This window comes from Primulina eburnea, chromosome 2, assembly GCF_022965805.1.
Source record: "Primulina eburnea isolate SZY01 chromosome 2, ASM2296580v1, whole genome shotgun sequence".
Lineage (NCBI taxonomy): Eukaryota > Viridiplantae > Streptophyta > Magnoliopsida > Lamiales > Gesneriaceae > Primulina > Primulina eburnea.
The window spans coordinates 40,818,513-40,872,300 of NC_133102.1; the positions used below are offsets into that span (position 1 = coordinate 40,818,513).

Below are 53,788 nucleotides of genomic sequence, written 5' to 3' on the forward strand. Positions count from 1 at the left end.
GCAATGTCCGGTCTTGTACATATCATGGCGAACATCAAACTTCCCACTGCTGATGCATATGGTACTCGAGACATCTCCATCCTCTCTGCTTCACTGCTAGGACACATTTCGGAGGATAACTTGAAGTTAACAGAAAGAGGGGTCGAGATTGGCTTAATATCTTGCATGTTGAAGCGTTGCAAGACTTTCTTCAAATAATTTTTCTGGGAAAGCCAAATCTTTCTGTTACTTCTGTCTCGGTGAACTTGCATCCCTAGAATCTTGTTTGCTGGTCCCAAGTCCTTCATATCAAATTCCCTAGCCAACTGTGCCTTCAATCCTTGGACCTGATCTTTGTTGGGGCCTGCTACCAACATGTCGTCCACATACAACAGCAAAATAATATAATCATCACCAGACCTCTTGAAATACGTACAAGGGTCTGCACTCAGTCTGTTGTATCCAAGGCTCATGATATAGGAATCAAATCTCTTGTACCAATACCTCGGCGCCTGTTTGAGACCGTACAGAGATTTCTTCAACCTGCAAACCAAGTTCTCTTTGCCTTTTTCCGCAAAACCTTCTTGCTGGAGCATATAGATTTCTTCTTCAAGATCTCCATGAAGAAACGCCGTTTTTACATCTAGCTGTTCTAGATGTAGGTCAAACACCGCACACAATGCCAACACTACTCTGACTGTTGTAAGCCGAACCACAGGAGAAAATATCTCATTGAAGTCAATGCCTTCTTTCTGAGCATACCTTTTTACCACCAATCTAGCACGATACCGCTCAACTTGGTTATTGCCATCACGCTTGATCTTATAAACCCATCTGTTTCCAATGGCTTTTCTCCCTTGTGGTAGTGTAACAAGATCCCAAGTTTTATTCCTGTCTAATGCCTCCAACTCTTCTTGCATTGCTATCATCCACAAGGATACATCCGAGCTTTGAGTAGCCTCGTGGAAACTCGATGGCTCACCATCCTCTGATAATAGACAATATGCAATGTTGCTTTCAGTGACATAATCTGAAAGCCAACCTGGTGGTCTTCTGTCTCGAGTTGACTGCCTCACATTGGAAACATCACTCAACATGTTCTTGTTCTTCGTGCTCTGGTACTGCTTCACAAGAAACTTGACCTTCGTCTGTCTTATTCTCCACCTGAAATGTAGTAGTTTCTGAATTATGTGTGCCTTTGTCTCCCTTTAATTTATCTTCCTCGAAGATAACATCCCTGCTGATGACAAGTTTGTGAACAGTAGGATCCCACAAGCGAAACCCCTTTACTCCATCAGCATAACCCAAGAAGATACATTTTCTGGATTTCGAATCCAACTTCGTTCTTTCTTGCTCATTGTACAGAACATACACCGGACTTCCAAATGTATGCAAATGAGAATAATCTGTCGGCTTCCCGGTCCACATCTCCATCGGAGTCTTCAGATCAATCGCCACTGAAGGAGAACGATTGATAATATAACAAGCGGTTGACTGCTTCTGCCCAAAATGACTTTTCTAGACCTGCAGTCCGCAACATAGCTCTTGTTCTGTCCAACAAGGTCATGTTCATCCGCTCCGCCACTCCATTCTGTTGAGGTGTATAAGCCGTCGTGAACTGTCTCTTGATGCCCTCATGTTGACAATATGCATCAAACTCGTCACTGGTATATTCTCCTCCATTGTCAGTCCTCAGACACTTGATTTTCTTTTCTGAATCAAGTTCAACCCGCGCTTTGAAATCTTTGAAGACCTGGAAAACATCTGATTTCTTCTTGATTGGATACACCCAACATCTCCTAGAGAAATCATCAATGAACGAGACAAAGTATCTCGCTCCTCCTAGGGATACAACCGGTGCTTGCCAAACATCCGAATGAATCAGCTCCAATATGCTTTTGCTCTTGGCAGTAGAAGTGCCAAACTTTAATCTGTGTTGTTTACTGGTAACACAATGCTCAAAAAAGGGTAGTGACACTTTTGTAAGTCCCGGCAGCAGCTTCCGTTCTGAAAGAATTTTCAACCCTCGCTCTGACATATGCCCGAGCTTTCTATGCCATAACACTGTTAATTCTTCTCCTTAACCAATTGATGCAACAGCTAGTTCTGCCTCTTTGTGTGTTTCTCCCAAAAGTACATACAGATTTGCAGCAACCTTTTCCGCCTTCATAACCACAAGCGCTCCCTTCACAATTTTCATGATCCCGTTCTCGATCCGAGTTTTGCACCCGATGTCATCCAATTGCCCCAAGGACAAAAGATTCTTCGTCAGTCCCTTAACATGTCGTACCTCCTGTATGGTGCGAATGGTGCCATCAAACATTTTAATTTTGATGGTACCGACCCCAGCGATTTCCAATGCATGATCATTTCCCATGAATACAGATCCTCTTGAGATTGGTTCATAATGATCAAACCATTCTCTCCTAGACGTCATATGCCACGTCGCTCCTGAATCCATTATCCATGTGTCACAAAATTTGTGTCTGCCTTCTGCAACTGTTGCCGCTTCGCTGAATAATATTTCACCACTGCCTGAAGTACTGGCCACATTTCCTTGAGAGCTTTTATCGATACTCGTACATTCTTTCTTGAAGTGCCCTTTACCGCCACATTTAAAGCAGTAAATATTTTTCTTCTTACTTCTCGACTTTGATCTACCTCGCCTTTGGCTCCCACTGGAGTCACGGTCCATAAATCTTCCTCTTATCATCGGCAAAGCCTCTGCCTGCTTCGAGGTTACCAACCTATCTTCCTTATTCTTGCGCCGGCTTTCTTCTCCGAGAACCGCAGTTAAGACATCGTCGAATCTTAGAAAGCCCATCAGAATATTGTTGGTAATGTTGATGATAAGTTGATCATATGAATTTGGTAGACTTTGAAGTAGAAGCTCCGCACGTTCATTTTCCCCTATTTTATGCCCCATGGAAGTGAGTTGGGCAAATAGAGTATTTAGTGTGTTGATATGGTCGGTCATCGATGAGGATTCCGCCATCCGAAGAGTATAAAGTCTTCTCTTTAGGAAAATCATGTTGTGTAGCGACTTGACCTCGTACATCTTTGTCAGAGTATCCCAGATAACTTTGGCTGTTTTTATCTCAGAGATACTTGACAAAACTTCGTCTGCTATAGCCAAGTGTAAATTGGCAACAGCATTATCATTCATCTCATTCCACTTTCCATCATCCGCAATCTCCACCGGTCTATTTCCAATAGCCGCCAAGCAATTCTCCTTTCTTAAAACTGCTTGTATCTTTATTTTCCACAGCATGAAATTGCTTCCATTGAACTTTGCTATCTCGTACCTTCCCGTCATTATGTCTACAACAATTTTAGGAGACCGAACAAAATAATCCCGCCTTAAATAAAAATCTCAAAAAATCTTTTCTGATGTGGAAGATCAGTCTAGGCTGCAACCACAGAGCATACTCAGAATTTTAAGAAATTTTAAACCAAGGCTCTGATACCACTTGTTGGTCCCACGTGCGGAATTTGAGATAATAAAACCCGAAATAAAGAATAAACTGGACACCGAGATTTACGTGGAAAACCCCTAAAAATTATTAGGGTAAAAACCACGGGCAAGATGAAAAGAATTCCACTATAATATTTTGTGGTGTACAACTCACTCACTGTGTTTCCAAAGAGAACACACTCTCTTAATACAGGAGAACAAAACACCTCACAAATATTATAGAACTAATAGGAGAAAAGAGAGAAAACTCAAGATATTGCTTGAGAATGAGATGCTTATGAATTGCAAAATGATCACCTATTTATAGGTGCATGGCTATGTGTGAACATGGCTATGTGAACAAGAAATTGTTGAACAATTTCATCACGCAATTCCTTCTGAAATTCTCGCAAGTTTCCTCATTCATTGAATGTGTGCACCGGCCAACTTGTATTAAATGCTGTGTGCAATTATTCTACCGACAAAATAAAGTCAGTGTAACACTAAAATATTTTTCTATATATATATATATATATATTAAATGTTGTTATTATTTTATTATCATCACTTCTATAAAAACATTTTATAAACATTTGTGTAAACAGTGCCCATTTATTCGAGGACCAAAATTTTAAATTCAACTTTAACTCTAGAAATCTAACGGACAGAACACTGCATATCTATTTCAAATTTAGTCGTGAATTATCCTCAATTTTTTACAAGCTTCCGATTGACAATCTTCTTAATTGACGAATGAGTGTAATGTATTCAATCTAGAGTTTTGATGATTTTTACTGACTTTTTTTAAATGATATAATTTTATTGATTTGATTGATGTTTATTGACTTTTACAGAATCTCACGGATTTACAGTAGATTTTTTTTGCAAGATTTGTTGACTTTTCGTATATAATTCTATGATTTTATACCTAATTATAACATATTATTTTTGTTGATTTATTTGAACTAATAATTAAGTGACATAGATAACATATTCAGTTTGAAATAATTTTTTTAATTTTATATTAGTAAATATATTTAATTATTTAAAAGTTAAATCATTTAATACTTACTGTGTATGCTTATATATTTGGGTTTGTATGTACGTTTCAATTTTTTTAAATGCATCTGTATTAATAAAATCAAGGAAAAAATTTGTAAAATAGACCTGATCGTATAATTGAAATTAAAAGTAATTTTTTAATAAATTAATTTAAAATTTTAATTAATTTTTTTGACTAAAAATTGATTTTTTAAATATTTTAGCATTTCCATTTAATTTGTAAACTATCATATTTTTATATAAAAAAAAGGTGTGAAAAGAAGATTATTCACCATCGTGTAAATATATTTTGTTTAATAAAAATATGATAGTATACATATTAATTGAAAATGCTAAAAATAATTAAAAAAATCAATTTTTATTCAAAAAATTTATATATTTTAAAGATTTTTTATTTAAAAAATCACTATTAATTTCAGTTTTATGAGCCAATAAAATTTTATAATTTTATTATATTTAATATAATACTTTTATTAAAATTTTATATTTATAATTTTAAACATCGAAGAATTTAAAGAATAGAAGTCATAAAATAAAGAAATAACATGTAGTTTTTAAACAACAAATGAAACAAATTATTTATCAATTATGCGATACAATTAAACTTTTAAAAACTAAGAGGCGTTATTTTATTTTTTGGATCATTTTTTGTTATTATTGAATAAGTGAAAGAGAGAAAAAAAAAAAGAGTTTGTGTATGTATTATAAGTTCTAAAAATATCTCCAAATTTTTGGTTGAAGCAAAAACAATTTTTAACAATTTATAATTGTATTTTAGGCTTTAATGTTTATATCTTAATGAATTAAATTGAGTCACTAAAAATTAATTGAAAATTTGAATACACGTGACTTTTATAGAGTTATTAAAAGTCAATGTCACTTAAACTTTTTAAAATTCAATGGATTGATCCGTCTCACAGATAAAGATTTGTGAGTGTCTCACAAGAGTGTGAGACTTACTCAATCTTAATTAATAATTCTAGATTTTTAAAATTTAAAAAAAAAAATAGAAAATCGTTAAATCTCCTAAATCGAATACATAGGGTCATAATCCAATTTCAGTGCTAAATATCGAACACTTGCTTTCGTCCTCTCTCTTTTTCCCAAAGTCAAAATGGGAATAGTTGGAGAGGTAAATTGCGCCCCTCCTTTCCAACCAACAGTCGCCGAGCTTGCCTGCAAACAAAGACTCCACAGTTTTTCCCAGTAACTGTTGCCAGACTTTCGTTCGCATTTCGCGTTGATGCTGTTCGGTTTAACGCTGACTCTGATCTGTAAGTTGTTTCTCTGGGTTCCGCGAAAATTACATGAAATGGTGAAAGGAGTCGATTAACATTATGTTTTCTATTCAAATTTTCAATTTTGACCAACCCGTCTCATTTTTAAAGATTTTGAGCTTGAAAAATAAGGAAAAACCGGGTTATTGTTACCTTTAGTTTTCATCTTTGTTTGCGGAATTTGTGAGTTGTTTAAGTCGATAACAAGGAAAAGAGGCAAGAAATTATAAATGGGCAATTTGGTTCTCGGAGTGCGAAAACATATGAAATTAAATCCTAAGTTTTTGTTCTGTATTATTTTATGTTTCAGGTATGAAGTATATAAGGATCGAACCAGCATTTTTTATATGAAGGGCCGGCATCTTGGCAATTTATAATAACCAAGCAAGCAAATTAAGATTTTTTTAGGTGAGCGAAAGCTGTATTACTAGATATATAAATTACTAGCAAAGATTGTAGGTATTTGGTATAACTTGTGCTAGTTTAATGTTAATTTCCTCTACTTTTCCTCTTTTAGATTTTGTGAACGAGGTAGATAATATGTCAAGGCCAATGCTGCTTGTTTTTCTGTTGCTGGTATTGATCATTACCTCGCAATTTGAATGGAGGCAACAATTAATGAGCGATGTGGATGCGAGTTCAAGGGATTCTCATAAGCAGGAAAAAATTTCAAAAAGGGAAGAGATCATCAAAGAGAAGGTAAATGTAGTCTTCTTCTAATCTTTTAGTGTCACATTTAGCAGTTAGTAGCCAGTGTTGAAGGATTATATTGTTGGCCTTGGTGTCTTATTGATTGGTCAATCATGTGAGCATGTCATTTGTTTATTCCTCAAAGCAGCGGACCTTATTAAATGTTTTAGACTTTTAGTGTTTTATGTGTTTCTATGTGAACCGAGTTGTGTGTTTGTGGCACTTGGGATATTCAGTGGCTTGAAGCTGAATGTGATTCATCTACCATAGAAAGCTGTTTATAGTTTTCCGTTGATTTTTGCCCGCGATCTGTGTCTTGCATCTCTTTTTAGAATTTCAAGCTGGTTGTGTCTTAGTGGATACAGAAATTCAACTAAAAGTTCATTGTAAATCATATATTGCATATCCAATAAATGTGGCATATGATTTGGTTGTGTATGCATGGTAGTTTGTGGAGAGTTTTATTGTATGGTTGCTTCGAGTTTGGTACATCTACATAAATATAGTATGATTTGGTACATTCGAGTTTATTGTAATATGATACTTTTGGTAAATATGCGGTACAAAACTAACATTCATTGATCCCTATATTGTGAGGATGTGTTCTTCATATGTTGTGATTTTGTCGGTTGTTAGGGTGCAATAATTGTTCTTCAGAGCAATTGAAACGTGGTGTTTGAGCTACAATATAGTTTAAAATATTTGAGTTGCATTGTTATCACCAGCTATAGATTTTGGTAAAGCGGCAAGCGCTCGGTCCGACAATTGTAATAATTGTTTTTTAGAGCAATCGAAACATGGTGCTTGAGCTCTCATACAGTTTAAAATATTTAAGTTGCACTCTTACCACCAGCTATAATTTTTGGTAAAACGATAAATATTTTATCCTACAAACTCAATTTTGACATTGACCAAGTAATTTATGCAATTCAACCAACTTCGAAGGTCAAGAAGATGTCCTTGTTGGATATTATTTATATGTATTGAACATTATTTAATATTACTCGAGAAGGTATGTTTCCAATGAGGCCAGACTTTTATTTATTGCCACTTTCTGCAACAAGAACACTTGGTAGAAAAGATTTGAAGAATTTTTTCATGTAACTGGCGTATTTATTTCTCGTTGTTGTTCTCATAGTTGTAGCTGAAACGTAAAAAAAAAATCCATCTATGATAGAGAAAGTCTATCTGTTAAAAGGCATTACTGTTAGTGATATAGGTGCTGCTAGGGAAAACATTAATAACACAACCACTATTAAAGCTTGGCTAGATGTGATAATTGCACGCTATTGTTGAATTTAATCAATGCGTTTTCAGCCTTACGTTATATGGTTTATGTTCGAAGAGATGACCTAGCAAATTTGCAAAGATATAATGACTTGATTCTTCTTAGAGAAATATTTTCGAAGTTGTGTTTGGATACTTTTCAGTTATGTGCATAGCAGATACTTCCCCTACTATACCAAGCTTTTATCTCAAAATTTTCAACAGATTCGAAATTCTCTGAAAATGAAGCCATTTGAAATCTATATTTTAGATAATTTCCTCAACATACTTTTTTTCCGACCAAACACAACCTCGGGTAAATTCATTAAAGAACTTCAGGCCATTTCATTAGAGAAGATTTATGTTATAAGTGCGTTGGAGTACAATTATATATTTGGTTTTTCGAAGACATCGTAACCGTCTCATATTGCCTTCTGGAGTGTCTTTGGATAGTTTGCAAAGGGAGTTTGGTGCAGTCAAAATTACCAAATTTTGCTGAATCCAAGAATTGTAAGAGCTACAAGGAATGCATCAAGCAGTGGCACGATCACAATCACAAGTGCAGCATACTGAAGCTCAAATTGTTTGGGATTTAATAAAAATAAATCCGTAAAAAATCTGATTGAATCCATGTACACAACAGGCTAGGAATTCATGTCGAATTATCAGAAAATATAAATAATAGTAAATATATATCAGAATCCAATGGTTGATCTAGTGTCGTAGTTATGAATCTATCAAGGCAACAGAGAGTCAACCTACTTATTCTTGTCTTAGATGGGAGAAGAAGAGAGATCTAAAATATGTCTACCGTATATATCATGTGTTATTCTCTGTGTTACGAGAACCTTAATCTTGTATAATTTTAGCAGTCTTCGACCCAACATAGCAGACTTAATTTGGCTGAGTTTATACACATAAAGTGAATCATACCAATTTATTTAATATTTTGGAAACCCATTATTAATTAGATCATTTTATTAGTTCTTTTATTAGATAGTTTGTCCATGTCAATTAATTAAATTATTTGAGCCTACAAAATAGTTTCAACAATCTTCTACTTAGGTCACATAAGTTGTTCATATATTGTACATGCAAAAACTGGATTGAGCTCTTGTTATATAAACCAAAATATTTCTTAACAATCTGGTCTATCAATTATACCAATATTAAACCAAAGCGGTCATTGCTATATTTCAAATCACTAAACCCATCAATGATCACAATATCAGTATAATCAATAACATAGATCAAGTATGGATGTGTAGCATGGAAATACATGAACGTGATCCAAGAATAAAACCTACGATTCCAATTGGTCCTCCTAATGACTCAAAGAGTCCAATAATAAACTTTCACCGGATGTTAAACCACAATGAAAGTCATCATTTTATTTCAGATTATTCAAATAAACCTTAGTATGTACAGAAACTTAAATCATTTCAAATGAGTTGTGCTCAAGCCGAATACAAACTTCCACTGTACATGCATATCATCTGTATGGACAACACCGGTGTATGTCACATGCCCGTAAACATATCGGGTGGCCAACCCATGACAAGCGCATTTACAATTATAAAGTTTGCAATAACATGCTCAATTGACATACAACCACTCTGAATTATATCCTTCCAACTAGAAACTTCATGTCAATATATTTTGACAAGTTTCAGTTGTTCTTTAAATATAATATATCGCTTTATTGTCGTAATTGACCATCGATGGTTTCTTAGACCAATGATCATTGCCGATGATAAAACTCTGCAACTTTATTCGGATGAGTTCAAATATCCAACTATTTCCAAATGTCATATCTCTGATATGTGAGTATAAAATCTTTAGTTCACTTTACATACCGCATAACCCGATTAATGATCCAATATCGAGTTTCTTAAATATCTGCCCAACATTCTAATGATGTACACAATATCCAAATGGTGTTCTCTATAAATCCGAATGAAATCACCACCTGATAAAATTTATATTACCACATATCTAGACATAAACATCAATATATTTTCTCGATGTTGACTTTATAATTTACTCAATCCCACTAAAGTCAACATACAAAATTAATTTGCATTTAATTTCATAATTACATGCATCCATACTATCGATGTCAATTAAAATATTGATGTTCAATTTATAATGATTATGAATCAAGGAATCAATACCAATCATATTTGAATTTCGAAAAAACCGAAAAGTTTCATTGCCACATGGACGAAAGAAAAACTTGATTTGTCCAAACATGAAACTAAAATCAAGTTTCATCTAAAAAACGGTGCAACAAAAGTGTTTTCCAAATTCAAATAGTAGGAAATGAAAAACAGTTCCCACACAAATAGCCCAAAATGATTCGAAATCTTGGAAAATGTCAGAATGGTTTTCATGTTTTTGTAACATTCGCTACTAAAATATATAAAAGTAAGAATACAAAATATAATAAAAAGTAGTTACTATAAAAATAAAATTAACATTAACTCAAGATCAATCAAAACTGAGCATGATTTGAGCTTTAACCGAGCTGCTCATATTCTACCTATGAACGGCGCGACTCTTTTGTTTCCTATTGATCGGAATTTTAGTAGAAGTGAATGCAAACTACATAAAGAAGAGTTTTTAATGAAAATATCTGGTGGATTATATGAACATCTTTACGCTGCCGTATATTGTCAGATTGCAAGGAATAATTTGGTGGATCTAAAAATGGATTTGGTTTATCACATTTTTTATTTTAGGAAACGCTCTGGTTCTGAGAAACTCTATACCAGTAGAAAACATTGGTTTAGACTTTTAAAAAAAAAAATCAAGGCATAAATACACATTTTGTTGGTTTAGACATAAGAAGAAACACATATTGACGACATCAATCTGTGTCACATGCCCATGAACATCTTGGGTGGCCAACTCATGACTAATGCATCTGCAAATATAGAGTTTGCAATAACATGCTTAATTGACTCAAAGCCATTCTGAATTATTTCCTTCCAACTACAAACTTCATGTCAATATATTTTGACAAGTTTCGGTTGTTCTTTAAATATAGTTAGCGCTTTATTGTCATAATTGATCATTGATGGTTTCTTAGACCAATGATCATTGCGGTGATAAAACTCCGCAACCTTATTCAGACGAGTCCAAATATCCAACTATTTCCAAATGTCATATCTCTGATATGTGAGCATCCGATTAATGATCCAATATCGAGTTTCTTAAATATCTGCCCAATATTCTAATGATGTACACAATATCCAAATTGTGTTCTCTATAAATCCGAATGAAATCACCACCTGATAAAATTTATATTACCACATATTTAGACATAAACTTCAATATATTTTCTCAATGTTGATTTTATAATTTATTCACTCCCACTAAAGTCAACATACAAAATTAATTTGCATTTAATTTCATAATTACATGCATCCATACTATCGATGTCAATTAAAATATTGATGTTCAATGTATAATGCTTATCAATCAAGGAATCAATACCAATCATATTTGAATTTCGAAAAAATTGAAAAGTTTCATTACCACATGAACAAAAGAAAAAATTGATTTGTCCAAACATGCAACTAAAATCAAGTTTCGTCTAAAAAAATGGTGCAACAAAAGTGTTTTCCAAATCCAAATACTAGGAAATAAAAAACAGTTCCAATGCAAATAGCCCAAAATTGTTCGAAATCTTGGATATAATAAAAAATAATTACTATAAAAAATAAAATTAACGTTAACTCAAGATCAATCAAAACTGAGCATGAGTTGAGCTTTAACCAGCTGCTCATAATCTACCAATGAACGGCACGACTTTTTTTCCCCGTTGATAGGAATTTTAGTAGAAGTGAATGCAAACTACATAAAGAAGAGTTTTTAATGAAAATATATGGTGGATTATATGAACTTCTTTACGCTGTCAATTATTGTCAGATTGCAAGGATAATTTGGTGGATCTAAAAATGGATTTGGGTAATCACATTTTTTATTTCAGGGAACACTCTGGTTCTGACAAACTCTATACCAGTAGAAAACATTGGTTTATACTTAAAAAAAAGGAAAAAAAAAGGATACTGGGTGAGACTAAGAAGTACCAGGATTTTTAACTGATGGGTTTTCTTCTAGAAAAATTATATTTGGAACAACTCTCAAGGCTCAAGGATCATTTATGTTTGTGCTGTTAGATTTAGTGGATGCAACGATTCGGAGTTTCTTTCAAGGAAACAGCCTCCTTTTTGCTCTCCTGAATTTTGTTGATGTATCAGGGATTGGAGAGGAAGCTTCAAAAATCAATTTGAACTTCATTTGTTTTTGTGTTGATGGGTAGTTGACGGGATGTCTATTTTTTGTATCTGCTGTATACTTGTCTATTTGCTGTTAAAAGTGTAACACCAAACTCTTCTTGTAACCAAAACTTTACTCGCTCGGATTTCATTTCATAATTGATATACGACGAGATTTGTTAACACCTCTTTACAGAAAGTGATGTTCTCACTGAAACTTAACTAGATTGATCCTGCCGTGTGTTTGACATTGTAACGATGCCCCGGGGTTGGTTTTGTATTAGTTTCTCATTCTGTTGACATAATTCCATCCACCTTCTGCAGATAATCTTAACTCAGGAAAAGTACATACAAAGACTTAATGAGCTTGTTCGAAGTCTCAGGGAACAGCTTCATCAGTGCCGGAACATCAATGAAACGTCGAAGAGTACCCATAGCTCATTGACAGAACACATTATCGAGCTTGAGAGACAGCAGATACTGGAAGACTGATTGTACAGCTTTTGTTGATCTTGCGCTTCTTATCTTCGCACCGTTGTATCTTATTTTTTTGCTATTTGTGGTGCTAAAAAAGACAAATTTAAATGGTATAAACGTTTTACCGAATTCAGCGTTGGTTGTGTTAGTAGTCCTTATGATAGGAAATCAAAGTTTCCATAAGATCATAATTTAATAGAGAAGGTAAAGGGGAGAAGAGCACGGGTGAAATTAACCAGGTATGGATGGATCCATTGTTTTATGTAATCCCAGATGATATTTATCATCTAATTACCAAAATGTTTCATCATTGTAGCACATTCTCGTTAGATTAAGGGTCGGTTATATGGATATTAATTCTCCAAACTGGTGTGCTGTCGTTGACCCACCAAAATTAAATTCCTACTCTCTAGATAAAATTAGTATAATGATGAGCAGGGTCGAATCCACAGGGAACGGGAGATTTATTTCTTTCGAGCAAAATGCAAATAAAGGGGGGATTTTGAATATGAATTAAATAAAATACTAGAACTAATTTAACATGCAAGAAGAAATAACAAATCAAGATGAAAAACTAATTAAATGTAAATTAATATTACCAAGCTCGATTCAAGGGATTTCTACTATTTGTATCACTGTTCATCGGCTAACATATATTTATTCATGCAATTACAAGCAATTAACTTTAGAATTATAAGGATAGCCGCTAAAATTCTTGTGTTTTCCTAAAATAATTGACCGAACCCAGCATCCAGTCAAAACTTATTAATAATTAACTGGGCACGATAGCGTTCCATATTAATTAAAAATAGCATTTTCGTTTTGTGAAAACAGTTAATCCTAAATCTAACAACCGAGATAGCTGCAATTGATAGATCGCGTTTCGTTGATTTATTTAGATTAAATATGCTATGATAGCACAACACACCTAATCTATTACTACTCATGTTCCAATCATTCATGACAATTCGGATCACTGAATTCATGGATAGCAGTAGAAAATTATATATCAAATTAAATTGTCAGATTAATCAACATACAACTTTCATATAAATAAATCATAAATCAACAAATACTTGAACAAAACATGAATATTAAATTAAATCACAAAAGCCTCACAGTGATAAATTGAAATAGTAAAAATATCCCCTGAATAGAAATAAAACTTAGCCTAAAAGTGTGGAGAGAGTTGGAGAGAAAATCTTGAGCCTCCTTGTTCTTGTGTTACGTGAGATTGGTTGGAAGATTGTGGAAAGCTTTCAATTTTGATTTTTCTCCAATCTTGTGTGCGGCTGTGTCTCTCCTTTTCAATTGAGTAGTGGATTTGGGTTTTTTTAAGCTAACAAGCCCAATAATACTTAATTAACCTAATTCTTAAAATATAATATAATAGATAATATTTTATCTATATTTTCCTTCTTGCAATTTTTTGGCAGCTGAAGTATCATCATAAGGCGTGGCCACGCCTTATTCCAGGACTTCTTCTGGTTTGGTCATTCACTTTGAACTCTATCTTGGAAACTTCAAATGTGATAAACATCACCTTTTTAGCTCAAATTTGTTCCAAGACCGTAAAAGTTTCTCCTACAATAAAATTACCCAAAAATGTGTCAATTAAACATATCGGAGGTTAAAATAACGGGAAATATGAAAATAAAATATTAACTATTACAAGCCTATCAAAATCTCCCACACCTAAACGATGCTTGTCCTCAAGCATACAATAGATCAACTCTTTATCTCAATTTTCGTCCTCCTTTCGCTTCCTCTACTTATCCAAAACATTTTTCATGCAACAAGACATTTTAATATCAGAGCATCCCACAAAATAACATCATGAACAATCACTGCAATCAGAATGTGTAGAAATTAAAATGCATGGGATTTAACAACTCCTCACCAGATTCGCTCATTCCGCTCATTAGTGTTTAGGATACATATATCAACAAACTCTCGTGTCAAATGCACTGAAAATTTTTACCATAGGCTTGCAAATATATCACATCCTTCCACTAAATGAATGAATTAAAATACACAAACAAAAAAGGCTATAAATGGGTTGTAACGTGGCTAGGGGTAAGGTAGGGTAAAAGGGAACAATGAGCTATGAAATTAGAGAAATCATATGCACTTTTCACAAAAACAATTGCATCCAAATAATAACATCTTCAACCTCATTATTACATCAAGATCCCTCTTTCTTTTTTTTTTTCTATTTGTTTGCTCTTCTTTTCTTTTTCACTTCGTCTACTTCTCTTCTTTCTCTTTCTTTTTTTTTTTTTTGTTTTTGTTTTTGTTTTTTTTTTTAGACGGTTACTATAAGGATTCGAGATTGAATAAATCCCAACAATTCACACTATTTTGGATTGAATGATGCTATTTGTGAAAAGCTTATATGATTCTCCAATTTAAGGTTCAAAAAGGGGATAACCAACAAAAAGGATTTATCACGGCTTGTAATGTGGTTATTTTAATTCAAAGAAAAAGGCTGAGGCTCAAACTTGGTTCACTAGGGGTCTATGAATCAGGGTAGGCTCAAAGAACGGATCAGATGATGCGAAAGACAATGGTTTAAACCTAATGCCCTTATCATTTTGTCTATGCACCTAATCCACCACAAAGTGTTGACAAAGACATGTATAACAATGCAAGTTCTAGAAAAATTAACAATGCAATGACAACACACAATCAAAGAAAATGGAGCATGATATCATGATTGTTCATAGGCTCAAAGCTCACTAAAGAAAAAATATAGCAATTGTGTTAAATCCCACACACTTGTCATCTCTAACTATCATCAAGAGCAACTTATTCATAATGCAAACGTGAGAATGCAAAAACATTTGCACACAAAGAAATCATCATTTTTTTTTCGCATCGGAAGCAATCAGGATTCAGAAGAAAGAGATAACAAATGAACTAGATGCTAGGAACTAACAATGTCACTATTTTTTTATTTTTTTTACTTTTATGCAAAAAATGAGAAGAAAAAAGAAATTAAAACGAGAAATAAGGCAATATACCCTCCCACACCTAAATGTGGCAATGTCCTCAATGACACAAAAATTAAATGCACAACATAGACAGTAAAAACCCAAAAGAAGTTAGAAAACTCCCCTGAAAATTGTTGGACATCGTGGAGCAAAGCTTTCTATTGTTGTGGCGGTGTTGACAAATCCTGCGGGAGAAGATGTGAAAGGGGGTGAGAACAAATAGGGTTAGATAAAACAAAAACAAAAAAAAAAATCTGTTTTTTTTTTTTTCAAAAATCAGAAGATGTTTTCTCACAAGGCGTGATCACGCCTTGTTAGAAAACATCTACTGCATATACGGAATTTTTTTTTTTTTTTTTTTTTAAGAAGATGTTTTCTCACAAGGCGTGGTCACGCCTTGTTAGAAAACATCTACTGTGTTTAGAGCTAATTTTTTTTTTTTTTTTTTTTTTGGTGCAGAAGTGATATTCTTGTAAGGCGTGATCACGCTTTGTTAGAAGACATCTTCTGCACAAAGGTAACAAAAATTGTACTATTTGAAAAAAATAAAAATAAAAGAAATTAAAAATAATAAGAACAAAAAATTTGGGTTGCCTCCCAAAAGCGCTTGATTTTTAGTCGTCGGCTTGACCCTCAAAAACTCTCATTCAAAGAGCGGCTGACGCCCAAAGTACGTGTCATATGACACCATATATGGGTCTTGGTTCCATGTGCCCTCAAGTTTGGCTTGATGTATGTAATGTAAGCTCGTCTCCTCAACAAAACGTGACTTTAAATAATAGGCATGAGATGAGTGTATCATAGTTAGCTCTTGAAGAACAAAATCTGTTGAAAGCGGCAATGGAGAAAGACAAGGATCTCCTAGATGTATATATGATGATATTATCGACGAGCTCAAATCGATAGTCTCAGGAGCTTGTTCATCTCTCAACTTCATTGGTGCCTCATTTTCTTGTGATATTTCTTCCAAAACTTTTTCATGCTGAGGTTCAACAGTTTCCTCATTCAATGACACGCGCTTGTTTACCATATCATTCAGTCGACTTATGATTATTTCAAGACTATATCCCTCATCTTCTTGATGCTCGAAAGGTTGGTCTGTAAAATCAGATTGATTAATTTCTGGAGTGTATTGGTGTCTCCAACTCTGCAGCGAAGGATCCCAATACTGATGGTAGTCAAAGTCGGCCATATCATTTAGCAAATATATCACATTGTCTTCACGTCGACTAAGTAATGGACTACCGATTTTTAGTGCTCCTTTAAATACCCATCTTCGTGTAATTGCATCCAAACCTTTAAGAAAAAGTCTAATAAGAACATATTTAGAAAAATCATGATTCCTGAATGTTGTTATTAAATTATTGAATCTCTCCCATGCTGCGTAGAATGGTTCTCCGTTTTGTTGGGCAAAACTTGTGAATACTTGTCGATGAAACATCTCAAAGTATTTCACAACAAAAAAATTCTCAAATTCTTCTTTTCTTGATGAATCACATGTACAAGAAGAATGAGACGTAAAAAAAATAATAACAAAACTCGAAAAATCTAACCTTGCACCGTTCCCCGGCAACGGCGCCAAAATTTGGTGTGTTGTCGTTGACCCACCAAAATTAAATTCCTACTCTCTAGATAGAATTAGTATAATGATGAGCAGGGTCGAATCCACAGGGAACGGGAGATTTATTTCTTTCGAGCAAAATGCAAATAAAGGGGGGATTTTGAATATGAATTAAATAAAATACTAGAACTAATTTAACATGCAAGAAGAAATAACAAATCAAGATGAAAAACTAATTAAATGTAAATTAATATTACCAAACTCGATTCAAGGGATTTCTACTATTCAATTGTATCACTGTTCATCGGCTAACATATATTTATTCATGCAATTACAAGCAATTAACTTTAGAATTATAGGGATAGCAGCTAAAATTCTTGTGTTTTCCTAAAATAATTGACCGAACCCAGCATCCAGTCAAAACTTATTAATAATTAACTGGGCACGATAGCGTTCCATATTAATTAAAAATAGCATTTTCGTTTTGTGAAAACAGTTAATCCTAAATCTAACAACCGAGATAGCTGCAATTGATAGATCGCGTTTCGTTGATTTATTTAGATTAAATATGCTATGATAGCACAACACACCTAATCTATCGCTACTCATGTTCCAATCATTCATGACAATTCGGATCACTGAATTCATGGATAGCAGTAGAAAATTATATATCAAATTAAATTGTCAGATTAATCAACATACAACTTTCATATAAATAAATCATAAATCAACAAATACTTGAACAAAACATGAATATTAAATTAAATCACAAAAGCCTCACAGTGATAAATTGAAATAGTAAAAATATCCCCTGAATAGAAATAAAACTTAGCCTAAAAGTGTGGAGAGAGTTGGAGAGAAAATCTTGAGCCTCCTTGTTCTTGTGTTACGTGAGATTGGTTGGAAGATTGTGGAAAGCTTTCAATTTTGATTTTTCTCCAATCTTGTGTGCGGCTGTGTCTCTCCTTTTCAATTGAGTAGTGGATTTGGGTTTTTTTAAGCTAACAAGCCCAATAATACTTAATTAACCTAATTCTTAAAATATAATATAATAGATAATGTTTTATCTATATTTTCCCTTCTTGCAATTTTTTGGCAGCTGAAGTATCATCATAAGGCGTGGCCACGCCTTATTCCAGGACTTCTTCTGGTTTGGTCATTCACTTTGAACTCTATCTTGGAAACTTCAAATGTGATAAACATCACCTTTTTAGCTCAAATTTGTTCCAAGACCGTAAAAGTTCCTCCTACAATAAAATTACACAAAATGTGTCAATTAAACATATCGGAGGTTAAAATAACGAGAAATATGAAAATAAAATATTAACTATTACAAGCCTATCACAAACTAAGTGGTTTTTCACATGTATCTCTTAAACCAAGATCAAAGACATCTTCTTTAGTAACTTTTATCCAAGTTTTCAATGACTTGTCTTTCCTTCTATTTCTTCCAGTAACTTGTCAATCTAAGATATATCGGTTTGGGGCCGTGTTGGTATTCTCTTCACATGATCAAATTATGTTAGGTGTTTCTCCTTAATCTCATATCGAGGCTAACTCATAATAATTTCATTCATAATTTTATCTTTGTGCGTTTTGCCACATATCTATTTTAACATACACATCTCTGCTACTGTCATCTTATGCATATGTAGTCCTGTCGAAAATTAATAGTTTATGTCTGGTTATCAAATATTCTCATGATATGACCTTACAATTTTTACAACTACCTAACTCTTCTCTCTTTAAAAAAAAATAACCAATTTGACTTATATTATGATCACTCCTAAAGGTTACTAAATGTTTATCACTTCTCTTATAAAAAAAAAAAAGTGTGTACTAAATACCGTGGCTTCTAAGCTTGATTAATAACTCAAGCCAACAAACATAGAGGTAGAGGATTTTACACCGACTATTCTTATTAATACCGAACATAGAAATAAAGATAAAAAATTTATCGTTGCTTAAAGCTCAAAACGTGAAGAAACATTAAACGGAAGATCCGCGCGATTTGAAATAATAAAATCTTAAGAGAAAATTGTCCATCTTGAAGCATGCTTGCTTCGTAAGATCTGGAATGTATCCCAACATTATGCAAAGAGGCTCTTACGAATCTGTAATTAGAGAAACAAGTAGAGGTGAGCCTGTGAGGCATGATTGTGAAGTGGTTAAAACCTTCAAAGTCCACAATACAAAGATGTGAGTGAGACGGGAAATTGGCCTTCAGTCTCCAGCCGTCGATTTTTTTTATGTTCAGTGTCTGGGTACTTTTTTAGTAACACTATTTCCACATGGAAGTGTAACACATTTTGTATGACATAGTACCACAATTTTGTGGGTAGAGAGTGAACCCAAAGAAATGTTTTGATTGAGGATTTTTCATCAACTTCCCCTATAAATTAATGATATGAATTTGTAAATTAGTTTTTGAAATTACTTCAAATACATTATCAGTCCTTAGTTGTGAGCTAAAACAGAATATCAGAACAATAAACATGAATGGAACTTTGAATCTAGCAACTTTTTTGGAGCTTGTGTTAAGACAAGCAGGGCAGACCCATCAGTGGGTGAGAGGCCAAAAAAATTAAAACTTCTCTAGAAATTCAAGTTACCACGAGGTTCCATTGATAGGTTGCTATGAGTGATCAAATACAGTTAATAAAAAAGTGTTCTTAATAGATGGAGGAGTACCTCTGGTAGCTTTTTAAGTAATACAACTTTGAACTTCCAGTCTAGAATCAAGAGTATTCTCAAAACACGATTTTGCCGTCTCTAGAAGCCAATACAATCGCCTCCAGAGCTGAAACAAGAAGATATCAGACTTACGAAAAATTCCGGAAAAACTAGCATATAATCTTTTAAAAAAATAAAATTTTTGACATGAAAAGTAATAATTTTCGTAAATCAGATATATGTCTCATGAAATTGACTCGTGAGATATCTGTCGCATGAGTTTTTGTGCAAAATTTGTTGTTGGAAATGTTGAACTTCATGTAAGACAGATTTAAGAATTTAAAATCAATCACTCTAAACACAACGAAAGGTTATGTAAAAACAAAAAAACATGGAAATATTATAAAGTGAAATAATCACACCAAAAGTGCAAAAATACAAATAAATGGGTAATTATATGTAATATAAATGAAAATGCACAAAAAACTTGGTAAAAATGAGCAGAACCAGCATAAAAATATCAATGAGACGAGTTCATGGTCATTTCTGGAGAATAAATTAAAAATAATAATATATTCCAAAGTGCCCATGTTATTCTCTATATGAGATACAATCGAACAATCGGACCTGACAATATATACAGATGCTATATTCTTATAGCTTACATAATTTATTCGACCAGGATTAAAATTCAGAACAATACAGTACATCCAATACTTGATCTCCTTTATTAACATGCCGAAACAACCTTGGATCTTCATACTACTCAGCTCGCAGCAGCAGCAGCGACGAGAAGTCTGTATCCTCAGGATTTTAACAATCCCACAAGAGTTGGCCCCATAATATGTTGGTGTTGTACTAAGCAGTGGATTTGACTCATGGAGAACTCGAATTACACTTCGGGAATTGGGTTCAAGCTATTCCAGTCAATCCCAGCTATTGTACAAAGTCATGGAATGCAGCAAAATATTCTGAGAAAGTTTGATTATAAAACAAACAAAATGGAAAGTACCGGACTTGAGTTAGGATACGTTCTGTCCTCCACATGTCGGTGATACTTATATCTGTTTCTGACAGTAGCCAATAATCGGCATCATTCTGCAATACGACAAAGGATTTATAGCCACTTATGAGGTGGTTATTGCAATGTTATTAGGCTTCAAATCATTTTGGGCCCGGGGATTAGCCTGCCCAGAATATTGAAGAGAAACTAAAATTTAAATTTGGTTTATATACATATATACTACATTAATCTATACGAGTCTATACACTATATAATAAAGAGTATGGGAACAAGTCCATACACTAGTCCTGCAGTTCATCAAAATAAGTTCTTCTCGATTCTCATACAATTGGAAGACTTACACTGACTTCAGGTACTATCTTCATGATGCCACTTTCAAAATCCTGAGCTGAACCTGTATCTGGGAACATTCTTTCGGGTTCTATCCCGGCCACACCAAGTTCATTCCCTCCGCTCTCATTGGTGGGTAGTGGATTTTCATTAGCAGTTGATGTTTCGGGAATGCTTGGTCGTTCATCCGCATGTATTTCCTCAATCTTTTCTTCAAATTGACTAAAATAAATAATAAGACAATCAAAGACGACCCAAAGTAGATCACTATATACCTTAGAATACACAACAGGTGGCCAATATTCGTCCTTGTGAGAGGCAGGCTTAACCAGTCCAGGAAAGGTAAAAATGAAACAAATAAGGGAGGTGAGCACACAAACAAACCTGACAAGGAAAACATCTATCGGCCCCATGGTGCTTCGAAGAACTATTCTATATCTCCTCTGTGGATAATCAACAGCCTGGTAGAAGGAAATTAACATTGCCTCAAAATTGCTTCAAAAGGATTGTTGGCTTGGGTAGAGACCATTCACTGTTCACCCGGAAGGAAAATAATATTACCTCGTCCGGATCCGGGACTTCTAAAGTAGTGCCATGAGGAGCTTTAATTGCTATTAACGTCGCATTCTGGTGGAGGGAACATAAACACATTTCAGTCTCAATTTCTTCAGAAATAAAATGATCGAAATAGGTACTATATTGTAGACCTGGAAGCAAGGCAAGTTCTTTATATCTTCTTCGGTAACAAAAAGCCACCTAAAAGACAATAAGCCACACACAAACATCAAGGGATATGAATGAAATTTAAATCGCTCATCTAACAGAAATAGGCGAGTACTATACTTCTGATTGTTTACATCTTCGCTGAGGCTCGTCAGTTTTTCCTGCATTTCTCTGGAATAAAAGGAAATGTGTCAAATGGATTTGTGCTGAAAAGTGACCAGAAAAATGTACAGAATTATTGAAAATCCATATGATGGATGACCTTATCCGATCATCCAATCCGTGCTCTTCTACATTCAAATTTTCTATGTCTTCCTGCAGAGTAGCAAAGAATTGTTGCAAACTTATTTATCGTCTTTCAAAATAAGATCCAATTCAAAATAAGATCCAAGCTCACTTCTATCCAATTTCAAAAATATATCTCACAATAAGTTGTACCAAGAGAACAATCCAAGAAATGTAATAGAGTTTCCATTATGTGATTCTTTTTATCATTTTTATAGACATACCTGCAAACTGGAAATACTCTCATCAACTTCTCCTGGTCTTGAAACGTCTACACCCCTGATTGAAATCTCTAATCATCAGTAACTTGTATTTTGTTATTGACTTTTGACGACAAATGAAACGCTATACTGAAAACCTCAAGAAAATTTAGAAATGTAACGAGCAAGCTTCATACTTCCACTGGATTCTGTTCTTGAGTTTCTTTTCTATAAGCCCAACGCCTTCAAGAACATTAGTTATATCGTATATGCGCCTTTTCTGCACCTGTTTCAACAACAAAATTTCAGCTACCCAAAGTTGGTCGAGAGTGAAGCTTTAAATTGGATGGAATAAGCACCTCCAATGTGCCCGCGGCCTTGTTCAAATCAAGAATACCATCTTCAGCGTGTTTAATCAGATTTATGAACTTCTTAGTCAAGAGACCTGGTTTGAGAAAATACATATGAAAACATATGAGTGTATCTCGGAATAAATTGGAACTAAAGAGGAAGTCTTGGCATTAGTAAAGACAGTTTAATTACCCAGAGAGCTATCATATCGACAGGGCCCAACTTGACTGAGATTATTGTGTGAGGGAGAACCTGCATAGAAAATATATCACGATATGGTCTACTTCTAGCTCCAAAAAGAGAGATATTGGCGGAGCTACAATTTACTAAAGTTGATTTTAGCATGATATTTGATGGTTGTAAATATTACCAATATTTGTCATCAGAGATCCGGATTTATTGGTCTTCATTGTCCTCGGAACCTTTGGATTTTTTCCCACCTTTCCCGGAGTCTGTAATGGTGCTTTAACAACCCCAACACTGCCAGAACCCATGTTTTTCTCAGCATATTTAGCTTCAAAGTCCACTGTTCCACTCTTTCGCTTTAATTGCTAGAGGAGTGAAAATAAAAAAAACAAAATCAAGATACATAAAGGACAACCATGGATTTCTCCATTTCAGTTATAGCAGATTCATGCGCCTCAGGATAAAAGAAGCGACTTAGGACTATTCGACTTTTTTAACACCTAATACAATAAAACTCGCTGCAAAAGAATTTTTTTTATCTAAACAATATGTCCAATTTCATCTCATTCCACATAATAGCAGAAAGATTGCATTTTTATGTCACTTAAACCAAGCAATTAGAGTTATCAGTAAACCAGCACAAAAAAATTTCCATACTCATCAATAGAAGAATCCGAACAAAAAACACTTCAATGTTCTGCCTAATAACAAAAAAAAAAGTGAAATCTCGAGGCAATACAAACCAAAATGTACTGGTATAGACCTGTACAGTTAATGAACCAAATAACCCAATTTTAATTCAGTTACCGATATTCCCTTGAACAACAAAAATATGACTCCTTCGTACTTGAAAGAACTTGATCTTGAAATCATACCTTAACCCAGAATTTCACATCAAATTTCATCATCTGAAATTCGACAACCAGAGACAAATCATGGCACCACAATAATTTCAGACGGGGTACCTTATTCACTTATCTCCACTTAAACCACAGAAACTAAGATAAAACGCTTTTGAACATAATTGTGTAAAGGAATCAAAGGATGAAAGGGCTCACGAGTGGTGTCTTCACAACGATGGCTTCATCGAAATCTTGATCAGGCTGGAGACGATGAGCGTCAACATCATCGAAGTGGTGGTAGTCGCCGCCACCGCTTCCTCCGAACGTCGGCTTCATGGAGGAGAATGGGAACTTTTTCCTCGAATTCTGCTGTTGCATGATTGGATTTTTCTCAAGGCTCGAGGACTGAAAGAAACAGAGAGGGAATGAAATTATTGGAACTCAGAATTCATTCTCATTTCCTTAAACCGTTGTGTTTCGAATTTTTTGGGGTTTTCGAAATGTGAAAACAAATTGCAGGAGACGAATTAGGAATTGGGGGAAGAATCAAAGTGGAAATCGATGGAAGATCTGATTGGGGAGGAGGAAAGTAGAAGCGGGAGAAGAGAGAAAGAGGAGGAATATGGGAGGTTTCAGATATGGATGTATTGTGGAGGGAAGCACTTTATTTATTTAGTTTATTTATTAAACTAATTATTATTATTATTATTGGGAGGGAAACACTTATTTATTTAACACAAAAACTCATATTAAATTGTTTTGCGACTCAATTTCTAGAACGAATCTCCTAAATAATCTAAAATTTATATTTAAAAAAATCACTTTTTATACTAAAAAAAATGATTTTTTAATCCAAATATAGATTGAGTGGACTGATATAGATTCATGATAACATAGGAAATTTATTCTTTATTTTAGAACAAAAAACTTGTGTGAGACGGTCTCACGAGTTATATTTTATGAGACAGATCTCTTATTTGGGTTATCCATGAAAAAAAATTATTTTTTATGCTAAGAGTATTAATTTTTTTTGTAAATATCGGTAGGATTGATCCGTCTCATAGATAAAAATTTCGTGAGACCATCTCACAAGAAATCTGCTCTTATTTTAGTTAGTTCTTTTGATCTCACGTATCTTTATCCGTGAAATGGGCTTGTGAAAAATAATAAAGTTATGTTATTATTATGGTTATATTTGTCACAAATTTCATCAATGGAAAACTTAGATTTAGAACTTTTGCTTAAATGTGGAAAGATAAGTCCAATTCGATTATAGCATTAACACTATCAAGAGTGGGTCTCATGTGAGACCGTCTCACGGATCTTAATCCGTGAGACGGGTCAACCCTACCCATATTCACAATAAAAAGTAATACTCTTAGCATAAAAAGTAATACTTTTTCATGGATTACCCAAATAAGAAATCCGTCTCACAAATATAACCTGTGAAACCGTCTCACACAAATTTTTGCCCACTATCAATCTACAATGAAGTAAATGCATGGATTTGATTGCCACACAAGACGGATCCAGAAACTGATATATCAAGTTCAAATGTTTTAAGTATATTTCGGGGGTGATAATATGAAGTTAAAAAAAAAAGAGTATATTTTTTGTCGTTGGAAAAATAACTTTTTAGCTCATATCCCGTTTTGAATATAAACCAAGTCGAATTCGTTTTAGAGGAGATTGACTGAACGTTTTTGAAAAAAAAAATGGCTCGAACTTGAATATATCTTTGGAAAAAATATTTAAAGACGTAATCTTTGTCTAGCATGAGGTTGTATATTTTTCAAAAACAAATTGACCAAGTAGTTGTTGTAACCAAATGAACTTGATGAAATCCGCAGAAGGAATACAATCTTGGGGGCAAAAACTTGTGTGAGACGGTTTCACGAGTCGTATTTTGTGAGACATATCTCTTATTTGGGTCATCTATGAAAAAATTTACTTTTTATGCTAAGATTATTACTTTTTATTGTGAATATCGATAGAGTTGAGATGATTTCGTCTCACAAGAAACTTATTCAATCTTGAATTGGCTTTGATATTTTTAATGAGTTTAAAACCATCTAGATAATATTTAAAACATAATACACTGAACAAAGTTAAATTTTAGAAGAAATAATTATTGGCAAATTAAATTACAAAATTATATATATTACTTTATATGTATATATATATATTACTTTATATATATATACATATATATATATATATATATATATATATATATATATATTACTTTATATATATATATTACTTTATATATATATATATAATAGGCACCGTTAAGCTATATAGCTTTTGGCGCGTATTGCTTTTAACTAATAAGGCCCCCGTGTACGCCATTTGTTAGCAGGCCAATAATTGGGCCGGAGTAGAGCCTTATAGATGGGCCGGATCCCAGTATTTATTTCCAATTATATTTTGAATTTTATTTTTATAATGAAATTCAATTTACTTCGAATACTGAAAAAATAGAAACAAGAAATCTATTTTTTTTCAAAGACTTTTCATTTATGTGTTAACCAGATTACGTCAGCGTAGCATAAGGTTTAGCTGCTGCTGGTTGGCTGAGTCACCATGATTTACCTCCTCTCACATTCCTGTCGAACGCACCTAAGGTGAGCGATTTCACCTTTTGGAGCTGATAGACGTAATCTGGTCTCGAAGAACACCGGAATTTTGAAGGATGAATGATTCAAGAATACTTTAAAAAATGACATCCAGACGTAGACATACACCTGGTGGATTTATTTAAGTGTTGTATTAAGGAAAAATTAAAGTAAAATCTCTCTGTCAATGTTGGTTGTGTAAAGAGTTAAAACTATATTTTGATTATAATAGATATTAAATCCCAATTTTGAAGGATGAATAAACCGACTTATACTACTGATCTTGACCTTGAATCATCTTTTTTGACGCAAGAAGAAAGGATATAAAATTCGAGTTTAAATGGATATGAAATTCAATTTATAGAAAAAAGATATTCTGATTTTTTTTCCACATTTATCGTTTTTATATGTGATTAATGAATGTGATAGTGTTGTTTTTCGACCTATCTACTTATTTAGAATTCTTGAGAGACATGTATTCAACTTATATAGTCAAACAAATAGCGGATTTGTGTTTGCATGAATATGAGCGTATTGTTGCTCGCATGTCATACATTTTATGTTATTGATGATTTGTTTTAGTTGTTTTAGTTGTTAGAAACAAATCAACCGATTGTGTTTTATTGTTATAAGTTTTTTGGAGTAAGTAATTATTTTGATTTACAAAGTACCTACTTTGAGTTTTCAGATACTTTATTTGGTCATTTGAATAATAAATATGTATAAACAATATATGATTTTCGAGCAGTCACCAAAAATTCCTTCATGATTGGCAGTGGTGATCATACAACTTTTATTGATTATGAGTTTGTTTTCATATGGGTTAATTTGAAAAATTCTTATGCCATTTTTTTATGCTTCTCAATCGATTTCTTTTCTTCGTGATTTTTTTGTGAATTCAATTACCTTTTACCAAACAATTTGGAAAACAAATGTTGAATATTACGATGATTTTGTAGTAAAAATTTCTAAGATCGGTACTGAAATATTTGGAAGATTTTGTTGAAATATAACGTGAATAAAAAAATACTTTAATATTGTTTTAGCACACACGATGATTTGTTCAGTTGTGTTTTTATTTTACGTAATTAACTTTATCTCAAATATTGGAGTTATTAAAAAAATTTATAAATCATTTTTTTGTTTTGGATGTCTTTCGTTATTGACTCCTAAATCGACAAAATAAATTTTTAATATTTCATATATTTCACATATATATATATATATATACATATAAATATAGGAGTTTTAATTGTGAATTTTTCAATATACCCTTATGCATTTAAGTTAGCAAATTAAATCAATGGTTTTTTTAATAAGCTCTTTTAGTAATTCATTGTACATCTTAAATGACTTTGGATATTAATGCATATTGAATTTATCAATTTACCAATGGTTTTTTTTTTTGGTTACTACTAAAATTGGTTGTTAAAATGAGTTGATTTTTTCATGGTTGCTAATGAATATTTAATGTTTTTATCTTATCTTTTATTTTACATATACATACATCACTTTTATAACAAGTTGATTTTTATTAAATCAATGGTTTTTTTAATAAGCTCTTTTAGTAATTCATTGTACATCTTAAATGACTTTGGATATTAATGCATATTGAATTCATCAATTTACCAATGATTTTTTTTTTTTTTTTTTGGTTACTACTAAAATTGGTTGTTAAAATGAGTTGATTTTTTCATGGTTGCTAATGAATATTTAATGTTTTTATCTTATCTTTTATTTTACATATACATACATCACTTTTATAACAAGTTGATTTTTAAATATGAACTAAGAAACGTCATATTTTTTTATTTAAATATGTCATTTTATTTTTGTGACATTATTTTTTTCTTATATATATTTTTTAATGTTAGCAGTTGTTTTTATGCTTATTATTTTTATTTAACATTATTGGAAATATTATATGCAAAGAAAATTTAAATCATAATGTCTACGTTATTGTGTCTACACATGTTTGCAAATTTAGAATCAATGTTCATAGTGCGTTTTCCGTGAAATGGGTCAACTCTATCCGTATTTATAATAATAATTAATATTGTTGTCATAAAAATTAATACTTTTTCATTAGTGAATCAAATAGGAGATTCTTCTTATAAAATGACTCATGGAGCCTTCTCACAAAATTTTGTATGTTATCTTATTTATATATCTATTTTATTTTATTTAGAAAAATTACAATTGATATTTAATTTAATAAATGTTTAGTAGTGGTTTTATTTTAACATTATTACGATAATTTAGTTAATTAAGATAATTTTATTTGACAATATTTTGTCTATGTTTAATCCTTTTAAGTACATCGTGATTTTGGTTTCGATAAAATTCACTATTATGTTATTTTTATTATTTTCCCATTGTGAATTATATTTGGATGAAAATTTATATTTTCTAATTTGAGAGAGCTGTCATTGTGTTATGATCACGTAGATTGAAAGTGTCATATGAATAATTGAAAATATATGATTTATTGTCATAATATATTTTCATTTTTTGTATTTTATATATATTTAGATTGATAAATACTCGTAAACAATATGTTATTTCGATTTTAAACATTATCTAAATCTCTTATTAATTATCTACGTGCATCGCACGTATACATTCCTAGTTATCTCAAATATTGGAGTTATTAAAAAAAATTATAAATCATTTTTTTGTTTTGGATGTCTTTCGTTATTGACTCCTAAATCGACAAAATAAATTTTTAATATTTCATATATTTCACAATCATTTTATTGATGGAAGTTGGATCTAGGAGTGTCAATTTTTCGTTTCTTGGAAGTTGCTGCTACTTCAATAATCTTTATTTGATTTCAATTCCTAATGGTGCAACTTTATTAGAGATATTCCAGAGTTTAGGACGAACATGTGATCTTGAATTAAAGGTATTGCAATACATAGCACCACATGAGCAGATCTTGAATTAAAGATATTGAATAACGGTTGCTTCGATGCTACATGTGGAGGCACTGTCCCACATGGTTTGGATGGACAAGATTCACACACATATTTGATTTTAAAAAATTAGTGGACCTCATGTATGTGTGACTAAATTTGGGCTCTTGATATCATTATGGGGTAGTGTCCCTACATGTAAGATGGAATCAACATGTATATGTTATTTAATATAGTAATATAAAATTGGTCTTGGACTAGTTCCGCATCGAATTCAAACAGACCAAATTAAAATGATTTCGGATTCAACTTGAAATCAATTATTGATTTCAGATTAAACCGGACCGAATTCGAATATGTTCCATATTGATTCAATACCTTAACCATGCCTAGTTAAAACATATGAATTTTCAAATACATCACAAACTCTTTCACTTTCACCAACTGTCAGTCCCTTGCAATGTTTGATGAATGTTGGCTTAACAAAATACTGTTGAAACAACGTCAAAATAAAGGAGTAATAAATGTATGAACTTATGATTCCTGTAAAAATATCAGTTTCGTTTTTTTTTTTTTGGTTCTCATCACTCCCACAAGATGAAGAACACGAGAGATTTCTTACATCACCGAAACCAATAATTTTCAACCAAAAAGACGTCCCATCAACGAGCATCATTCGAAGTGAACGTATCAGCAAATCCTGAATGCTTAGCAGGAATGCTTCCTTTGCTGCCCTGATCAGTACTCGACTTGCTATAATCGCGAGTGACTTCATCTTCTTTCCAGCCCTTCAACATTTGTGGAAGGGGTAATCCTGCATTGATCCCTGAATCTTTATCTATATCCTCTTCACATGGTTTCCATTCGTCGACTAATCGAGCTAGCACGTTTACAACATACCCCATATCAGGGCGCTGAGACGGATCTCGTGCTGTGCAATGCCCGGCCAGCTCAGCTATAGTGTAAACACTTTCATAAATGTCTTCTTTGGCATCGAGGGCAGGGTCGATGTTGGCAATAAGCTTCTCTTTTTCGGATTTTATCCGCCAAAACCATTCGGCTAAGTATCGTTGCTCTTCAGGGCGATGTTCATCCAATGCCGCCAAGCCCGTTAAAAGTTCCATCAGTACAACTCCAAAGCTGTAGACATCGACTTTAGTTGTTATTTTTCCTGTCACTGAAGATGAAACAAAACGATTGAGAACTAAGCTAAGCACAAATTACATTCTTAATTTTAGAAGGAATGATTCAATTATAAGGGATCTGCTCCACCACCGAGCTGTTATGCTGTTGTTCGAGCCACCTGCATGGGCTTGTCATCCGAGTTTACCGGAAACTTCATCAACTAACATTACAAATTAGTCTATTGAACAAAAATGAAAACAACATTTACCGGCATATTCGGGCGCAAGATATCCAAAAGTTCCAGCCAACCTAGTGGCAATGGACCGCTCTGCATCTGGAGCCAATTTCACAAGGCCAAAGTCTGAAACCTTGGCTCTAAAATTATCATCCAAAAGAATGTTGGCTGATTTAAGATCACGGTGTATAAACGTTTGGTGTGTCAAAGTATGAAGATATTCGACTCCTCTTGCAACGTCAAGAGCAATAACAAGTCTCTTTGCCCAGGATAAAGGCTTTAAATCAACACTTTTCCAACGAAAAAGATGACGACTAAGAGCTCTATGGGGCATGTATTCGTAAACCAAAAGCCTCTCATTTCCTTCAGTAGAGTACCCCAAAAGGGACACAAGATGACGGTGGCTAACCCTTGAAAGCACTTCGATTTCTGCTCGGAATTCATCCAATGCTTTGGTACTAATCACCCCAGATTCCATTCTCTTAACTGCTACTCTCGTTCCATTTTCGAGCTCACCTTTGTAAACCACCCCAAAACCTCCACGCCCAAGCTCGTTTTCTTGTGAGAAATTGTTGGTCACGTTACGAAGAACCTGAAGAGAAATTCCGAGGTTTTCATTCTTGGAAACACTACCACTTTGAGTCTCCGAGGCCGAGCTATTTACCACAGAAATCTTCACCATGTTATCATGGTCTACGGAATCTTTAGGATGGATTACAAGATTTGTAGTAGCCTGCTTTGTCTTTTTCCTTTTCCTAAAACAATAGACAGCTAATACTACAGCAAGAATTATAAAAAATGTAAAGCCGGCAGCTGCAGCAACAGCAGCCGCTAATCTAGATTTTGTGGAATTTGTCGTCGCAGGTGCATTAGATGTCGAACCTGTACCATCTACTTCTGATGGTGGTGGCTGATAAGGATTGCCGAATGGTGATTCTGAGTTGCCATCGGATGGTAATGGCGACTTATTGGATCCATTGCCCGTAAAGTTAGGATTACCATCAGTTATTACCTTCACATCATTGCGGAACCTTGGCAGCGGCGGATCAAAGTCATTCCCACTCACATCCAACAACCGTAAAAATCTCAACTGAGTTAAACTCGCAGGAATTGTGCCGTGTATATGGTTGCCTTCTAAGTGAATTTCGAGTAGTGATGGTAAGTTTGAGATTAAAGGACTAAGTGTACCAGTGAGCCCGAGCTTCTGTAAATTTATTACCGAAACATCATTCCTTGAATTACAAGTGATCCCCCACCAAGGCCCCTTACATGGATCATTCCCTATCCATTGCGAAGCAAGTTTTTCGGGATAGTTCAGACCATGAAGAAAATCTACAAGGGAAATCACTTCCGGAGCACATTGATCCCCAGGATCATTTTGGCAGAATGAATTCGAATCATAATCAACATTGGCAGCTTTAAAATCCGGTATCGGACCCATAAACATATTATTGCTCAAATCCAAGACCTGAAGGTTCATATTTGCCAAACTTGGTGGAATCATGCCGACAAGACGATTCCTATTGAGGTTGAGTTCTTTTAGCGATATTAAATCACCAATATTATCTGGTAATGGTCCAGTAAATTGATTCCCATGTAGCCATAACTGAGTTAGCCCAACCATAGATCCAATGACATCAAGAGAACCACTCATTCCACCTCCATCTTGGTTATTCAACCACAAAACGTTCAGCCCTGAATCACGAAAACTCGACGGTATATAACCAGTTAACCGATTATATGACAATCTCAACATACTCAACGAAGGTAATTTACCCAAAAAGTCAGGCACAGGTCCTACTATATTGCAACCTGAACAAGAAAAATTCACCAACTGTGAAGATTCTGCCAAGTCACCAGGTATACTCCATCCAGAGCTCTGATTGAAGGGGTTATCATCCAAATTCAAGACACGAATATTGTCGAGCCCGTGAAAAAAATCCGAAGGGATCGTATCAAATTCATTAAAATCCAAGTATGCAAATTGCAAGTTAGATAATCCACTGAAAGTTGGCAACTTCCCATTCAGCTTGTTCTTCTGAAATCCCACATTTTGGAGTTTATCCATTTGATTCAAATTCTGAGGCAATGGCCCTTGTAATCCAAGCCCCCGAATCTGGATCTGCGTGACTCTGCCATCAGAACAGATCACATGAGGCCATGAAGGAGGGCCACATGCATCATTCCCATTGGCGGGCCATTTCAAAAGCTCAGGATTTTCCAAACCATTTCTGAAATCGTTCAGAATCTCGAAATCATTCGGATCCGTGACGCCATTAATACCTCCCAAGAGGCAAATATTCACAAGAACAAGAACAACAACGTGAATCAGTCTCCTTGAATCAGCTTCCATGTTCCATGCACACATTACCATATGGCAAGAATCCCGTCAAATCCCACATCCTCAAATAACATTGGTACAAAACAAAAATTACACAAGAAACACGAGGATAATGTGATTAAAAAAAATGGACCTGGCAAATTCAAGAATGAGCTAAATAATAATCTTATTCAAGAAATGGGATATTTCAGCAATGGGTTGAACAAGAAAGAGGAAACTGGGGAAGCTCCGCCTTAGGTTTAGGGTTCAATGCTTTGCAGTTGGATCAAACCCTAAAGACAAGCAGAATTCAAACGATGACAAAACTTCGATCGTATCTCTCCTTCCCAACCTTTCTGTTCTTCAGTTTTCTGTCCCTATATTTGTCTAATTTAAGGGACAGTTTTGTTTGGTAGATTTGACTACAATATTTTGTTCTTCTAATAATAATAATTATTATTACACTAAACCAAATCGTTAGATCGATTTTCAGTTAATCCCGATTTGGATTGATTTAAAATCATCTAAATCGAAAAAATTGGTTCGATTCAAAATTTGGATTAAAATAAACTAAAATAAATCAATTCAAACGGATTACATTAATATAAAAAAAATATGTAATATGTTTTGTCAATTTTGTGTGATATTTCTTGGATATAGAAATGCATTATTTGATTTTTAGTCTGTGTTCTAAATATTAGTGGAGTGAATCTCTTGTGAGACGGTGTCACGAATCTTTATCTGTGAAACAGATCAACTCGCCGATATTCACAATAAAAAGTAATACTCTTAACATAAAAAAGAATATTTTTTCATAGATGACCTAAATAAGATATTTGTCTCACAAAATACGATTCGTAAAACCGTCTCACATAAGTTTTTGACATATTAGTGAGTATCATATCATAACAATACAATTATGTTGAAGATTTACTGATTACATATTTTATACCAAATAAACACAAGTACATTAATACAAATTTATGTTTTTTATAAGTTGCAAAATGTTGTAATTATATTTCATTATTAAATACAATGTTCATTCAACTTTTAACAATTATCAGTCGCTAATTTTTCTGCATTACAATATTCCATTTACTAATTCACTATGAAATTTAAAATTTAAATTGAATCATCTAAACTAATTCAAACCGAAATTAATAGTTTGGTTTGACATTAAAAAAACAAAAACAAAAACTTGTGTGAGACAATCTTACGGATCGTATTTTATGAGACGGATCTCTTATTTTGGTTATCCATGAAAACAATTTAATTTTTATACTAAGAATATTAGTTTTTATTGTGAATATCGGTAGGGTTGACCCGTCTCACAAATAAAGATTCATCGTCTCACAACAGACCTACTAAAAAAAATTCCTGATTTTGATTTAAAATTTATTGAAATCGAAATAATATGATTTTGTTTGAAATTTTTTTAAAATAAAAGCTACCAAATCGTAGTTGATAATTCTTAATAAAATAATTATTATTATTTTTAATATTAATGAATGTAATTATATTTTTTTATAATTAATGGACACGCGTGATGATTGTGTTGCACATTTTCAGGACACGAACTTTATAAAAGAAGTCAATATTCTGGATATACTAAAATGTCTCGCAGCTGTAGGCTGTAATATTTCTAAACTTCTTTTATTTTTATAATTTCCCCTAAAAACACGAGCACATTTAGATTAAGTCATTTGAAATTCAAGATTTCGTATGTATTTTTATTGGAGTAAGTCTTATGTGAGACCATCTCACGGATCTTAATCTGTGAGACGGTCAACCATACTCATATTCACAATAAAAAATAATACTCTTAGCATAAAAAGTGATATTTTTTTCGTGGATAACTCAAATAAGAGATCCGTCTCACAAATAAGACCCGTGAGACCGTCTCACACAAATTTTTTTTTTATTGTTCGTATAACTAAACCAGAGAAAATTCTTTATGTTGTAGTTGTACTAATCACGATACATTTCAAATTACTGAAATACTATATGAATTTAAAATTCATTAGGATCAGTGTACTTGTAATATAAATATGTAGGTGATGAATATGATTTTTTGCACTTAAGATAATTAAACAATATAAAAGACATAAAAATTCTTGTGAAATCATATCAAATTACAATTTTATAACACAGATCTTCAACACGACTCAACTTACGAAAAATTATTGTTTTTTTATATAAAAATATTACTGTTCATGATAATCTCAAATATAAAAATTTGTGAAATCGTCTAGAGAGATCGACTCTACTCAATAGAAATACACAGTAAAACAAATTATATACCTCATGTATCATATATGATCTCAGTCGAATTGTAAATTGTTTCCTCGAATTAAAAATAGTATCTGGTTTGACCTACAGTTGAAATGTGACCAAATTTCAGGCGCTTTCCGCTTTATTATTATTTTATTTGCACCAAGTAACATGAACTTATTCGTTTATTGAATATTTTATAATAATAATAATAATAATATTATTATTATGATTATTATGATTATTATTATACAATTAATATTTTTACATAAAAAATCATATTATTTCATAGATCGAGTTGAGTCGGGAAAAATATATGTCTCACAACATTCAACAGTAAGACAATCTCTTATGAGATTTCACGAGACTCAAAAAGCCTCGGGTTTGCCAAACTCGTGTTACATCCATCCTTTTATTATCCAGGATAAAATCCTTTTATGTAAAATAAATGATAATATAAAACCTCGTGTTTTTAAACTTTAAGCAAAAAACCCTTTTTTTTGTTTACTTTTGTGTCCAAATTTTATTTTAAAAAATGAAACAATAGTAAATAAAAAAAAATTAATTAAGTTAATTAAACATCTAAAAAATTATATTTCTAATTATTTTCATTATTCTCTGTTTTGTTAAAAAAATTGGATCATTGACTAACGAAAATTTTAAAAAAACCAGTATAAGTCGATTGGTGGTTAATTTTTACTAGAGTTTACTTGTGATGCCCGATAAACTTAGTTAATCCAAATTAGGCAAATGACATGAAAAGAATGGTGAGTCAAACGTGTATCAGTAAGAGTAGTACTGGAATAGATAACTCTTTGAGAAGCTCTTATACGTCAAATTGTTGGCATTGTGCCGCTTGATTTAGTTGGCTACATGATACATAAAATACTAACGTCATATCTCAATAGGTAATATTGTCTATGCTGAGGACATGACTAATGATAATGAAAAGGTAAGACTGATATCTAAAGGATATAAGATAATATTAACAGATAGACACTCAACTCCTCGGACTTATGAGCCTAACAGCTCGACTCATTAGCAACAAGTAGGTGCACTATACTCTGCCATAAGTGTAAGGAAATAAAATTGTGTCTTGACTAACATATATAGCTTTTGACCTAGTGGTAAGCGCTTGATCGTATTAATTTGTATCAAAGCAAGGTCGTAAGTTCAAGTCTCCCAAAAAGCTTATTTATATACTTCTTGAGGGGAGGAGAGAATGTTGAGTTAAACATGCATGAGTGAAAATAGTACTGAGATGAGTGACCTCCTAGGAAGTTCCCGTTTCAAGCTGCTAATGTCGCATCACTTGATCTGATTGGCTAAGTGAGCCGTAAAAGAAGTACGTAAGATATTAACGGATAATACTATCTCGGCCGGAGACGGTGTTGACGGTATGAAAACGGTAAGACTACATCAGCAGATAGACACACACATCCACGGATTTATGGACTTAACAGCCCGACCCATTAGCATCCAAGTAGGTACACTTTGTGTTGTCACAAATATAAAAAATTAAAGTTGTGTATTGACTAATTGCTATAGTTTTTGACATACTGATAGGCGTCTTTATCCTAACTTAGAAATAATTAAATTTTTATTTAGTAGTAATATTATTTGTTTCATAAATTAGAAATAATAAACAAAAAAAAAGGTTTTCTACTTAAATTTTAAAAACACAAAATTAAATATGATAATTTATTTTTCATAAATAGTTTTCTGATTAATTTAGAAAGGAAAAAAAAACTGAGTTATAGATAATTTATTTTTATAGAAAGTTATGTTTTTTTTCCATACGTCCTTCATCCACTAAAGAATTGCAATTTGTAATGAGTTCGGATTTTTACTAATTACCGCCTATCATTCCCCGATAAAAAAAAAACACATTGTTAATATATTTGTGGCAGACACACTGAACAAATCACGGCCATGTCACGGGATCCCCTTTTGTATGTCATGCTTGGAATTATACCAGTCGTTTCAAAATAAAGCTAAAAAGTGAAAACAATTTAATCGACAAATTTTATATATTAGCATCATAAAATAAAATATACAGTAGGCGAAAATTTAATTCACAACCACCTTATAATTCTATTTTTATTGATATATTATAGTTTAGAACTAAGCGTTAAACGTGTCACAAAAATTTTTGTAAGACAGTTTTATTGGTTAATTTTATGAGACGAGTCTTTTATTTAAGTCACTCATAAAAATATTATTTTTATATAACTATTTTTATGTGTATACTAAAATAATACTAATATAATAGTCATTTTAGACTTCAACCTTTAAAATATTTTACAAAAAAAAAAAAAAACTCGTATGAAACCGTCTCACAGATCAATTTTATATGATGTATATCCGTTTCAGTTAAACACGATAAAAAATAATATTTTTTATGCCTAAAGTATTATTTTTCTCTGTAAGTATGATATAGATCGAGTCACCTCATTGATATAAATATCTAAACTCACAAGAGACATACTTCAACCAATAATTTTTGAAAGATACAATTGATAAAGATATGTGATCAGTTAATAAATTTTAAATTTGAGGTTTAAAATCCAATATTTTATCAATAATTAAAGAAAATGATAGTTTATAAATTTATTAAAGGAAAAAACACTCACACGCACTATTCCTACAATAATATAGATGATGAAAATTAATATAACAAACGAAGACGAATTTTACCCAAATCCGACTCATTGTCATCCAAACCAAAACTATTTCACAAAATATACAAGTTACAATAGAAAAAAGATATCTTACAGCAACTGGCGGTACACCCGCCGTCCACCATTCCGGATAGTTTTTACTTGGCAAAAAATATTGCGAAAGATTTCAGGTGTGTAAAACTGTGGGATGGTGACGACTACTTCAAGAAGGGAACGAACTCCTGATGATACTTTTTCATGGATTCAACAGCATGAACGGCGAAGCTTTCGTCTTCCGGGTAGTGGGCGATTGGGTCTGACAATAGAGGAGTAGGAATATGAAGCACACCTTCAAGAGTAGCATGCAAACAATACGCTGAATACGTAACGTGATAACCACCTTCTTGCACTATCAGGACGCGGCCATTACAATACTTATTAGCCATTCCACGAACTATACTCCCGATTTTTCGATATCCTTCCATTGTCAAGCATTGTCTGCCGTTCGGATCAAACTAAGAGAAATAAATAGGACTGAATTAAGATGCCAGAATTTCAAGAAAGAACGCAACACTTCACTGAATTTTCAACAAGATAACAAAAATTAATGTGGCATGCTATCGCATTTAAGCATACACTTACAGCACTCGAGTCCTGGCCAATGACAAGAACCATAATTTCAGGCTCAAATTTTCTAATAGCAGAGATGACCAACTCGTTCATTGCGTACTCATACCCCTTGTCTCCGGTTCCATTTGGCAGAGGTATGTTGAGATTATACCCAAAGCCTTCCCTTTCACCAAGCTCGTCCACAGTTCCCTTTTGTGGATGCGAAGGCCCCCATGATCCATGATTCATGTGAAGTGAGATAGCAAGAACTCTATCCGAACAATAGAAACCCTCAGCAGTTCCATTTCCATAATGAACATCAATATCAAGCACTACAACCTTTTTAATATCTGAACTCAGAGCTAGTTGTATAGCTAGACCTGCGTTATTTAGAAAACAATATCCATCCGCTTGAGTAGGTTGAGCATGATGACCCGGAGGTCGAACCAATGCGTAAGAGATTTCTCCGTCTCCATCAAGTATGTGCTTCATTGCTGATAAAGTGGTTCCCGCAGCAAGTAGCGCAGCATCCCATGATCCAGGGTTCAAGAATGTACCGGGACAGATGATATAGTCCCCATTCCTGTCTGCCTCAACAAGCTCGTTTATGTACTCTGAGAAATCCGGAAAGTAATAAATTTTGAGGCCAAAAGTCACTCCAAATTCGATACTAGAACCAACTGATTGACGTGTCAAATTTGGTGGCATCAAAATCGAAATTTTGGTCTAATAAGTGGCAAGGAAATGAGACAACCCAATCATAGCATTCCTAATTTTGCCAAAAACCAATTATCTTTTTGATGACAAAAACAAATGTATTGTTCACAACTTCAAACAGCTTAGCTTTCAATAGATAAACCATTACTTAGAATAGCTAAATATTCACTTTCTTCCCCTACATGAGCTATGTAACATGAATTTCAGGCAAGCAAAATCAACAAAGGAATGAACCAAAACATCATTTCAAATGAAAAGTCTACGCCGACTACTCTAACAAAGAGGGTGGAAGATGTTAAGATTGGAACTTGGACCTAACTCAACCCTAAAAGCTAGCTTAAGGGTGGAGGATTGTCCAAGCCCATATATACAACTCTCAGGTTATTTATCCAACCAATGTGGGACAATTAACACACCCCTCCCACGTCCAGGAATGAACATCTGGAGCGGGTGACCTAATTATAGACCGTTCAACACATAACGGAACGGTTGAACCTGGTTCTGATACTATGTTAAGATTAGAACTTGGATCTATCTCAACTCCAGAAGCTAACTCAGGGGAGGATTGTCCAAGCTCATATATACAATTCCAAGGTTATTTATATCAGACAATTAACAGAAGAAAAAAAAAACAAAAACAAAAGCAGTACCTTGGGTATGGAACGAGAGCAATTCAGAGATGAGGGCCGGTCTCCCTTTATGCCATGAGATGAATGGCGAAATGGGTCCCCGTTTGAGAATCGAAACCATATTCCTGACCCGATCCGCATTCTCCGGGTGCTTCTCCAGAACATCGAGAAAACCCGGATCCTCACCGGAATCGAAAACCCCACCTCCCGTCTCATGTCTCAGCATTCCCTCATGCCAGAACACGTTAATCACATTCTGTCTTCCGGCAGAAGGTGGATTTGAGGGAGAATGAGGTGGCTGATGGGTCAATGCATACGTATTGCTGTTTGCACAATATTTGGTGTTGCGGGCGTGCCAGGTGCGAAGTGCACCGATTTGTGTGAAAATGGTAAAAATCTAACTTCTAAAATCAAACGACGGTAAATTCTAAATTTGATCGTTGGTTCTAATCTCCTAAAACATATGCGATGCCAAAATTAAGAAAACTATTGGAAAGTGATGGAAATAAACCCCTGACATGATTTTGCATTTACAAAACTGTAGGAATTCATCAAAGACATGAAAAATATAATAATTTGTTGCTGAAATCTAAAACGTGAATGCTAGAACAACTATTGAAAAGCTTGAAAAATAATGCTTGAAGACTGGAAATTTGCAGAGAATATTTGCAGAGTTTGTCTGTGTTGAGTTGTTTTGTGTGTAGAAGAGTTGTTTCTGTGCTTGCCGATCTCTTTTCTTCCTAGCAACGGGCCGTTTCTCTCCACTCCCCCATGACCCCATGATCTTTCCCACTTTTCACGCCACGATCTCAACCTCCCCTCCCATGATCTTTTCCCTTTTCAGCGCTTCATGATCAGTTTTTGAAAATAAATATGTTGCACTTGATGGGCTTCTAATTAACTTCTACTTGAATTGGTCTTCTAATTAAATAATTAAATTGGGCTTCTAATTTAATTATTTTAGCCCAAACAATTGCCCCCCGCAAGCATTGGCCCTTGGGCCAAAATGCTTGTATATATGCCCAATTATAATTCACTCATAGTGTGGCCCAAAATTGCATTTACTTGGGTCATCTGTTTTTGGGCGGGATACAAAAGCCCGCTTTGCTGTAAGATTTCAAATCACTGAGAAGTGAATCATCCCGCTCTTCTTCAAGCTCCTTCACTCCTGGCCTCACTCCCCTCAATATCCTGTGATCGCGTGCCACACATATACATATTTCAATCCATGCTTTTGTTTCGCTATGTTTACAATATTCTTGATCCCCATGGTATGACCCTTCTTGCTTTGGAACTTATTGTTTTCTTTGATTCCAGTTAACCTCAAAAGCTTTGGTTGCTTCACCTGTGATGCTTCTTTCCAGATTTCTTTTGGTTTATCCTCATCGCTTCCCACTGACTGCAAACCGTCGTCGATTTCACGAATTTTGGAGGTGCCCCACCAGCTTCAGGACTATGAAGATTGGCCTCCACACCTTCTTGAGTCACCTCTTGGTAAGAAAGCATCCCAAGTACACTACCCGAAGTAATCCACAATTTGAGGCAATTTCTTCTCCTGTCTTAACTTAAACATTCTGAGATGGAGTTTCACAGCCAGGATTGCTTCGTTTATGGCTCGTAAAGGATTATTACTAGCACTGATGTACACCGAATGGGTGAAATTCAACGCCAAGATCTCATTATCCCCATTCTCTAAGCATAATTTAAGCCTACTCCCCTCACTCCCCTGTAGACTAGCTTTAAATGGACCTTCAATCAAAGGCAAAAATACTGTATAAACAATCTTATTTTCTTCATCCCCATCAACATCCGACTCCAAATGGGATCCATCCTTAGTTTCCACCAGCAAAAACTGTGTCTCCAGCGGAATATCACTCCCTCTATCTCCCATTCTCTGTGCATAGTTGGTTGCTTTCGTGAGGCTCAGCGTTGGTTATCACTGCAACGGTTTTATGTTTTGCAACTTCAAAAGCACAACTAAGGCCAGCCAGTCCACTTCCAATCACAGCAAAATCAAAATATTTTATATATCCATCCCTCAATCATTATTTGATTGTTACTCTGCTTTGCTTCCATTGCTCCTTGGATTTGGAATTATCATGGCTATTTTTATTGATTTGAATTACTTTTGGGACCCCAAGAGACCAAGAAAGCTCATTCTGCATTTTGGTGCCATTTCTACATGCGGTGAAAAGATGGGTATGTAGTCTCTTGTTGTATATGCGATTCGCATGTTTGCTCTTCACAGGTAATGCTGGATTGAGAATTGGCCATGGGTTGGCCTCAGTTCTTCATCGTATTCGACACCTAAGCATTAGTGTCCTTTGGGGTATCTTGCAACACAGGTACTTCTCAACTCTAATGTGCCCTTACGTGCCCTTATGTGTTGCATCCACTCAAGATGACTCCCTTATCCCTATCATTATGCATTGCACTTCAGTCGGGCCCCTTTCCCACATACACGTATATGCATCTGCACTTCAGTCAGACCCCTTATCCCGCATACACGTATATGCATTTGCACTTCAGTCAGACCCCTTATCCCACATACACGTTTACTTACTGTTCTTGCATGCGGTGACTCCACTTTTGATTTGTTGACTCTTGGTTTTGTGTTGTGGTTGTTGGGTGATGGATGTTGAATGAGGGTGGGTTTGTATGTAAGGTTGTGTATTGGAGGTTTGGGGAGGAGTTTCTATTCGTTCTTAATCCATTTAACCCAACTCATTTCAATAGCTTCAATCAAAATAATAGATTGGCTTAAAACTCCCCGCTCGCGATTATTTCCTCCCCTGATCTTTTATCAAAACAAAATGAATTCAATACAATAAAAGTGGCCTCCTGGCCAACTTGAATTGATCATCTTTATTTTTAAACCATAACGAATATTTACACTAGTGGCCCTAAGGCCTACTTCAAATAAAATCCCACTAAAAACATGCAACAATGCCTTATTAGCCTATTTTCCTTCCAAAGTCAACTTCTAGGTCTTCTTGGGGTTTGCATATTGCCTTTGTTCTCTTCAGTTCTTCCTTTATTACTCATTGTCCGCCAGGTGAGCTCAACTCCCCGCTCGCCTTTCCTGTCATATTCTAAGTGGCCTCAAGGCCTACTTCATGAATCTGTCACTGCACATGCAAACAGTCAATTTATAATGGCAGTATGGTCTATTCCACCATGATTTTTGGTACCATAAAAATATTGGAAATAAGTGGCCATAAGGCCGACTCCCTATCCCACTCTCCCCGATCAATTTTATTGTTGAATCATAAACAAAATATATTTATTTCAGTGGCCCTAAGGCCTACATCACATGACACCTTGAAATCAGGAACTTAATATATACACAAGTGGCCCTGAAGGCCAACTCCCCACTGAAAAATGCCAACTCCCCACTGAAGATTAGCCTTCGTGATTGCTTTACTTGCAAGCTCTTCCTACTTCTTCCCTCATACTTGGAAAATACGGCTTGAGATACTTGCCGTTTATGCATCTTTTGTGTGGATGGCCATCTATGCTTGATAGCCAATATGCATTTCCGTCTAATACCTTATGTACCTTGAATGGTCCCTCCCAGTTGGGAGACCATTTGCCCAGCTCCCTATCCTTTGTTCCTAGTGGTAGTATGGTCTTCCACACTATTTCTCCTTCATGGAAACTTTTCTTGTTCACTCTTTTGTTGTAGATTCTCGTCACTTTTTGTTTTTGTAACAGCAAAGCATTGTACGCTTGGATTCTCAGCTCATCTAGTTCTTCTAACTCCATGATCATTGCTTCATTATAATGCTCAAGGGAAAGTTCATTTTGCTTTGCCACTCGCATTGATGGCACCATAATCTCTAATGGGAGCACTGCATCATGGCCAAAGGTAAGGGAAAAAGGGCTCACTCCAGTGGCAGTCCTCTTGGATGTCCTGTATGCCCACAAAGTTTCTGATAATAGCCTTGGCCAATCCCTAGGATTCTCTTCCATCATCTTTTGTAGAATCTTTATCAACACTTTATTTGACGCTTCTGCTTGCCCGTTGGACTGTGGGTAATGAGGGGATGAGTTTATCAATTTAATTCCATAGTCTTCTGCAAACTCCCTCATATCTGAGCCTGTGAACATAGTTCCCTGATCCGTGGTCAATGACTCTGGAATTCCAAATCTATGAATAATATTCTCTTTCACAAAGTTAATGACATCCCCTTGCTCCGCTTTCTTCAAAGGCACTGCTTCTACCCATTTGGTGAAAAAATCTGTAGCCACAAGGATGAACGAGTGGCCTTTAGATGATGAGGGGTAGATTTTCCCTATTAAGTCCATGGCCCAGCCTTTGAATGGCCATGGTTTGACAACGCTGTGAAGTTCATCCGCCGAAATTCTTTGGATGTTCCCGTGTCTCTGACATGGCTGGCATCCCCTAGCATATTTGATGCAATCTTTCAGGATGGATGGCCAATAGTAGCCATACCTCATTATCAACCATCTCATCTTTATTCCAGATTGATGGGCTCCACACACTCCCTCATGGACTTGCTTCATGATCTCCAAAGCCTCTGGGAAGCCTATGCATCTGAGGAGCAGACCATCTAACCCTTTCCTGTACAAATCACCCTCCACTAAAACGTAATTAAGAGCTCTCATTTTTAAACCATGTGGAATATCTTTCCCGGTTGATTCTAGCACCATTTTCATGTCATCCCTCCAGTCCCCAGCTAAGTTTACATCCAAGTTGAGTGTGTCTACCTGAATCCCTCTTTGCTGAATTGAAGGGTGGTTTTTCTTCTGAATCAACACTAGTCTGTGAGTGAGTTCTAGAGACATCTTCAATCCCGAAGCAACATGTGCCAACTCGTCTGCCTCCCAATTTTCTTGTCTTGGGACGTGGACTAATGACACTTCTTCGAAATCATCTAGAAGTTGGGATGCGGCGGTATGGTAAGGTGCCAAGGACAAACTTGTGCATTTGAACTCCCCTGACAGCTGTTTGAGTACCAGCTGAGAATCCCCTGATATCAATAATTCTCTTGCCCCTAGATCTTTCAGAATTTCCAATCCAATGACCAGTGCTTCGTATTCTGCTTGATTGTTGGTGCATGGGAAATCCAAATTAAAGGATAGAGCGGTTTTCACACCTCTTGGGGAGGTGATCACAATACCAGCTCCAGCTGCTGTTTCTGTGCTTGATCCATCGAACTTCAACTCCCAGGGTTGGACTCCAACTCCACAAACTGGAAACCCAACCTGTTCTCCAATAAACTCATCAAGTGAAGGGTGATCAGCTAAAAAATCGGCGATAGCTTGGCCTTTTACTGATTTTTGGGGATAATATGTCAATGTAAACTCGGCCAATGCTAAAGACCATTTGCCAATTCTCCCAGAGAGGATGGGTCTATTAAGCATGTATTTAATCAAATCGGTTTTAGCCACCACAAACACTCTTGATTGAATTAAATAATGTCTTAACTTAGTACATGCATAGTACAGTGTTAAGCATAGCTTTTCAATCACAGAGTATTTCACCTCTACTGGAGTAAGGAATCTACTCAAATAATAGATAGCTTGTTCATTTCCTTCATGATTATTTTGAACTAGTAGACACCCAATTGATTCATGAGCAGCAGAGATGTATAATTTAAGGGGCATTCCATACCTGGGAGGCATAAGAACAGGTGGATTAGATAGATATCTCTTAATCACATCAAAAGCTCTCTGATGCGACTCTTCCCATTTGAACTCCCTGCTGTCTTTGAGCTTCAACAGCTGTGAAAACTCCTTTGTCTTCCCTGCAAGGTTATAAATAAAACGCCTCAAGAATTCACTTGCCCAAGGAAGCGTTGCAACTCTTTCTTGTTTCTAGGCGGATTTGCTTCCATAATGGCTTTGGCTTTGTTTTTATCTACTTCAACTCCCCTTTGATGTACAAGAAATCCCAAAAAGTTTCCGGCTTTTACGCCAAAGGCACATTTCAATGGATTCAACTTCAATTCATGTTGCCTCATTCTTTGGAAGCTTTTCCTCAAGTGTTCAATGTGATCAGCAGCTTGTTTAGACTTCACAACGATATCATCTATATATACTTCAATGTGATGCCCTATCATGTCATGAAAGATGGAGTTCATAGCTCTTTGATATGTGGCTCCCGCGTTCTTTAGCCCGAATGGCATAACAAGCCATTCAAACGTACCAACAGCCCCTGGGCATCTGAATGCAGTTTTGTGATTGTCACTTTCTGCTATTTTGATTTGGTTGTAGCCAGAGAACCCATCCATGAAAGATAACAGCTCATGTTTAGCCACTGAATCAATCCACATATCAGGTATCAGCATTACATACACATCCTTGGGAGTTGCACAGTTCAAGTCTCGGAAGTCGATGCATATTCTGACCTTGCCATTCTTCTTCATTACCGGCACAATGTTTGAAAGCCACTCGGTATATCGGATTGGCTTTATAAACTTGGCCTTCAACAATTTCTCAACTTCCTCTTTCACTTTCAATTCAACTTCTTTTGACATGCGACGAGATGACTGTTGAAATGGTTTGAAACCTTCTTTGAGTGGAAGTCGGTGTTCGACCAATTTTCGGTCCAACCCTGGCATGTCATCATAACTCCATGCAAAACAATCTTTGTATTCCTTCAACATGCTGATCAAGTCTTGCTTCAACTGCTCTTCCAGTAGCTTACTCACATATACCACTTTTGGATTCTCAAGCTCCCCCAAGTTAATCTCTTCCAACGGGTCTTGAACTTCATGTTGGCCATCTTCCAGTTGAGATGGCGCCATCAACAACTCATCGACTTGGAGCTCATCATCTTCGTATTCTTCTTCTTGGACAACTTCAGTTCCATAAGTGTCCCATGCTTCTTCTTCCTTTAGTTTTTCTAGTACTTGCTGCACATGTGCCTTCCATATAGAGGTTGCAGCTACCTCCTTTTCTTCTTGGTTCGAATCAATCATCAATCTCCTCAATCAGTGGCTGAATTATCGGCCTCGACGGCACGATAACAGTAGGTTTGAGGATTCTTTCCAACACCGAGCTTGGAGTTGGTGTTTGCATGTACAGTGGATTTTCTTTCTTGCTATTGCTACGGATTTTGATGGGCCCAAAATCCCCATTGTAATATCTGGCTTCTACTGCACTTGCACTTGTTTGGAACGGTTGTCCATCCGCTTCTACGACCTCCACGTCATCCCCCTTCCAAAATAACAACAGTTGGTGCATTGAGGATGGTATGCACTGGTTTGCATGGATCCAATCTCTGCCTAACAACGCTTGGAAGTTGGCGGAGGAGTTTACCACGAAGAATGCACATAAAGATGACATACTCCCCACAGTAACATCAGCGGGGAGTACCCCAATGGTCTTGGTAGTTTCCCCTGTAAATGCAGCAACCGAAACTTCTGAAGGAATCAAGTCTTCCTCATTTTTTCCCAGACTTTTCAACATTCTTACTGGGAGAACGTTTACCGCTGAGCCATTGTCAATCAACACTCTAGACACTGGCTTTCCATTCAAGTGGGCTTTGATGTACAACGGCCTTATGTGCTTGGTCATGTCGGCTGTTGTCTTTTCCAAAATCACATGCTTAGGCTTGTTAGGGTGATCTTCTCTGATAATAACTCCTGAACCTCTTTCGGGGAGTTTGTTGCCAATCTTCATCTCTTCAACAGCTACTTCAGACACTGACTCCCCGCACTCTTCCTCGACAAGTTTGAACCTTTCTGGTAGTATCGTCAATCCTGTGGCACAGTCCACTGATATGTGGAACTTCCCTATACAGAAACTGAATGTTTTCCTTTCTTGATTCTCATAATCACTCGGTAAATCATCGTCTTCGTCGACCCACTTATCTTCAGTGGCGGACCTACCAAAGTTTGACCTACTTCCCGCTTGTGATTCGATGACTGGCATATCATGTATGGGTTTATTGTCTACCTTAGAAAGTTCTTCCTTTTTTGCAGCCGCTTTTTCCCTCAACAGCCTTCTTTTCTGGGTTCGAGTTGGTGGCCTAGGGAATTTTCTGTGTTGGGCCACTCTCCATTCGTGGGTGAATTCTTTTTTGGCTGGACGTACAAATCTGGGTCGAACTTCCCTGACCTCTACAGTCTTTCTCACCGGAGCTTCATTCACACGCTGACTTTTATCATGATAAAGTGACTTCTTCCTGATTTCTATCTTTCGTGGTTCAACTCTGTTCACGTTCCTCCTGTTCGAGTATCTCTGGTGCTGATTGCGAGACGACTCCCCTCTAAACAATTGATTCTCAAGCACTGGTCTCTTGAATAAATATTGCTTCTTCGGCCTAGAGGCCGCAGATTCACCAACACTTCTGGGAAAACGCTGCTGAAATGTTCTTAGTTGATTAGTACTATACCTTACAGCGGCCTCAAATAGTTGACCTTTCGGAATCCAACATTTCTTAATTATTCGGTCTTTCATTGCAAAGAATCGGCTTCTTCTCTTGTCATTCAACAAATTTCTCAAATTTGTGACGTTCACGTTTATCGATGCCGCAGAAGGAAATGGGTCATTGTCCACTGCCATGTACTCTTGCTTGTTAGGGAATTTCAATATTCCTTTGTTGATTCTTTCCTGCAGAACATTCTTGAAAGCCCAACACAATTTAGTGGAATGATTGTATGAGTTGTGATACTTACAGTATTCTCGACTTTTCAGCTCATCCTTAGCAGGCATCCGATGATCAGGTGAAAAAGCGATGAACTTTTCTTTAACCAGAAAATCAAATATGTCATCTGTTTTGGAAATATTGAATGTGTACTGCATGTCCTTGGGAGGTTGGGAGCTATTCTTCTTTTCAGGTTCTGTCAGCTTCATTTTTAGCAGGGGAACCGTATATGAACCAGCTAATCGAATTTCTGCCAAAACATCTTCCACCTCCTGGTAATAAGATTCCATTGTTGTTTTCTTGTTAGACGACTCATCTGTCAATAGTTCCTCGTACTCCCCAACCTTCGCTGCAAGTTCAAATAAATCTCTGAATTCCATATCCTGAAACTTCTTCTTATGCTCAAAGTCTAGCCCCTTTTGTACTATTTTGACAAACTCAGTCTCTGGCAGAAACACCTTGCACTTGTTCTTTGTTTTCTTGAACCTATCAATGAACATATCAGTTGTTTCTCCTTTTTTCTGAGATATCTTTGACAAATCAGCGATGCACGCCTCAGGCTCAGTTCGGTAAAATTGAGTAAGGAATTGCTTCTCCATATCTTTCCAACTTAAGATTGAGTTTCGAGGAAGTGCGGCATACCTCGAAAATGCCGTGCCAGTAAAGGTATTTGGGAACAATCTCAACTTCAAAGTAATAAAGTTTTCCAAGTCCGCCAGCTCCCCACACCTTATAGTGAACCTAGCAATGTGCTCAAGGCTAGATTGACTATCTTCTCCAGAAAATAAGTTGAAATCTGGTACCTTGTAACATCTGGGAAATGGATTGTTGATATCTATGTGGTTGGGGTATGGCTTGTGAAATTCTGGGCGGCCAATTTGTCTCAAAGCCGGCCCATACATTTCTTGCACAGTTTCTCTCACCATATCAGGATCAATCATTGCTGCGTTTTTGTTGGGGAGCAGATGGTGATAATAGTTTGCCCCCCGAGCCTGAGCCTCTGTACTGTAACCAGCATTACATCCTTGGAAACTTCCATCAACTCCATGATAACCCAAGTGTGGTATATCATCATCCATTCCTGGTTGATACAAAGGATTAGTAATCGCATGGACTTGGTTGACAGGTTGTTTCAAACTCCCTGCTCCATCTGTACGTGGATATGGCCGAACTCTTCCACCTAAAGTTTTCTCCTTTTTATGTGATAGTGTGTAACTTCCTTCCCGTTGGTTTGGGAGTGCCAACTCTGGGCGGCGAGGATCGCCAGCCTTTGAGTGTCTTGCTCCCTGGTCGAGTTCAGTGAATTGATTACTCCCCTGATCAGCCTCTTTGACAATGGTATTTTGCTCTTTGTTGGTTGATTGGTTCGGTTTACCCAATACTGTCTTCAAGCAATCAGACACAGCTTTGGACAGTGTTTCTGATATTTCTTCAAATTTTATCGCAGCCAACGTTTCAACCAAATGATTTGAAATATGAGCATATACCTCTGGAACATGACTTGGATGCAAATCCAACTCCCTGGTCGGCTCTTCAGAAGCCGATTGTTCTATCTGTGGAGCATGAGTCTCTTCCTGGCTTGGTAGAAACTTCCCGTCTCTTTGATTGACGTTTTCTTTCCTTCTTGGCGGCATGATGGTCCCACCGGGCGTGCCAAAAATATGTTTGCACAATATTTGGTGTTGCGGGCGTGCCAGGTGCGAAGTGCACCGATTTGTGTGAAAATGGTAAAAATCTAACTTCTAAAATCAAACGACGGTAAATTCTAAATTTGATCGTTGGTTCTAATCTCCTAAAACATATGCGATGCCAAAATTAAGAAAACTATTGGAAAGTGATGGAAATAAACCCCTGACATGATTTTGCATTTACAAAACTGTAGGAATTCATCAAAGACATGAAAAATATAATAATTTGTTGCTGAAATCTAAAACGTGAATGCTAGAACAACTATTGAAAAGCTTGAAAAATAATGCTTGAAGACTGGAAATTTGCAGAGAATATTTGCAGAGTTTGTCTGTGTTGAGTTGTTTTGTGTGTAGAAGAGTTGTTTCTGTGCTTGCCGATCTCTTTTCTTCCTAGCAACGGGCCGTTTCTCTCCACTCCCCCATGACCCCATGATCTTTCCCACTTTTCACGCCACGATCTCAACCTCCCCTCCCATGATCTTTTCCCTTTTCAGCGCTTCATGATCAGTTTTTGAAAATAAATATGTTGCACTTGATGGGCTTCTAATTAACTTCTACTTGAATTGGTCTTCTAATTAAATAATTAAATTGGGCTTCTAATTTAATTATTTTAGCCCAAACAATTGCTTTTTTGTGTTTCGTTTTCGAAGGGGACCTCTGCCATGGGGGAAATGAGAAATTGGGACTCCCGTACTCTCGGTGTAACCAAATCAATACAATCAGGATAATTAAAACCAAGTTTAATCAAAACAATATTTAAAATCTAATTTAATCAAAACATTACAAAATCGATAAATTTTACCCAGTTGATTGTTTTTTCCCATTCGTCAACTCCATCACGTTCCAGTAAAACACTGTCTGTGGTTTGTTTTTCTACTTCACTAGTTCCATCATCATTATCTCTCAAAAGTGTCTCTCTCTTTTTTTTTACCTCAACGAAGCACCAATCCTAAATCCACAACAAAGTCATTGTTTCCAGGATAATGAAGAACAGATTTTTCAAGATTCGGTTGGAAGCAAAGACAGTGATGGATCATGTATTAGTATTTCGTACAACCTAAAACATTTCAATTTGCTGTTAATTATTACAGTCGTTTTTTTTTTAAAAAAATTGGGTAGTATTCTAAAACTCGACTCTCATATTACTTGAGCCCTAGCAATTTAGGTCGGGTCTTAATGAATCGGAGTCACTTAATCAAAACGCGACCCAAATATCAAAACGCGACCCAGAAAAACCTAAGTCGCACTTACGTTTTTTTGTTTTGTTTTAGTAAAAAGTGTTGTCAAATTTGTAGGGTTGTGCGTGACGTTGAGTTGTCATGAATTTGGCTCGAGATTTTTATGAGTGAGGATCGACCCATAGTTTGCCAACAAGTTGTAGGAAACGATTTTTGACATCACACTTATGTTTTTAATATCAATTTTAATAAAAGTCGTGCTCAACCTAGACGAACACACGACCCAGCTTTTAATATTAGTTTTAGTAATAGGATGGCATGTATTTTGTGTCGAGTTTATGTATTTGGGTTAAACTCGACTCAGAACGAACACACGACCCAAATTGAAAAACTCGACACAAATTTCAAAATTTTCCCTTTTCTCATGCCAAATAACAATTTCTTTTATGTTGTTTTGTACATATTTATTTTCCCACCAAACTTGAAAGAAATCAATTTTATGAGTACAAGATGACATTGAAGTCTCACTATAATGAGGTGTCTGATAAAATACGTTCATTTTTCAATGAAAATGAGTTCGAGTAGTTGGGTCCAACAAACCCAGTTCGGCAATTTAATTAGATTTTCAAAAGATAAACGAATTAGAAAAAGATTTTGTGGTTTTTGATGAGTAAACATATATATGATACTGGGAGTGATGGATTTTATATGGTGTATTGCAAGAGACATGTCCTTATTTCGTTGTCGGAGTATTTTTTGCCCACTAGTCTCAATTGCTCTAAAATTTATCCCATCATATACGAGGAAGATGGATTTAGGCTTAAACTTTTAATGGGAGGTCGAACCTATGTTTGGCTGATTTGAAAGTTAATATTGATGAATACAAAAATGGTGGATGTGAATAAATGATTATTGAAAAATTGAAACTGACCAACTTTTATTTTGAGGTAGTTTTATGGGGTCTTCAACGTAAAAGAAAACAAGATGTACCGGACCCAGAATAAATTAGATTAGTTGATGTCTTGAATAAATTTAATAACTATCCATGAAGTCAATTAGCTTTCGAAGAAGTAGTTTATGGGTTGTTAAAAAACCTCGAAACTAAGTTTATAAGTTACAAAAATTTGTCTAAACGACATAAAAATGATTCGAACTTTAGTGGGTTCGGTTGCTTTCGTATTACTGGTTTTATTCATTCTTTGCAAGTAAATAAATATCTACGTCTTTTTAAAAAATTATTTCTAATTTTATCTCATATTAACATACTTGTCCTCACACAAAAAAATATATTAAGAACATGTACTTAAATCTACTATGCTCGTATACTACTAAATCTTTTATGCTACTTAGATTCAGTTTCTCGACCATCTTGAATAAGAAGATAGAAGAACAAAACTTTTTTTCCGGATCACCTCTGAAGATATCATAGGAAAGTTATTTACTTGTCAAGGCTTTGTAATAGTTAATATCCACCCTTTTATTTTGCAATATTCTCATAATAGATTTTGGTTGATGTGTCACATGTTGCCCAAAAGTTCTATCTCAACATCTCACAAACGACAGACGAGCTTGATTTTTGATGTCTTTTATGCATTCATGTCAAGTCACAAGTTTTTGTGTTACAGTATTTTCGAATCTCAAAACATGTTGTGTCATCACGTTTGAAGTTCAAATTCTCAACATGCAACCTTTACTTACGAAACAAACAATATATATGTTTGGGGAAGATTTGAAACTTTTAAACATAGAAGAAGAATTCAAAGCAATTTTAAATAACTCTTTTTTCACGTCAGTGTTGCTTGAAAATGTTTGACCAATATAGGGTTAGAACCATCAGTTAATGAATATGTATCGTTACTAGCATGCACATAAATCTCAATATCATCTGAGTGCCTATCAATAATGTACTCGATATCATTTTGCTAAATGAGGTCATTATCATCCACATGCACCATAGTCATGTGTTCTACATCATTTTCCCGACTGAGCACATAATTTATTTCTATATTTTGAGTTGAACAAACATTATTTACATATTCGAATACCACATTGTTGCTACAATAATCATCAAAGACAAAAGTTCGATCAAAGTAGTCATACAAATCTTTTTCATTATCATTAATATTTTCATTATCCACAAGTTCATCATTCAAATCATTCACATTTAACGAGCACAATGAAATCAATTCCAACAATATGAAGAATTATATCCGTCTCGACAACATCCAAAAGTAACAACAATATTGCATTCAACTTCGACATAAGCACATGTATGTTTCTTGCACAACCAAAATATAAATATGTTTTCAAATCATTATCATTATCATTCTCAATATACATAAGAAGAATATTGCAATGCTTCACATCTGATAGCTAACTTAAGCTCAATTGTTTTGTGTCATCTAGATTCATAATTTGGTATATCTCCCATCGAACAAATTTCACAATTCATAGGAGTCGCGGCCTACTTACCTTTAGATCATGGACCATACATTGTTGACATAACTTATAAAAATATATAACATATGTTAAGTACTACACTCTAGTAT

General features: G+C 35.0%; 4 protein-coding genes across 5 annotated transcripts; 1 reads left to right on the forward strand and 3 right to left on the reverse strand.

Annotated features, from left to right (window-relative positions):
- Nucleotides 1–5,562: 5,562 nt before the first annotated feature.
- Nucleotides 5,563–12,617, forward strand: LOC140823191 (uncharacterized). Of its 2 annotated transcripts, XM_073184390.1 has the most exons (4): nt 5,563–5,769; nt 6,083–6,180; nt 6,290–6,471; nt 12,336–12,617. In XM_073184390.1, the coding sequence occupies exons 3-4, from the start codon at nt 6,313–6,315 to the stop codon at nt 12,501–12,503; spliced, it is 327 nt and encodes a 108-aa protein (XP_073040491.1). In that variant the 5' UTR covers nt 5,563–5,769; nt 6,083–6,180; nt 6,290–6,312; the 3' UTR covers nt 12,504–12,617. The 2 variants fall into 2 exon arrangements, with proteins under 2 accessions (XP_073040491.1, XP_073040490.1); XM_073184389.1 differs by lacking the exon at nt 6,083–6,180.
- A 7,635-nt stretch (nt 12,618–20,252) lies between these two features.
- On the reverse strand, nt 20,253–24,296 carry LOC140823192 (transcription factor E2FB-like). The gene is made up of 14 exons (XM_073184391.1): nt 23,873–24,296; nt 22,999–23,179; nt 22,821–22,880; nt 22,637–22,722; nt 22,475–22,563; nt 22,302–22,356; nt 22,055–22,107; nt 21,913–21,963; nt 21,777–21,825; nt 21,631–21,696; nt 21,454–21,530; nt 21,081–21,291; nt 20,747–20,813; nt 20,253–20,651 (listed from the first exon to the last, which is right to left on the reverse strand). Exons 1-14 carry the CDS (start codon nt 24,032–24,034, stop codon nt 20,608–20,610), a joined length of 1,251 nt encoding a protein of 416 aa, XP_073040492.1. The 5' UTR covers nt 24,035–24,296; the 3' UTR covers nt 20,253–20,607.
- A 5,294-nt stretch (nt 24,297–29,590) lies between these two features.
- Nucleotides 29,591–33,261, reverse strand: LOC140823193 (receptor protein kinase TMK1-like). Its single transcript, XM_073184392.1, has 2 exons — nt 30,584–33,261; nt 29,591–30,367 (listed from the first exon to the last, which is right to left on the reverse strand). Exons 1-2 carry the CDS (start codon nt 32,922–32,924, stop codon nt 29,853–29,855), a joined length of 2,856 nt encoding a protein of 951 aa, XP_073040493.1. The 5' UTR covers nt 32,925–33,261; the 3' UTR covers nt 29,591–29,852.
- Nucleotides 33,262–37,791: 4,530 nt separating this feature from the next.
- LOC140823194 (histone deacetylase 8) lies at nt 37,792–51,087 on the reverse strand. Its single transcript, XM_073184393.1, has 4 exons — nt 50,684–51,087; nt 39,778–40,075; nt 38,444–39,024; nt 37,792–38,316 (listed from the first exon to the last, which is right to left on the reverse strand). Exons 1-4 carry the CDS (start codon nt 50,723–50,725, stop codon nt 38,020–38,022), a joined length of 1,218 nt encoding a protein of 405 aa, XP_073040494.1. The 5' UTR covers nt 50,726–51,087; the 3' UTR covers nt 37,792–38,019.
- Nucleotides 51,088–53,788: the final 2,701 nt, after the last annotated feature.

Excerpts from the sequence above, each read along its gene's own strand:
- LOC140823191 (XM_073184389.1), top strand. The coding sequence starts at position 5,739 with ATGCTGTTCGGTTTAACGCTGACTCTGATCT. Across the intron at positions 5,770-6,289 it reads TTTAACGCTGACTCTGATCT|ATTTTGTGAACGAGGTAGAT; the intron begins GTAAGTTGTTTC and ends TTCCTCTTTTAG. Across the intron at positions 6,472-12,335 it reads AAGAGATCATCAAAGAGAAG|ATAATCTTAACTCAGGAAAA; the intron begins GTAAATGTAGTC and ends CACCTTCTGCAG.
- LOC140823192 (XM_073184391.1), bottom strand. The coding sequence starts at position 24,034 with ATGCAACAGCAGAATTCGAGGAAAAAGTTCCCATTCTCCTCCATGAAG. Across the intron at positions 22,564-22,636 it reads AGGCCGCGGGCACATTGGAG|GTGCAGAAAAGGCGCATATA; the intron begins GTGCTTATTCCA and ends TTGTTGAAACAG. Across the intron at positions 21,697-21,776 it reads AGAACTTGCCTTGCTTCCAG|AATGCGACGTTAATAGCAAT; the intron begins GTCTACAATATA and ends TCCCTCCACCAG.
- LOC140823193 (XM_073184392.1), bottom strand. The coding sequence starts at position 32,924 with ATGGTAATGTGTGCATGGAACATGGAAGCTGATTCAAGGAGACTGATT. Across the intron at positions 30,368-30,583 it reads TCTTGCGCCCGAATATGCCG|TGACAGGAAAAATAACAACT; the intron begins GTAAATGTTGTT and ends TTTCATCTTCAG.
- LOC140823194 (XM_073184393.1), bottom strand. The coding sequence starts at position 50,725 with ATGGCAGAGGTCCCCTTCGAAAACGAAACACAAAAAAGCAAT. Across the intron at positions 40,076-50,683 it reads ACGAAACACAAAAAAGCAAT|ACGTATGCATTGACCCATCA; the intron begins TGTTTGGGCTAA and ends GCAAACAGCAAT. Across the intron at positions 38,317-38,443 it reads TTGGCCAGGACTCGAGTGCT|TTTGATCCGAACGGCAGACA; the intron begins GTAAGTGTATGC and ends TATTTCTCTTAG.